At 36.6% G+C, this 72,089-nt stretch overlaps 1 protein-coding gene across 2 annotated transcripts; it reads right to left on the minus strand.

Annotated features, from left to right (window-relative positions):
• Nucleotides 1–9,362: 9,362 nt before the first annotated feature.
• Nucleotides 9,363–20,949, minus strand: LOC143387054 (toll-like receptor 4). Of its 2 annotated transcripts, XM_076841724.2 has the most exons (4): nucleotides 20,650–20,949; nucleotides 15,769–15,935; nucleotides 15,612–15,655; nucleotides 9,363–12,347 (listed from the first exon to the last, which is right to left on the minus strand). In XM_076841724.2, the coding sequence occupies exons 1-4, from the start codon at nucleotides 20,740–20,742 to the stop codon at nucleotides 10,156–10,158; spliced, it is 2,496 nt and encodes an 831-aa protein (XP_076697839.1). In that variant the 5' UTR covers nucleotides 20,743–20,949; the 3' UTR covers nucleotides 9,363–10,155. The 2 variants fall into 2 exon arrangements, with proteins under 2 accessions (XP_076697839.1, XP_076697838.1); XM_076841723.2 differs by lacking the exon at nucleotides 15,612–15,655 and having other exon boundaries at nucleotides 9,363–12,418.
• Nucleotides 20,950–72,089: the final 51,140 nt, after the last annotated feature.

Raw genomic sequence — 72,089 nt, forward strand, 5'->3', positions numbered from 1 at the left:
AGGGTTCACATTTAGAGGTCAAAACTACTGAATTTTTTCTGTTCATTGCCTCACTTCTCCCAGCAATAATAAAATGGGGTTCACTGGAAGCCTAGGGATGGCCCTGAAAGCCTTTAGTCAGGAGATTCTAGCACCTCCCAGACAAAGCCATTTTCTGAATCTTCATGGTCAATGGCAAGCTGAATACTCAGTTTGCAAGTTGGGGCTGAGTTATTTACTTTGGATTGAAATATCAGAAAAATAAAATTGATAGCAGATGCCTCAGAGCATTCAGGGAAGGCTTTGATGCTCTTCTGATACAGATTTATGCTGGGTCTCTGCTACTCAGGGTCTGATGGGAAATTGGCAATATACTAGGTAGAAGCTTGGAAAACTAAACAACTGGCAGCTTATAACATCTGGGTGGATGTAGTAAACTCAGATCAAACAGACCAGACTCTTCCCAATGAGTCTGATCTGGTGGGATTGAGCAGAATCAACTATAACACTATAAAAGAAAATGAAATTATCTGATATGAGATGTTGCTTTCCTTTAACAAAAATGATGACATATTCCACACTGTTGACCTTGCCTTGGCCACCATGAATCAAAGCAATAAGTTCCAAGGACAAAACCTACAGCCAAATTAAACATGTGGTGCTATGCTTCATTTTCTATTAAAACAGTCATTCCCAGATCTATCTTTGCTTGAAAATTACTTGGGGAATATTTTTAAAATACAGATTCCTTAATCCCAAACTCTAATTTTGAATCATAATTTCTTGCTATAAAGGCCATAAAGATAGATTGTTAGGTAGGTAGATGATTGATAGATATATAGAATCAGAATGTTTGAGTGATTCTTAAGCTAAGCGTTTGTGTAAAAGTAACAATTTTCTTCTACTCCACTGTTCTCCCTTCTGTTTTCATGGGATTCTCCCATTTTTCCTTATTTTGGTCTACCTTTCACATAAAAAATAAAATACCTTTACACACACACACACACACACACACACACACACACACATACATATATAAAAGCACTAATTTTTAAAATCTATAATTAGATTAGAAGGAAGACCAAAAAATACAAGAAGGGAAACAACGATGGGAAGAGGGAAAAGGAAAGTACTGGGGACTGAAGTGGAGCAAATTCTAGTCCATGAATGTATGATTATGTCAAAATGAAACCCAATATTATGTATAACAATAATACACTAAGAAAAACATTGAAATGAAAAATTATAAGAGTTTTCAGAAAATGAAGAGGTATATGTTTCTCTCATATGTTGAAGTCGGAGAGGATAAAAGGAAAAAGAGGCAGGAGGATCTCATGAAAATAGAAGCCAGACTAGTAAAAAAGAGGAAGGGGACCGGGAAAGGAAGAGGGGAGGGAAAGGGGAGGAACTGGGGAATGAGAGAGAGCAAATTATGTTTCGTGCATGAATGCACATGTCGCAGAGGATCCAACTGCTGTGTATAATTATCTTGTGCCAATAAAAATCAATTAATAAGACGTCAGAATTTTTAGCCTGGTAAACTCTATCATCTTGCCCTATTTCCATTTTTAACAGTTCTATTGGAAGGATCTGGGTGGTACTCTGCCTGAAGTCCTTGGTGAAAACAGAATACAAACAGAGAGAAGATACAAAACAGAATGAGTGGCTGAGAGACACGAGGAAACAACTTAGATTAAGTAGCTCCATCAAACTTCAGGACCTTGCAACAGAAAAGACTTCTCTAACCTTTAAAGAGGAACTTCATTACCTTTGATGCAAATGAAGTCAGAGACAGCTTCTTAAAGTTTTGTTTTTATTTATTTATTTAATTTTAATGATTGCTCTATGGCACCTCCCAGGAAATCCCCGACACAGAAAGTACTCATTCTTTTCTGCGGAGGTGGGAAGAAGTCCAAGGAAGAGTCTTTCAAAGAAGACAGAGTTGCAGGAAAAAAGAGGGTTATGCAATAGAATGCCACACTCTGGCCTTGGAGAGAGAGGGACAAGGGCTGGGGAGTCCGTGGGTAGGAGTGGGGCTTGGTTACTTTAGGTCATTCCTGTCTTGCTTTGCTCATGGGAGTGGGGTGTTGTGTGTGAGACAAGACCTCAGATTGGCAACTGACAGGTTTTGATTTAGTTACATGGTGAGATCATTTCTTAGGAGCAAACAGCACGATACTTTCCCCTAAACCTGTATTTAATTTTCTACAAAACGCTTCTTCCAAAAACACCATGTTGTTTCTAAACCCTTATTGTCATTCCCAGAATGGCTTGCAGCCTTTCAGAAACCCATTATTTTATAATTATAATCAAGACTATTAGGACTGGACAATCTGTGCCAAAAAGCACATTTACCCTCAGAGTCATCACTTAGCACTGTCGCAGGAGGGATCATCTCTATTTCTGCAGAAATCAAGGAAAGTTGCAGACCTTGCCTTTTAAACTCTCAATTTCTAGATGGTATGGGAGTTACTGATCTTGTCCAAATTATTCTCCCATCACTCCTCTTACTACCCCCTCACAGAACAGCCCAGAACTCCACGGTAAACCATTACATGAGGGAAGGAAGACAGCCCCAGGAATCAGGCCAAGCTCTGCCCCTTCCAATTGGACACTTCCCTCTCTGCCCCTCGGTTTCTTCATTTGTGGAATGACAAAACTACCAACACTTGCATCAGAGGGTCATTTAAATAATCACATGAATTAATGTACCAATTAGAAGAGTCGCCACATGTACCAAAAGCTTAGCCAATGCTCATTATTAGTGTGATTAATACGTTGTGAGCTGTGTGAAAGAAGAGATTCATCCACTCTGGGAATCTCTTCCCTATTGCTAAAATGAGGAGAATGGACCCCAATTCACAGGGCAGCAGCAGTAATCAGAAGAGCGCTCTTTGCGCTCAGCGTATTTGGTGTCATTTCATCAAGCACTTACTCCACAGAGTTTGCTTTGAGCTGAGCAGTTCAGTGATTTCCACAACGTAACCCAGAATGTGCAATCCCATTCCAGCCATCTAGAAATTCCATAGCTTTTAGAGCGTCCCCTTCAACCCTCTGTTCTTAATCAAAAGTCTGTGCTGCCCCTCAGGAAGTCAGCCCAACTAGAGACATGTCAGGTCCACCTGAGTGGGTTGTCTAAAGAAAGGCCTCCGTCTAGGCAGGCTGACTGGCCCATCATTAAAGATCTTTAACCACATGCATCTTTGATTATCCTTTCCCCAGTTTTTTATAGATATAATATTAATAAGTAGCAATGGTAATAATGCTCTTTGACATTAGGATGGTAAAGATACGAGGCTTCATGCATTTCTATGGGGGTGGGAAAATCGTGGCATTGTACAGTGCTGCTGTTTACCAGCAGGTGACAATGGACACATGAGAGTGTAGGACAAGGAACAAAAAGCCTCAGTCTCCTCCTCTGTAAATTGGAAATAATTAGTATCTTCCTAATTATTCCTCCTAATCATTCCCCCCATTTTATGTGTTAAAACCTACCCCTCAAGGCACTCAAATGGCATGCTGGTGACCTCTCAAGTCAGCAGAGGATCTGGGATGGACCTTGGTTTCCACACTAGGAAGCACTTTCAATGCACCAGAATTCTGCTCATGATCAATGGACAAGGTGTGGCTTTTGTACTTTGTAAAAGAAGCTTCTTGTGATTTAGGATGTATTTTGGAGCTGCGATCCTTTTTTGTCTTTCTATTCTCCCTACCTGAGAGTGATTCCCTTAGTTTGATTCTGGATATGAAACCTCACACCTCAGAGGTTTCCACACTTTAGGTTACTAAATCAACTTTATGCTGGGCCTGGGATCATTCCTATTCTATGACAGTCCCTTCAAGCAGGCAGATTTAGAATTACGCTGTGTCTCCACACTACTCTCCATTTTATCTTTATATTAGAAAAGGAAAGAATGGCCCTTACCGTGGGGCTGGCCCTCACCGTGGGGCTGAGCAAATTGAAGTTAAATGAAGAAACGTATCCAATATTATATTTGAAAGACATGGCAGAGTCAGAAGTCAAAGCCAAATCCATATATACACAGACTAGACATGTAGTCATAAAAATGAAGTCCATATAGCATTTAAAAAATATGCACCCTCATAATTTTGTAGTGAAATCAAGAATAATCTGAGTTAGGAATATAAAAGTCAAGCTTTCTGGCTGCTCCTGATTTTCAAATTCAGAAAAGAGATAATTAGGATTCTAGGTACTAGGCTGAAATTCTAAGTCCCAAACACTCAGTTATTGATATCCTCCAATCTAGCCAAGCTGAAAGAAGAGAGAGTACTGGTGCCAGGAGGAAACTCACTTCAAGGGACATACTATCCTGCTCCTGCTTCAGACAGTCCAACTTAAATCCTGAATCAAATTCCATCGTTAATGTCAATCTGCTCAGACTTTATCAGCTTAACTTCCTCCTTGAGTTAGCTTCTAATGACTCATCACTGTCATTTAATAAAGGCATCCTTACCTAAAACCACATGGTTTTAATACCAGTGAATCAGGAGGTTGAGGCAAGAGAATCACAATTTTAAAGCCAGCTTTAGTAATTTAGGGGGATGCCTAAGCAACTTAGCAAGTCACTGCCTAAAAAAAAAAAAAAACAAGATCTGGGTGCTGGGAATGTAGCTTAGTGGTTAAGCATCTCTGGACTCAATCCCTGGTACCATAAAAAAAAATCATATGTCAGAAAAAATCCCTGAGTAAAGGATGTTGGGAAATTTCTGTTAATACAGAAACTGATTCATTATGAAGCCCATTTGCTTGGACCAACTTTTGTTGTTTGTTTGTTTACCATAAGTGGCCTGGAAGTCTCATGGAAAAGAATACTCCATCAACCAAGAGAATTGAAGTGATCATCATCAGAGGAAATAGTTCGTTTCAGGTATTGCGTGATGTCTTACACAGCTCAGCTTCAGCTTAACACCCATCTCTTTGTTCCACCTTCATATCTGTATTCTAGTTTGAAGCCCTGGCCATGGCAAAGAGAAAATAAAAATAAAGAGCTAGAACACTCAAATCACTATACAAAATAGGAAGAAGGCATTAGCAAAACCATCAGGCATAGCTGCCTTTTTTTAAAAGCTTATATATAAATGCATATATGGACCTGTACGATTTCATGAACACCCATGAAAGTATATGGGTTGGGGTAAATATCATGGCATTATATGCCTTTTTATTTTTAATGCATTGTAGTTATATGTAATAGTGAAATTTATTTTCATATATTCATAAAACATATAACTGTTTTTTTCATTTTGATCCCCTTCTCCCCTGTCCTTTCTCTCTCTGATCCACATCTTCTACTCTATTGGTCTTCCTTCTATTTATTTATTTACTTTCAATTAGAGCATTATAATTATATGCAAATTTGGAATACCTGTGGCGCATGCACATGGCATAATTTGGTCAACTTTTTTGCTCACTTCTTCCTCGATGCCTCCCCTCCTCACCCATCCTTGTTCCCTGTTTCTACTTTATTGTTCTCCCTTTTATTTTCATAGGAACCCTCTTTTATTATTCCTTTTTCTTTCTAGCTTCCACACATAAGAGAAAACATTTGACCCTTGACTTTCGGAGTCGGGCTCATTTCACTTAGCATGATGTTCTCTATTTCTTTCCCTTTTCCGTGATTCAACCTTCATACCTACCTGATTTCAAATGCCATGATTTCATTCTTTGTGACTGAGTAGAGCTCCATTGTGTATATATACACCACATTTTGATATCAGAGAGACTTGATTTAAATCCAAACTCTGTCATTTAATACTTGTGTGACTGTGGATATATTACTGAAAATCTTAGAAATTTGGTTTCCAAATATGTGACAATGCTGGCATCACCAATATCCATCAATATGGTATGTGAATGATGATATCAGATGTCATTCATAAAAAAGTAGAATGGGATATGAAAATAGATATTAAGGATAACTATTGTAAGAGAAGTCCTCCCCATCTTGCTACAAAGTTAACTTTAAAATACCTGGAGTCAAGGACCCAAGTGGAGACCATGATTGAGAACAGCCATGCAGATAACAGGACCAAGGAACAGGATATTTAGAGGTTTAGAAGCTGCATGGGCAATAGAAAACTGTGGCCTGGGAACTGGGAGACTTAACTGGTGGGTACAGAAGACAATGGGGCTTTGCTTATTCATCTGTTATGGGCTGATTTGAACGTTAAGTTGGGTTGATCCCATTCTGCTCTGACATCTCACCCTGTGCAAAACTGCCCTCCCTTTCTACATGAGCCCACTCAACATACAGATGACATTTCCACCTTCACCTACTTGTATCCTGTACACAATATATTTAAATTATGGAGCAAATGCTAGCTTACTTCCTGAGTATGCACAAAAGGTGAAAATTTCTGAGAAATGTGTCTTAGGATTGTACTTGCCTCTCCCTCCCTCCTCTTTTGTGTTTTTTCCATTTTTAAGTGCCCCCCACCTGCATTCAGTGTCTTGGGCTGCAGAACTGTCTACTTTCTGTCCTTTGGCAAAGGCCAGAATAAACAAATAAAAAACAAAGGTCTTTGCTTCAAAAAGACCCAGGCTTTTATTTGAGATTTTGGAATAGCGCCTTCACACATCTATGCTTGGAATGAACAGGTGTCGCCTGTCTACAGTGTTTCAGGCATGGTTATCAATGGTGGGGAAGCCAGGCTAAGTAGACCTGCTCTCAGGGCTCCCAGGGAGTTTTATAGGGACTCTTATGAGTTCACATGTGACTCCCTAGGAACCTGCTGGTGATTTCTAGAAAGGGTATGGAGTCCAGAGGAAGCTGGATTCTGCCAACCCAAGAGTGGAAGAAATTCAGAAAGAAACTGCCTAATTATAGTTACAGTAATTCCTGTGTTCCCACAGGCTGCTACTAGAGAGAAAAACCACTCAGTGCTTCTCCCTGTCTCCTCTTTCTAAAACACCAGAAGAATATTTAATCAGAAGGATATTGTGTTGAACATATATTATTTTAAATTTTTGTAATAGTCTTTTAAAGTAGCATTCTTATCCTTATTTTACATTTAAATCAACTAGATTCTTGCAGACCCTGTGGTGCACACCTGTAATCCCAGCAGCTTGGAAGGCTGAGATAGGAGGATCACAAGTTCAAAAATAGCCTCAGTAAATTACCAATGCCCTAAGCAACTTGAGAAGACCCTGTCTCAAAACTTAAAATAAAAAAAAAATTTAAAACAGGCTGGAAATATTGTTCAGTAGTTAAGCACCATTGGTTCAGCCCCGGATAATAAATAAATAAATTATTTATTAAATTAATTTAAATTAAATTCATTAAATAAATAATAAATAAATTCTCAAAGAAGTGAAGCCCAAGACATAAAGCTACTAAGTAGAGAAAAGTGAGTTTTGGCTTTCTCCAAAACCCACACTATCCAAAATGCCAAAGGCTCTCTCTGGAGTTAGAAAATACTAGCTAAAATTCATTTTGTGTCTTTCCTTTCTCATTTTGTTCTTTTTTAAGAATCTCTACTTTTAATTGAGTAGCTGGATTGTTCATGTATACTTTGAAGTTGATGCAAGTCCTTTATGAAAGCAAATGTGTTACAGAATCACTTGGTTTATTGTATAAACATGCATATGTATTTGTTTAATGATTCATGGTTTTGGTTGAGAGCCCCTTGACAAGTGTCAACCACAAAGGGAAGTGCAAGGTTTCACTTCTAGTTTTGCCAGCTTTAGGCATGAAGCAATGGGGTGTAGTGGAAAGAGCTTCCCAGTGGGCAGAAGGCCCAGGTGTAGACCTTGACCCTGCTCACTCTGTGATCTACTGACAATGTATTTATTTCACTGAAATACAGGCTTCATATCAATTAAGTGAAGAGATTCATTCTTGATCTGCTATCTCAACTGGCTAATAGGAGATCATAATCATGTGAATATGTTCCAACTTGTAGAGCATTACACAAATTTAAGACATTCTAATTAATATTAATTTCTCTCTATCCTATTTCTGTTTTATGCACAGGAGTTAAATGACTGCAAAGAGTCTCTCCTGGGCCTGACTTTCTGATTTCTTTACTTTCTGTTTTTCCATATCAATTCTTTTCCTCCTTATTCATATCATGAACAATTTCCAGAAGTCCCGTCCCTTCTGAGACTGGCTGGTTTCACTCAGAATAAAGGCCTCCAGTTTTATCCATGTTGTCACACATGGCAGGATTCCCTTCTTTTTAAGGCTGAGAAATACTCCATTGCATGTATATAGCACCTTTGTCCATTTATCTAGCAATGGGCATTTGGGATGTTCCATAAGTTGGCTATTGTGAATATGGCTACAATAAATATGGGAAGAATCATGTTTTGTGATACTTGTTTCCATTCATTTGGATATACAACCAGAAGTTGGATTGCTGGATCATATCATAATTTTATTGTTGTTGTTGTTATTATTATTTGGAGGAAGCTCCATGCAGTTTTACATAATGTCTGCATCACTTATATTCCTACTGTATAGAAGGTCTCCAACTTCTCCTTGTCCTTGACAACACTTATATTTTACATATATATCTTTTACATATAGTAGCCATTATATATCACATGTGGAATGGCCATTCTAATAGGTTTAAAGTGGTATGTTCTCGTGGCTTGATTTGTTTTTCCCTAATGCTGTCCCCATTTCTCTTTCTTTGAATGTATCATTTCTAAGGAAGTGGGGTTAATGTGCTTTTCAGGGAAGTCTCCTTACTATGAGCCCTATTAATGGTAGGCACATTGTTTTCTAAATGGTAACATCTACACTTTGCTAAATGTAGTCAGGAAGTGACACTCCACAGGAAGCAACAATGTGCAGTCCCTACCTTGAATCATTTCACAAGCAGTTCTGGCCAGGGGATAGTGCAGGGGAGAGAATTCCAGCCTCCTTCTCCCTGATGGTATGTTACATTCTATCAAGCTACATTCATCCAAAGAAGAAACTTGGGCTGCAACCCATTTCATTGAGTCACTCCAGTTGTATTGGACATGCTTTTAGAATCACCAAGAACAGGTGACCTACTGAGGTCATCCCACTTCTTTCGACATCTAACTCTAATTGCTCTTTGTGAGTCAAACAAGTCGGACTTTTCTCCCCCTATTAACAAAATATCCCTTTTGGTCAAATTATTTCAATGCTGCCTCTATGACAGCCATAACTTAGTGGTAATAACTTAAGAATGACATTCAGTGCCAAAGTGACAGAGTGTATTTTACATACTTGCTCTAAAAATAGTGGTTAAATATGGATAATTCCAGCACGTCTCTAACATTCTTATTTATGGTGTAGGTTTATAGACAAGACATGAAAATGAGGACTGGATTTTTAAAAAAAATAAAAGTATATCAGGAATTCTAACTTAATAAATAGTGCACGCTAAGGAATGACCAGGATGTTGATGAGTGTATATTAATCAGCCTTCCTTAGGAATTAGTTGCAAGACTAAGGAAAGTGACATAAAATGGAAGGGGAATCCTGAATCAGGATCAATCTGAGTCATCAAGTAGAGTGTAAGTTATGTTCAAAAGAAAAGGGAAGCCAAACACCATGGCGCACACATGTAATCCCAGCAGCTTGAGAAGCTGAGGTGGGAGGATCCCAAGTTCAAAGCCAGCCTCAGCAAAAGTGAGGCTCTAAGTGACTCAGTGAGACCCTGTCTCTAAATAAAATACAAAATAGGGCTGGGGATATGGTTCAGTGGCCAAGAGCCCCTGAGTTCAACCCCTGGTACCAAAAAAAAAGGGAAAAGTAAGCAAATATCCATTTCCCTTGAAACTACCAAAACTCTTTCAAGATAGATAAGCATCATGTATGAATTGGCTTCCACTCAAAAGGAGCAGGAGAAGAACATCATTCCTATCTGTTCCCACTGGGATCCAGTCTTTCAGTTGTTATTTAATTTTGATGGGGAAGTAGTTGAATCAACTTTCCCAGACATGACTCCGGTTGAATTGGTTGAAATACACACCTGGAATTTCTGAATTTTAGCACAGTATTGATTTCCTCTGCACTGTGAGCTCCATGCAATTAGCAGTCCTATGTATCTCATGCACCACCGATTCACTTGCCCATAGACAAATGACTGACAGGCTGTAACATTTAATGTGTGTCCGTTCACAAGGGTTTGATCCCACTAGGCAAGTCATGCTTCAGGGTTTTGTTTTGTTTTTCCTACTCATATACATGTTGTGGCTTCCTGCTGGTTGTTTCCTGCCTCTGCTGTTGCTTCTGGACTCCATAGCTTTCCATCCATCAGGGCTTTTCTGAGTCTTCTCCAGAAGATGTGGCACCCCAGGATGCTGTCCTCCCATTCTAGGTAAGTGTTCCTGCTGAGTAGGCGGTACAACTCCACCTGCTGCCGGAGCAGGGACTTCTCCACCTTCTGCAGGACGATGAAAATGATGCCAGCATGGCTGCTCAGGAACTGCCAGGTCTGAGCAATCTCATATTCAAAGATACACCAGCGGCTCTGGATGAAGTGCTGAGAGACCACCACTATGACCTTCCGGCTTTTATGGAAACCTTCCTGGATGATGTTGGCTGCAATAGCCACACCAGGAATAAAGTCTCTGTAGTGGAGGCAGAGCTGAAAGGGGGGTACCCCTTCTTCTAAATTCTTTACCAATTCATTCCTCACCCAATCCTCATCCTGGCTTGAGTAGATCACAAAAGCATCATAGGTGCTTTCGCCTCTGCCATACTTTTTGCAACCAGCAAAAAGCATCAAGTGAAAATAGAACTTGTAGACCAGAAACACTATCACAGATACCACCAGCACACTCAATACAGACATGCTGATAATGGCCTTCTTTATTTGACAGGTGTCATTCTTAAAACTCAGCGCAGGCATGCCCTGTAGATCTGAAGGAGTTGCACACACCAGTTTTTCAACCTCCACCAAGGATCTCCTCTGGTCCTTTATCCACTGCAGGAAATGCTGGTGTTCACAAGTACAAGCAAGTACGTTCTGAGTAAGATTTATGGTTAGATTACTTGGAAAATGCTGTAGTTCTTGCCCTCTGGAAGATTTTATGCTATTAAAACTGCAGTCCAGAACCTCGAGGGAGTAGAGAGGTTTATAAGCAAGTTCATCCAACAAAAACAGGTTGTTGTGACTCATATTTAGGAACTTAAGTTCAGGGAGAGTGTCAAAGGCTTTCTCAGACACCCGTTCCAGTTGACATTTGGAAAGATCCAGGTAAGTCAAGTTTCTCATGATTGTGAAGATATCTGGAAGGAGGTTGTCCTCAAAAGAATTGCCGGCCATTTTTAAGATCTGGAGACTGACCAAGCCATTGAAGATGCCATGGAAGGCCACCTGGATTTTAGTGTAAGAAATATCAAGGTAGTGGAGTTTGCTGAGCGACAAGAATACCGAAAACTCGTTGATCTTTTTCAAAGTGGAATACTGAAAATGCAGATATTCTAGTTGTTCTAAACCCATGAAGTTTACAGTCATTGTAATAACCCCATTGAAGCTCAGATCTAAGTACTTCAGACTGGTTGTTCCAAAGTGATAATGAGAACAGCAACTCTTAAAGCTCATGTTGTTTCTACTGAGATCTAGATGCTCAAGTCTTGGCGCTTCAAGTTCTCCAAAATTGTCTAAATCTTTGTTGGCAATGCAAGTAAATCTTTTGAGAGATGGGAGCACTATCTTAGGAAATTGTTTAAATTGACACTTTACCAGTTCTAAAGATTGCCAGTTGAAGCCTGTAGAAATTTCTTCTACCCTATTCAAAATCAGGCTTACCAGAGACATTGCAGAAACATTTGCCAAACAACTCAGTAAGTCAGTAACATCTCTTGCCAAATTATCTATATATGCTAACCGGAATTCCTCAATGGTCAAATTGCATAGTTCTTCCAGGACAGATTTATCAACCATTTCCACATTTCTTTCATTTTTAAATTCTCCCAGAACCAAGCGATGAACTTCTAAACCAGCCAGACCTTGAATACATGTTTTCATTACATTTTTACTATGAAAATTGCTTCTCAAAATCAGTTCATGGAGCCTAATTTTTTTAAAGGCACCGGGTTGAATGAAATCTATTGGGTTCAGAGACAGGTCTAAAGAGAGATTGAGTAAGGCCATTTTGTGTAGAGCCTCCAAGTCCATATTGAAAATATTTTGAATCTTGTTACTGGAGAGGTCCAAGTGCTTCAGGTTTGGCAGGTTAGAAAAATATTCAGGTAACTTGAAGGAATGAATAAGATTGTGAGCCACATTAAGCTTCTCCAAGTTTGTGAGATGTTCAATAGGGAAATTTCCTAGAGAGGCCAATTTTGTCTCCACAGCCACCAGTGTCCTTAAACTTGATAGTCCATGAAAGGCTCCTGCACCTAAACTCTGGATAGGATTTCCTGTCAATATCAAGGTAGAAAGGTTGTATAAGCCCTCAGATGCATCATCTTCAATAGTCTGAATTTCACACCTACACAGGGAAAAGAGACAGTTTATGTAATATTTCTGCTGAATTCAAATTAAAAATAGAATAACAATCTCAGTCACCCAGTGCTTCCTCCAGATGTGATGGACATCGTATGATTTGGCAGAGGCACAGGCATGAAGCAGGGCCCATCACGATGGTACAAGCACCCAAGAAGGTCCACAGATTCAGTATTTTCACATTGACTACAATTGTGAGCCCTTATTATTACTCTAAGCACACATGCTGAGAAGAGACAGCAAATCCTTCAGAAGAAAATCAATGAAAGATTAATAATTGAGGCACATGAAGATGGTGCACTTGATAGAGTATGTCATAATCACCTTAGATCAGGTTTGGCCATTTCTTGCTGCACATGATTGTAATTATACATTTGATTGGTAGAGAGGATAGGAGTAGTTTTTAGTTGTTAGTCATGATAAATGAATGGTGAATGTCAATTTCAAAATTATAAATAATCACACCCAAGTGTCATGGTATCTTTAATGTTTATGAAAAGTTCTGCACATATGACAGCAAGATATTTGAAAGTTTCCATCATCCCAGGTGAATATTAATAACAGGAGTTTGGGGTGGTTTTGTGGAAGGAAAGGAGAACCCACATCAAGGAACTGACCTAGACTAGAGGAATCAAAGCAGGCTTTTCTAAGAATATGTAAACTGAAATTTGACTGCTGAATAAGAGTTAATAGGAAAAAATATGGTGATGTGCACAGCAGATTCAAAAATCCCAAGGTTTGATACATAGAAGGTCTATGAAAAATAGTCTGTAGCTGCAATGCAGAGAAGGTAAGGTAAAATGGAGTTGTGAAGAAAGGGGGGTTTCCAGATAAGGCAGGAGCTTATGAGTCAGGTAAAACATTTTGAATTTCATCCTGAAAGAGATGGAAGCCATGCTACCTAGAATCTTCATCCAGATATCCCAGAGCCAGAGCTTCCGTGCAGCCCCAAACCAGAAAGCATGTGAGCCACCCCTGCTAGCCATGTAGGTGTCTGCCAGTCGCAGCTAATAGGCAAGTCCTCTCCTGAGTTACATTTACAGTGTCCCCACCTGCCCTATGCCCTCAGGTGGTTCGTAAGTCATAAAAATATTTTAGTCCCAACTTTTGTTATTTACTGGTAAATGCATAGAGAGTGGTCAAAAGAACCAGGAAGAGAAGTCAAGACAGTGGAATTTTGGTGCCCCTGTCGCCCTCCTTGACTGCAGGAGCTTGAGAACTAATCGCACTTCTAATTGAGGCATCTAAACTTGATTATTTCCCATGTTTCTTCTTGCAGTTGTATGATTTCGTGATTCATAGTCTTATGTATATGGTGATGTATATATCAGGCAAGAGTGAAAGGTCTCTATCTCACTCCACATGGCTCACTGCTTTGCACAGGTAATGTTTAGAGGGAAAGAACACTTGGATGGAAGTGATGTGAACCTGAATTTCTGTTATGTTGAAACAAGCCATGTGAATGCAAGTAAGTCACATAAACCCTTCAAACCTCAGTTCCCTCATCTATAAAAGAAGGAAATACATGTATATTTTGTTAGAAGATAATTTGATTTACTAGATGTAAGCATTGTATAAACAAGCAATGACACCTGTTTTCTATTGTCTGTCCTTCTGTCCATTCAGAATTTCCAAAAGACTGACCAGAGAGGAAGCTGGCCCCTTTCTAAGCACATGTCTAAGTCTTCTGAGGAAAGTTCCTTGGGTGTGTGTTGGATCAAAGATGAATCACATGGGACATTTTTTGATGAAAAACTACTTCTTGTTTTCAAAAAAAGGAGGAGCTTGGTAGGTCTACTTCCAAACAAAATTCTCATTTGGAAAACCAAAAGGTAGTATCTAATGAGATGATGTGATGATGATATCTTATACTTTAAAAATACACTATAAGGATTTAAAACAGCATGCTGATACTCATTACTACAGGTAGCCCTGAAGGGTAAGCTTCAGCATTTCCATTTAATGAACATGAAAGCTGAAAGTCAGAATGATGAAGTGACATGCCTCAGGTCACATGGTTGTATATGTGGAGGAGGACATGACCCAGGTCTTCCTACACCCATGAGGGCTCTACTCTCTATGCCACTGTCTTTAAAATACTCCATTCCTCCTCTGTCTGGCTCTCCCAATGCCTAAGTGAGAGGATAAAACCACAACGAGTTTCTCTCTTTTCTATGGAAGTATCTTCCTGGAAGGGGATTTCTCATTTCATGACCTCAGTCTTTCTCAGGAACTTAGATAATAATTTAAACATAAAATTTTTGTTTTTATACAGATCATAGAGAATATAGTACTTTATCAATTTCAAATTGTGAATGAGTTCCCTGATGATGAGAACGCTTCCAAAAACCAATTACCTGGTATAAAAAGAAAAAAAAGAATAACAACTTCACTTTTCCCCCCAAAATGGTATACTTTTGTGCTTCAGAGAAGGAAATCTTGGTCACCATTTCTCCATCTACAGAAAATGTTTTTGTTTGTCCTTCACATCTTTCTCCTGAGTTACTTGTTTCTTGCTAATCCCCCACCCTGCACCCTACTTTCAATATCTCTGAAATTATCTGAATCCCATTCGGTTCATAAAATGTCTCTTGACTGCCCACCACAGAGAAGCCCCTGTTCTGAGCAACTCCATTTGCTACCCATATTTGCATTTAATTTATTACCTGTTGTCATAGTTCATTATCCTTATCTCAGTTTCAAAATCAAAAAGAGTCAGAATTAGAATTTATTCAATGTCTATTAAACACTCAGCAACTTGACTAGAACATCAACAGATTCGTTCTTTTAAGAGGGATGTGCTCTATTTACTAATGGGCTGTATGTTATATATCGACCAACAGTTGTTTCCTAGCAGGAGGTAGGACATAGGAGGGTAGGTCAAAATAAAAGTGCCGATGAAAGAGTTTGAGTTATTTTCTCTCCTGACTTAGAAAAAAAAATATGAAGGTAGAACTAACTGTCCTTCTCCTACATTCATATATAAATACATGACCAGTGAAACTCCACATCATGCAAGAATAGGATCATAATTAGAATGAGTTATACTCCATGTATGTATAATGTGTCAAAATACACTCTACTCCCCTGTGTATATCTTAAAAGAATATATAAAACAACAACAAGGTGGAAAAATGGTTTCATAAAAGTGCCCATTTCACAGATGAGGAAACAGAGACCTGGAAAATGGAGGTGGCTTGTCCAAGCTTCCACAGTGAAACACCTGTTGAAAGAATGAATAAGTGAATAAAGGCAAGACTTCACCAACCAGGCTTCCTGGTTCAAGACTGAAGTGATCACCTCAACTTCAACAGTATGGAATATCTTATTCATTACCTGGATAAATCCAGCACCTCCAGTTCTGGGAAACTGGAGAAGCTGTGACTTTCTATGCTCTTCAAGGGGTTGAAACTCAGGTCCAGATTCTTGACTGAGGAAGGGATGCTGTTGGGGATTTTGGAGAGATTCAGCTCCATGCATTGGTACGTAACATTAGGCTCCACCTGCAAGATCACACATTAGATGCAGTGTCTTACTAAATGCACTCCAAACTGCCCTATCCTACAAGCAGAAGATTCAGACAGATTTCTTCTATTCATCTATCCATTCATTCACTCACACTCATTCATTTATCCACTCGTTTCATACTTATGTCTTCCTCTAGGTCATGAAGAGTTCCTCCTATGTACTCAGTGTTCTAGCCTCTTTTTCAACAGTGACAGCTTTAAGTGAGAAGCAGTGTAATCAGTGGACAAGGGCTCTGAGGTCCAAAAGCTCTAGGTTTCATACCACTCTACCATGTGATTTGAGGTGAGGTTTTTTAAAAAAATGGTAAATCTCACTTATCATATTTAAAATTCAGGTATTAAAATACCTTGTATCATTCTAACTATGACCTCCATTGTGTACAGCTGTAAGGATACTGCCAATCAAGATGTCTAGATGAAGCCAGGCTTGATAGTGCATGCCTATAATCCCAGTGGCTCAGGAAGCTGAGGCAGGAGGATCCAAGTTCAAAGCCAACCTCAGCAAAAGCCAGGCACTAAGCAATTCAGTGAGACCCTGTCTCTAAATAAAATGCAAAATAGGGCTGATAATGTGGTTCAGTGAGTTTAATCCCCTGTACCACAAAAAAAAAAAAGATGTGCAGAGGTCCTCTATCACCAGGTTTTTGACAATGGTATTCTCTCCGTTGGTTCTTTGATAGTTAGCAAAATGATGCAGAAATGAGGGGGGGGGGATGAGTCTATTAAATAAGGTCAGGTGCTTTTTCCAATTTTGATTCTTGAGCTGGTTTCTATTCTACTTTTCCACATTCTTGTAAGTCTTATTCTCTAACCACCCATCTAATTTCAGAATTCTCTGATTTTCTCCAGCAAAATTCTCTGCTTAAGCCAGCCAGCTCTGGTGTTCTGTTTTTAAAACCAGTAGAATCTGTTCAAAGGATTAAATAAGATAAAGTATTTAGAGAGCTTTTCTAAAAGCCTACTACAATGTAATTGATCAATAAACATTAACATTAATTATTATTAGTTATCATTATTCCTTTACTGTAAGTCACCATTCTCCTTATATGTTATATACTTGAACTCGATCATCTAAGCAAACTTTTAAAGATGAAAAAAACAGAAATTGAAACAGATGAAATGATGTGTGTACAGTGACAGAATTTATACAAGCAGAGCCTCACTTCATTCATGTCTGCTTAAATTTTTTATGCACTTTGATATATATATATATGTATACATATACACATATGTATATATATATGAATATAATTTCTCATTTTTCTGAGTGTATATTTATAGAGTCATATTGGTCATGCAGTCACATATATATATAAAGTAAAAATGTCTGTTTCATTCTATTATCATTCCTATCCCCACATCCTCTTCCCTCCCCTCCCTTCATTTTCCTGTACCTAATCTAAGGTAACTCTGTTCTTCTCTAGTGTGACCCCTGATTGTGAATTAGCATCTGCAAATTAGAGAAAACATTTAGCCTTTGTTTTTTTGTGATTGGCTTGTTTTATTAGCATAATATTCTGTAACTCCTTGCATTTACCGGCAAATGCCATAATTTTGTTCTTCTTTATAGCTGAGTAATATTTCATTGGTAAATATATATATATATATATATATATATATATATATATATATATATATATATATATATATATATATATATATATATATCTCACATTTTCTTTATCCATTCATCTATTGAAGGACACCTAGTTTGTTTCCAGAGTTTAGATATTGTGAATTGAGCTGCTATAAACATTGATGTGGCTGCATCACTGTACGATGCTGATTTTAAGTTTTTTTAGGTATAAACTGAGGAATGGGATAGCTGGATCAAATGGTGGTTCCAATCTGAGTTGTCTGAGGACTCTCCACACTGCTTTCCATAGTGGTTGTACCAATTTGCAGTCACACCAGCAATGTATGAGTGGACCTTTTTTTTACCATATCCTTGCCCATATCTACAGTTTCCTGTATCCTTAATGATTGCCATTCTGACTGGAGTAAGATGAAATCTTAGTCTAGTTTTGATTTGCATTTCTCTAATGATGATGAACACTTTTTCATATGTCTGCCTAAATTTTACCCAGCACAAGAGCCTTGAAGATACCCTCTACCAGAGGACTAGGCTAGGAATTCTCCCCTCACCCTTTTTTATTTTGCTTCCAGTTTGCAACATCAGTGAATATCATCTTTCCTGTGCAACTGTTCACTAAATGTTGTTCATTTTCTGTGCTAGACTGTAAGCTTTGATGGTTTTGCTTGCTCCTTGGTCTCCAGATCTCAGAATGGCGTCTGGCAAATGATTGAAGCTCCATACGGATTTGTTGAAAAAGAATATGGGAAATATTGAATGAAGGTTGGCTTAACAACCAAAGGACAGGCATTTTCTGCTGAGAACTGCGGGCAATGCAGAGACAAACATGGCATAGTTCTAGACTTTAATGAACTCACAGTGTAGAGGAGCTGTTGAGACAGGAGTAAAATTAACACTGTCTCCAGAGCCATGAAAAAGGCTCTGAAATATGTGCTCTGGTTCAGAGAAAGTGAGATCAATTCTGGACCCAGAGAAGTCTTTCTAGAATGGATCTTGAAAAATTAGGAAGGTTTGGATATGTGAAAGGACAAGAAGGACATTTCATAAGGACAGAACAGGTTGAGCAAGGAAGGGTGGAGATTAGCTGACAAGGGGCAGGCATGGTGAGGCCTAGACCATAAAGAAGCCATGGCTGGATCAGGAGGACTTGAAACTTTGTTCTGTAGCAATTCTTTCAACCGTTTAACACATATAAACTGAGGAGCTACTGTGTGCTAGGCACTGGCAGTAAATAAAATAAATAAATAAAATCAGTAGTGATTCTACCTTCTAACCAATTCCATTCCAAAGAGAAAGACAAAGAGCAAATTAACAGAAAATATATACTGATGCGCTCTAGAAAAAGAAAAATAGGGCAGTGTAAAATGGAGTAAAGACAAACAGGAAATGTGGACATCTCCATGGGGCCATCAGGAAAGATCATGCTGAGGAAGAAGTACTTAAGCTGAAGCCTGAATGAATTAATGAATCAAGAAGTGACAGAGATACAGTTCCAATATGGCAGCCCTGGGGAATGGGAAATGTGGACAGTATAAATTGCAATGTGTGGTAAATGTGAGATGTGTATTAAATTTCAAAGTTATTGTACTAAAGAAGGAATGTAAGATAGTCTTTTAATAGTTAAGTCTATGGTACATTTTGAAGAGATATTTTGAATATGTTAGGTTAAATTAAAATATCATCAAACTGAAATTTACTATTTTTTTTTTGCTTTTTTCATTGGCTTCTAGAAAATTTTAAAACCCATATATGACTTGCATGATTTTGCCATTGGACAGCACGGATCTCAGGGAAAATGATTCCAGGAGACAAAAGAATACAAAGGTTTGGAGGTAAGAAACTGCCCTAATAGCAATGGATTGTTATTGAAGAGTTTTGAGGAGAGTAATTTGTCATATCCAATCCTCCAGAACAACAGTAATAATAAACCACAAACAAAAGTGTGCAGAATGAATGAAAGAAAGGAGCATAAGAAATCAGGAGACTATTCACCACCCAAGAGTAGAGGCCAAGGGAGAGGAGGACTGGCATTAAGTTTTCACTGGGACATGAGAAGGGAGAGTCAGGCTTTAGGGGCTGCCAGAATATGGTACATAGGGTGGTTGGGCTTTTATCCCAGGGGGACCCTAATTGTAGGCTCCATCCTCATTAACCTAACATCAGGAGGTACACCAGAGGACCATACTGGGTGAACAGTGGGCAGGAAATTGAGACAAGGGAGGACATGAGATAGCAAGTTAGTCTTTGTTGCATATTAAAGTAAACCACTTTTCCCACTTTCTCAAACTTAGGGCTCCACCTGGATACACTGCTCCTCTTCTGACCCAGCCTCACCCTAAATCATTCTCTTGGTTTTCAGTTTAGCTGAGAGCTTCTAAATCCTCAATGTAGTCCTTACAGGGGGAAAAGGGGGATGAATAGAGATTACTCACCAATTGGTAGGGATTTCATGAAGAAAGAAATCATTGCAATAGCTGACAGATTACATCATTCCCTCTTTTTCTCTCTTTATTTCTTCATATGCCTCCCCACCCTCACACACACTCTCTTTCATTTTTTCCATTCTCTGGAATGAACTGTATGCAAAAATCTGAAACCCACTTAAAAGAATTCTTTCTCTTAAGAAGAAAAGAAAAAAAAAACACAAACAAAAACACTTTCCTCCTGAGATTGAAAAGGACAGAACAACTGCTTGAAGCTGAGTGTGCAAACCAGCAGCAGAAAGGCAGGAGACCAAAGCAGCCCCCAAACTCTTAATGAAGTATTACTACAAGTTGAGTCTCAAGAGAGTTTAGTAACTTCTTCAAGGTCACACAGCCAGGAGGTCACAAAACGTTGAGTTTCAGGCAGTCTTACTAACCTAAAGTCCCTATAGCACTCAAAAGTCCTAAATGGGACAAGACACCATTGGTAGCCTGTTCGTGCCCTGCTAACCAGGAGTCACTTGGTCCCTGTAGCTTTTCAAGTCTTTAGTTAATTTAACAGTGTTTTGCTAAATAAACCAACCAGAACACACAGCAGGACGTTCCAGGCAGGAAACCAGTTTTTAGTAGCAAAGGAAAGATACCAGAAGATGAGCTGACCCCAACCACGTACCTCCACGCAGGGCTCCCAGCTCTCGGGTCTCAGGCAGGAGAGAAAGGCCATGCCTGGGATCAGAGTCCCAGCCAGGCTCCGGGGAGGTATCATCCTGGCATTTTCTGAGACCAGCAGTGGCGCTGTGAAAACATGATGAGCTATCACTGCAGGACACACAGGGCAGAGTCTCCGTGGCACTGGCGTCTTCTCTTCCTGGTCGGTGCCCCGAGGCTACTGCTGTGTTTAAAGCGGTAAGGGGTGAGAGGAAGTGAGAGTGGCAACCTTAGCATTCTGGGCTTCAGTTTTTCCTAGTACTTAGCTCCCCTGCCCCAAGGAAGGGAAGTTAGAAGCAAATGAAGAAGCCTTGCAGACCTGAGGCTACAGGAACAGCAAGAGGAAGCTGGCTCTTATCCCAGAAAGTCATCTGACCTCCAGACTTGGTGAACTTAGGAAAATAAACAGACATTGTTCAAATACTTGGCATAACTACCTAATATTGCAGGGGTTTTCCAGTTTTGTTTTAGTCGTGGAAACTTCCTGCTCATACTAGCAATCTACCACGTAGTTAAGTCTGTTGAACTACAGAAATTAATTTTCTTATACTTCTGGAGGCTAAAAATCCAAGATCAAGACATCAGCAGGTACGTCTGTGATCTCCTCTTCCTTAAAAGACACCACTGGTACTGTTGCTTAATAATAATAACAAATGCTCATATTGATGAAAGTTACAAAATAAAGTGGTGTGATGATAGTTAAATGACACTAACAAACAAGCCTTCATTTTTCTGGTCTTTAGAATGAAGATAATCACATTTGTCTCGTCTGATTGAATTACGTTACCTTATCAACAATGCCTAGTCTAGTGGGTGGCTTATCATTCTGTTCAATAAGTGACAGCTATGATAATTGAACATATGGGTAAAGGAGGCTCATCATCTTACCCAGAGATAGGTCATGGGATTGAATGAGCTGACATGGGTACAGATTTTTGGACACTCTGGAAAGAGGCAAGTATAATATAAGTCTCTGTTGAATAAAACATTTTAAATTTGGGTCTTACCCTAATAGCATCTTGGATAGTTTCATCAAGAGATCCTGAAAGCACCTCAGATCCAGAATGTATCAAATCAGGCTGCACCAGAGTAACAGTAGAGCCTCTTGTAGATACTTTAGCACCTGTAAAACTAAGCCCCAAATGGTCCCGCTGTAGAAACTTTACTGGAAGGATGAGTTGAGCCTATTTATGCACAGATGGAAGCCACTTTGATTTGACGCCTCCAAGTTCCTCGTTCCTCACACTAGACATGTAAACACTAATTTCCCATATTTTGTAGCAATGTTCCTCCACATATGATTGGGCTACAACCTGAAAAACCCATCATAAATTGAAACTATGCTAAGTCCAAAATGCTATTTTTATAAACCCAATCCACAAACACCACAGCTCAGCTGCACAGGGCACTGCAGAGCCTGAGTTCTTGGCCCTCCTGACTGAATAGTTGTATCAGAGCTGAAGCTTCCTGCCACCATTCAGTGTAACAAGAGTTCATATTGCTAACCTGTGACAGGATCAAAATTCAACACCCCAAGTTTATACAGAGTGTGTGTTGCTTAGCACAACTGCAAAGTAAAAAAAAATTCCAAAATTGAGGGACAAAATATATCCTTGATGTGCTGGTATTGGGTCACCACTGATTGGAAAGAGACTGCCCCTCCCAGAGCTAGTTAGCTGGGAGAAATAATAAATGACTCACCCTGGAGCACAATTTTCATGTGCAAATTTTCCAATCCAGGGCCTACTCTGAGCCACTCCTCTATCTGGCTGTTAAACACAAAAACAAAATTTGTGCCCTAATCAACACAAGGCCAAAGAGAGACCCTGGCCCTAAGGGACTGCTAAAGTAATTCAAACTAGCCAAACTTTAGCTTACTTACCTGCCTTGCAGTGCTTTTTCCCCCAGAAACCACAGGAATGGCTTGTGCTCATAATTTCCCTGGGATCTTTCTGCCACCTGACTGACCCTGGTGCCTCCCCATGTGGCCCTGCATTTTGTAGCAGGCTCCCCACCAACCCCCACAGACACCCCAGCCTTGAGAACTCTGAGTAAAAATCCACATTCTCTACGCAATCATCTTCTGATCTCCTTATCTCTTGGTCTTACGATCATTAAAAAAATAATAATAGTAAAGTTCTGCCAAATCCTAGAATCAGCAAGTATAAACTAATTCTAAAATGTTACTCCTCCTTTTTTGGGAATCACCATTGAATATATGCTATGGCCTAGACAAGCGCAACACACTCATCACGAGTCTTCCAGTGTTCAGATTCATATCTTCCAAAGTCTCATCTTCCAGCTCATCCTTAAATCTTACAGTCAAAATCATCTTCCCAAGGAATGAACAGGAGTGCTTCATGCCTTCTTAATAAAGTATTGAGGCTGTCTGTGGTCTAGACCTCAGGCCTTTAATTTGGAGGCAGATGTAGAAATTAAATAAACCTAACATGGGTCAGTTGTGTCCTATTTTGATTTCTTACTGATTATGTAGTGTCAAATACTTCTTCTACAAACCATGTAAGGAGGAGGAATGAGCATGTGTATTATTGCAGGCAAGATATAAATACACCCCAGAACTAGAATACAAGGAGTGAATGATTAGAGTAATAGAAGTAGGTGAAAAAGAAGTGTTTATTCTCTCCATCTTTGGAAAGGAGAATCTTTGATGGTCGAAATGAAGACTGGGAGAAAGGATCTGAGAAGATCTTCTAGACTGCTCTGTGAGACGTTAGCACTTGTGTCTTTTGGAAGTCTTTCAGGAAAGCTTTCTTATGTTGTCTGGAGAATTCCTTATAGTGCTTGAAAAGATGGTTCTTTTTGATGAGAAGTTAATGGGATTAATATAGTGTAGTGTACTGAGGCATACTAACCTTAATCAAACGTATCTCAGTTCTGTGTGCCTCTTCCAGAGAGCAACCCATGTGTCCAATACAAATGACAGACTTTAAGCCTGTTGGCTATCACACCTTATTTTCTTACCTTAATAGACTTATCACTGCATTATTACAATGGAAGGCAGAGGTGATTAATTACCATGTGGGTAATTCCCAGTAGGATAATAATTACCCCCTGAGCACAGATGCATGGAAAAACCACTTAGTTTCCCACACCTTTCATATGCAACAATTCAGCTCAAAACCCATATTTATTCGGTCGATGGAGGAATCCATTTTTGTTAGGGACTTAGAAATATTTGATACTAATTAGCAGATACTACATATTCAGTAAGAAGTCAAAATAGAACACAACTGATCAATGCAATATTTAGTTAATTTCTACATTTATCTCCAAATTAAAGAGATTTAATGCAAGAAAATTTTATTTCTTGCTCACAAAATGCTCAATGAGGATATTTGTGATCAGGAGCAGACTTGAAATGATCCACTAATCCAGGTTCCTTTTATTTCATTATTCTGCCACATTCCATAGGCAGCTCCTAAGTTTGCTGCAGAATGTATGAAGAAAGGGGAAGACACCCAGATACTTAGATCCCTCTACTTTATCATCTCTGACATGTATCTCCTCTCATTTCTTTGGCCAGAGCTAGTCCAAAGACCACATGAACTGCAGTGGCTCTCTGGCTGCTAAGTTTTAGTTTCCTGAATCACTGTGGGCTCCACTTCACAACCCCAATTCTGTGATGTGGATGAAACCAAAACACTTTGTTCATCACTGAGATATCTAAATCACAAACTTACTACTTACAAGGTCTATTCCATGCAAGTAAAAGAAAATAAGAAGAGTAACAATCATAACATAGTCTGATTCAGATATATCCTTGACATATCTAGAGCCAAATCTGATTCCATCCAGCTTTCTAACACTTCTAAATTTCAATTTTTTTCACATACTGACACCTCTTAAATCTGAATCTCATAATAGATAATGTATTAGAATTATATTTGGCAGAACTTTTTTTTTTTACCTTAGTGCTACATAAATTGATGGTATATATTATAATCAGTGCATACTATGTTCAATGAAGAATAGTTTGTCTAAGAGGGAAAAATAAGTTCTATTCAAGTAAATAAAGGAAATAAATGGCTAAACAGATAAAAAAAAAGAAACTAGTTTCTTAAAGACACTTTAGAACATTTACAAGACTAATATAGATTTTGCATCTACTAAAGGAGTAGAGTACCCAATGTTGCCCAACTTTTTGGGCCCATGCAACTCTTTTATCCTTCGGCACTTGTTTCCAGTTCAGAATTGGTTCATGTGCCATGATTCAATGCTTCTGTGGTTTGTTAGTCCTTACATTAAGACTTTGACTCTTATTAACACATGCCCAGCCTCCCCGGAGAGCTCTGTCACTTGCTCCTCAGCATTCACATAGCAACCATCTGTCATGCCCAATGGCGACAAATTGTCATCCTTTCTCACTAATCTTCAGTTCCTTGATGACAGCAGCCAACTCTGGTCTGTCTCTGCACACACCACACCTGTCACAATGTCCCATACCTGGGAAGAAATTCAATGCACACCATGTGTATCAGTAATTATGATAGTAATTTTGGAAAATAGTATCCATTGACTTGAGTCTCTTTGCAGAGAGAGGCTAATAAGATACAAGAAAGGACAGATTGTCTCTGTTACCTTCACATTTCCAGCCCTAATGTGTATTTGTTATCCATATGTTATAAGTGCTCCAAAAGCTTCAAAAGAAAGAATGAGTAAATTATATATAGTCAGCCCTTGCCTTGATTAGTCGTCAGCTAAATTTCTCCCATTTTTATCAATGGCCCCCAAGAAAGGAGAAATGTAAATGCCTTTTTTGACTCTCCCCCACTCAGTTTTTCTTTTTTTTTCTAGAAGGCAACCAATGTCAAAATACTTGAGCAGGTTTCTGATGCAATCCTGCACTAGATGAACAGGTCATATCATAAAGCATTACTTTGTGTGACCCAGGGTTCTTTGATATGTATCTTTGGAAGGAAGTGGGCAATGACGTGGGTAAATTGCATTATTTGTCAGGTAGCTGGTCAATTGCACAAGGGGCTTTCCTTTACTTCTATCTTTCACACGGGAGGAACCTAAGAAATGGAAGGTGAACAATATCCCAGCTGTGGAAAATAACACATGGAACACTAACAAGGATCCGGTGGATGTTTTCCTTGAGGGACAAGAGACATAATCCAACCCAAAGAGTCTGAATGCTAGTCAGAATTGAGAGCAACAGCCCTAATGCAATGACTTTATTTCCCAGACCTTGTACAGGTCCTGCTTTACCTTAGCCATTATGAGAACCTTACCTTACTTTCATTACAAAAAAAAAAAAAATTGCGTTAACTCTGCATTAGTCCATTTTTGGCTGCTCATGACACAATCCCACATTATAAAGATAACAAGTTTTTTGCAACTCACAGTTCTGGAGGTCCAAAATTAAGGTGCTGCATCTGGAGATGGCTTTCTTGCTGGAGAGTCCCTAATGGCACAGCGATCACATGGTAAGACCAGGAGCATGTGTGTGTATGTGTGACTCTTCAGCTCTCTCTACCCCTTCTTATAAAATCACCAAGACTCACTCATGCCAACTCCACCCTGAGTAGTGTGATCTGATACTAATTGCCTGTCAAAGTACCACGTGTAAACATCAGAGCAGGATTATGATTTCATCTTCTCAACGTTTCACATTGGGGATTAGATTCAACACAAAAGACCTTGAGGGACACACCTTTACCACAGCTGAACCAAACAATAGCTACCTCCAAACTCTGTTCCTCAGGTGTTTTCTCCATAGTGACTCCTGGGCCTTATGTTTTTGTTTTTGTTTTTGTTTTGTTTTGTTTTGTTTTGTACCAGGGATTGAGCCCAGGGGTGCTTAACCACTAAACCACCATCCCCAGTGCTTTTTTTGTATTTTATTTAGAGACAGGATCTTACTGATTTGTTTAGGGCCTCACTGACTTGCTAAAGCTGGCTTCTGAACTTGTGATCCTTCTGCCTCACCCTCCTGAGCCACTGGAATTACAGGTGTGTGCCACCACGCCCCGCTTGCTTTTCTTTTTAAAGAAGTCCAGGCAAGGTTTTAGTCACAGAGTTCAGCATGCATTGCTAGCTACATCCTGCTTGGCTTGGAGCTGTTGATGGGTGGGGAAAAGGGAAGTAATCCTAAAAAGAAGATGACACAGAGAGGCTCTTCACCTTGAATGAAAGCTGGCAATAGTGGAAAAGGGACACAAATAAAAGTAAACTAGCAAGTGGGCACTTGGTGAAGGTGAAACTATTTCAATCGACTATTTTACATTTTATGCTGATGCAAGTATCTGCCTCCTTTCTTGTTTTGAGTCAAAAAGGAAAAAAGGGGGAAATCCCCCCCAACCTTCATGGTCTTAGAAGTTTGAAAAGCAGGAAAAGAAAGAGAAAGAAAGCAAAAGTTTGGATGTGACACGGTGGAAAGGATCACACTTAGGGTAACATGAGAATATGTTTCAAACACTGAACATAAATGTGCTTCCATCTGGACTCTGCATTTTGAACCTCATCACAGTGACGGTGGGTGCCTTTTTCATCTTAGCTCCTCTGAGATCAGGACAGGGAACTGATTCGAATAAACATCACCTGAATGCCTCAGTAAAGGAAAGACTCAATGACACACGTGGAGTTGTAGCCAAAATGCACAGACTCTGGGTGAGATTGGGAGTCTTTGCTTCTTGCACCTGCCTCCCCACCTCCTCCCCATGTGACTTCAAACAAGCCACTTACCTCTGGAGACCTTTGTTTCCCTCTCTGTATTAATCCTGCTGCAAGGAGACAATGGTCAATGCAGGCTAAGACTATGGAACTGTCATGATTTTGTCTTCCATTAATGCTTCATGAAAGTTTCTTACTGCTGGTGTAGGAGTATCACCCTGTGCTCCTTTCTGAGCACAGTTTAATCTAGACTGGTGTCCTAATATCTTCCATCTTTAGTTAGATGGAGTCTTGCATGGCTGAAAGGATGCACAGTCAATGGCACATGGGACTCCTGTTACTTTGTGGGTTGGAGTTTAATTCCTGTAATTGGTTCCAATCACTAAATGAGCACACACCACCTTAACAAGGGCTACTGGTATTGACTATGAAAAGGAGATGGTGACTTAGGGTGTTTTGGGACAACACACAAATAAATAATTAAACTTGTCCTCTCAGGTTCCAGCCTCTGCTTAAAGAAACTCCTCCACATCATCTTCTCCAGTGCTACATTAAACATCTGCTCCTCCCAGTCTCACATATGTACCCACACCAAATCCAAGTGATCTTGCTCTACTTTAAAAATATTGTCCTGGCCCTTATGCTAATTGTCTATTTTGAAAGGTATTTTGTCTCCACTTATATCTCTGCAAAACCAAGGGGATACCAGAATAGATAATACATCAACCTATAGTAAAAAGAAAATCAATTAGTTAAAGCAGAAAGGAGGAACTGTTAAAAATCGTGGTTTTACTTGTTTGTTTGGTTTTACTTTTTTTTTTTTTTTTTTTTGCAGTGTGGAGATTTAACTCAGGGCCTCATGTATGCCAGGCAAGCATTTATTGGCACTGAGCCACATCCCCAGCCCTAAAAGCAAATTTTAAAGGTACATATTAGAAAACAATTCATAGTACAACTGCCCCAAACAAAATAAATTGACTTGAATCAACAATAAAATACAACATTAAGCTTAAAGGTGAGGAAATTAAAGGCAAAAATAAGTTCTGTGTGTAAGGCCTTAAATGAATACTCCATTTTCTTTTCCTGAGCTGCTCTGGGACTCCACAGTCAGCACTGCCCGAGGAAGGCCAGAGCCCCTGCTGCCTGTGAGCCTCTGCACAGGTGTCTGCTCCATTTCCACCAATCACATGCCTTTGCATCTGCTTCTGCCTCAGCCCAGCTGGAGAACACATGGTAGGGGACAAGCACTCTGAAATCTCTCCTCCACTCTTGGACACTGTTTCCATGGAGGTAGCTCATTCCCATCTAAATCCCTCACCTTTGAATGTGCTGAAAAGTAACTTTGAAATTACACTCAGAGCCATATGGCAAAGCCGAGGGGCAGCATATGGTCACAGATAGCTCAGTGCTGATCTACAGCATCTTAAGCTCACCTTCCATTTCTCTTTACTCAGGAGGCAATGGTAGGGTTGGCATTCTGTATTTTGAGCTACTTTGTCCTTCTTGTGGGAAAATGAGTCTCCTAATCTGCATCGGTGATAGACTTATTTTAACTTTCATGGTCACAGTAAGGGCAGTGTGCAGAGAAATATCTATATTCGTGATCAATGGGAAGTAAACTGATAAGGAATACTCACAGTGTGGTCTGTCCAATAAAAATGTGACTATCTGATAAGCTTTCACCTGTCAATTCATGTCATGCCCATAAAGCCTGCAGATTGGGACAGATGAGTCCCCTGCAAACCGATGCACAGGTTTGTGCGTGAGATGGCAAGTGGAAAGAGGGACTCTGCTGTCAAACCATGAAGCTGGGGTTTTTTTGTTTTGTTTTGTTTTGTTTTTTAAGGAGCGAAAATGTTTGAAGAGAAGGTAGTTTAAAATAAAACTGGGAGATCAGACACAAGGAATCAAAGAGGAAGAATAAGTAGGCAGAAGAATGGGTGATTCAGGACCTATCTCTAAAACCACTGGCCCTTCCTATCCCACCTCAATGTCGATACCAGTGTGACTGTAAGGACAAAGAATGCTACCATAGTTGCAATACACTCCAGAAAGCAGGACTGGGCCAACAGGTAATGGTTTGGCCACACTCTATCATTAGCCTCTTTCATGGAGTCAAATTACTGAGAAGATGTTGGAGAGCAGGGGCTCTGGCCTTCCTCGGGCAAATTACTGAGATGTTGGTGAGCTGGGGTTCTGGAGCTCAGGTTGACACAATGAATGAAAGGCTTCTCTCTGAGCAATATCTTCAATATAGGAGTTGAGTGTTCAGTGGATGAGGACAGGAGTAGCCCCATATCTCCTTATCTTGTCTATTTCAATAGGTATGACTGCTTTACTGGAATAAGGATGATTGGGCTTTCAGTACTCTAAGTGCATAGGGTAGAGCTTCCCTCCAATTCATGGGGCTGGACAGAAACAGTGAGCACCATATCTTCGAGGCACTCCTCCAGAATTCAGGCTCAAAAAAGGTAGTGAGAGCGATGTGAGGAAAGCTGGCATCCTGCCCTTCCTGGAAGATCACTCCTCTGCTAGGGGCTGGGCTGGCGACAGAGGGGATAAAGCCTGTGTTCTTGGTAGCACCTGCCTAGAGTCCAGTTTTTGTCTCATGGAGATGGTGGTGGGAAGTGAGTGAGTGTTTTGGTTCACATGCTATAGCTCTCACTGTTCCCACTGAGTATTAGTGGATTTTCTTAAACAGATGTTTATTCATTTGCTATATGCCCTTTGGACTATTCCAGAGACCGCAAATGCCTGTGTGGGTGTGCAAATGATTTTCATCAATTTCTATGAGGGATATGTCCATGGAGCACTTCATGATACCATGACAGAAGTGGCCTATAGGCCAGTTGTACACCAAAGTTAATATCTCAAGCGTAAGACCTATAATCATACATAGGCTATCAGAGAAAAGAGAAGGAAGTAAAGGAATACAAAAAAGGAAAGAAGAAGAAGAATGAGCAAGGTGAATAAAAGGGGGAAAATAAAAGCAAGGAGATAGGGGGAAATACATAAAAGTTAAAAAGAGAAAAATACCCAAAATGATTGAAGTTGGGTCAAAAATAGCATGTGTGTGGAACAAGTGACACAGTGTGGACCTCACTCACACTGGCCCTCGAACAATCATTTTGCCTTCTAATATTGGCCATTTATTTCCCTGTTCATAGCAATGCTAAGTTTCTTAAAGGATATAATAAGTTCCTGGATGGAGGGGTCTTCTATTTCAGCATAATGAATCTTTCTATTCTTAAAGGACTAGCTTACATAACATTTCCTCCAGAAAGCATCCCATATTCACCAAGACCTCCCTCAATTTCTTTTGTTTTTTTCATTTTTTTCTACTGATTTACCTATACCTCATTTCTTGATGATAACTTCTAGATTTCCTTGTCTCCTGATTATTCCCAAGTTCAATCTTCTGTAATACCCTTGAAGATTCTTCCAATGTGTTTCTCCAATGTTGTTAACAATAAACATAATGTTAATAACCCTAATTAAGAGATAGATATACTTTTTAAGAATGGGCAGAAGGAGATTGGCACATAATGTGTTCATATTGTCCCATCCATCATAGGAATGAATAACTCTAAATGAACAGATGAATGAATGGCAGAAATAATGAAATGTGCATATGAGCAGATTGGAAAATCAAGAAAAAATAACTCAGTAACCTCCGAGGAGAAAAGAGTAAAATCAGAAGAGGAAACTGAGATCTGTTCTTCTGGGCCATGCCACCATAACTTGCTCTGTGACCTTGAGCATAATACCTACATCTCCCATTTAATTACTCCCCTTTAATGGATGGAGCTACACTATCTTGCTCAGAGTCTGACATGCTATGCAAAGGGACCTGTAATAAAACAAAATGGGAAGCAGAACAAAACTCTAAGGAATTGAAAATTAAAGAAAACCATGCTTTAAGTGAATTTTAAAAATATATAAAGAGAAGATGACTGCTGCTATAAGATGCTACACTCTAGGTTCCAGAAAGATGTTTTCCTTCCCTTCCCTCCATTACATCATCAACTCAAACAAAGAGCCTATAACTTTGAAATGTTTATTTTTAACAAAGAGAGAATGCTGGACATAACCTCACAGTTTGGAAAATCTTATGTCTCCAGAGTTTTCAGGCTAGATAATTGGATCAGCCTCATCTCACAAATACCACTAGCTCCCAAGTCCATGGAGAAATTTGGTTTAAAATTGCCACTCAGAGCTGTGAGGGACCTTAACATCTCAATTAAATAGTTGACATAAGAACAAAAGGCAAAGAAAATGAGAAGGTGGACTGACTAATTCCTGGAGGAAGGGAATTCAGTTCCTTCATTGCACAAAACATAATATTCATTTAAGTAGAGGTTGTCAGAAGTTATCAGCTCTGAATACAAACATATAAAAGTGCAATAATGAATAATTCAACAACACAAGGTATCCAATTTCTACATGGGGGATTGAAAATCCAATATCTAATTATACAAGGGAAATTGGGGCCCTTTGGACTTCTTCCAGGTAGCAGAACACATCACTCTGGATTTATAATAAGGACTCCCCAAATTAGCCCAGACTTCTAGATAAAAATTTACTAGCAATCAGCTGTGTCAAATGCCAGGAAGGAATCAGAATCACATTGACATCAAGAAGAGAAGATCCCTTCCATAGATTATATCAAAAATTTGACCTTCAGAAAACATTTTCATCTAGAGCTTCTTCTGTCTTCAGAATTCATGTGGCATCACTGAAGGAAAAACATACATCTAAGGAGAAAAGAAGGATGTTAAAATCTTGTCCTGAAAATAACTTCTATCCAAATCAATTAATAAAGATCCTTTAAGCCTTAGACAAAGAGCTATGGTCAAATGTGGAAGTAATAAATGGTGAGGACAAGACAACACTTCATGTCACAGTCCTATTCCAACTTAGTAAAGAGGAATAGAATGAAAGAACGGCAGAATGGAAATTCCATGGTGGAATGGAAATGGAGCATGTCTTAGGGGCAGATAAACCTGACTTTGAGTCACTTCTTTGCAATTTGCCAATTGTATAACTTTAGGCTACTGCTCTAGTCCCATCTATAAAAATGAGCAAAAGGACTTTTTAAGTGAATTTTCCCAAAGGATAACATAAAAATATGCAAAAATATTGTACAGAGACTGGTACACAGTACATTTAAAATACCATTATCTTCATTTTTCTTTCCTTCAAGTTACAACTTAAAGGTTTTTATGACCATAATTTTCTTCTCTGGGTACTATTAGTAGGATTAGAGCATATAATGATGGTGATTGCAAGTGAGATCATGTGATACACCTCACCATGCTCTGTTTGGTATTTCCTTTAGCTTAGATGTATATTGGCCAGGGGTATTGAGGTTAGAGAGGGAAATTAGACCTGCTATCAAGACACTTGAATAGTTCCCTGATGCATTTACAGCATAGCCTGAAGAACATCATTGACCTTTAAGGAACTTAAATTATGCCATTCCCAATAGGGACGCATAATCTAAACTCTGTGCGATAGCTAATCTGCACTGACAACTTGATGGGATTATGAGATGCCTAAAATTAAGAGACTTCTTGGTGTGTTCATGAGTGTGCTTTCAAAAATGATTGGCATATGTGTCAGCAAACTGAGTGGGGGGACCTGTCCTGAATGTGGGTGACACAGCCCAATAGGCAGGGGCCTGGCTGGGAGACATGAGGAAAGAAGAAGGAAGCCAACATAGACACAAGTTCCATCCTTCTCAAGTGGATGCTTAGATTGTTGCTGTGATTGCTTTAGGACATCATAGTCCAGCTCCTTCACTCTTCCAAAGCAGATTCTGATCAGTGATTCTCCAGGGAGCTTCCAGGCCTCCAGTCTCAGACTGGAGCATGATTGATTCTTCTTATTCTGAGCCTTCAGATTCCTGGACTGTGCAGCTACTGGTTCCTCAGGCTCTTTAATCTACAGAAAGCGATCCAGGATCCAATCGTGGGAGTCAATCCAATAAATCCCCCTTTTTGTAATCAAACATATACATACATATATCTATTGATTTTGTTTCTCTAGAGAACATTTACTAATACACTTTGTATTCTGCTATTTGGATTTTTAAAAATCTTCACTAATCTAGATCTGCTCATCAAATTATTCACATTCCTTACATGAAATTTCTAATACTTGTCTTAAATTCATAAACCATTTTACAATTTAGAAAGTGCTTTCATATTCATCAACTCAAAATAAGCCCTAACAAATGTTCTCAATTGTGATATGAGAAATAAACTTCTCTTCTATATGAATTTTTATTTTTTAATTTTTAGTTTTAGATATACATGACAGGAGAGTGTATTTTGACATATTATACATACATGGAGTAGAACTTATTCTAATGAGGATCTGATTCTTGTGGTTGTACATGATGTGGAGTTTCACTGGTTATAAATTCATATATGAACATAGGAATGTTATGTCTGATTCATTCTACTTTCTTTCTTACTCTCATTCCCACTCCCTTCCCTTCATTCTCCTTTGTTAAATCCGATGAACTTCTATTCCTCACCCCCTTGTTGTGTGTTAGCATCCACATATCAGGGAGAACATTCATCCTTTGAAATCTTCATACTTTTTAAAAATTTTTCCATTGTAGCTCTTATTCTACTTTAGCACAGTAATTTTAGAGACGGGTTAATTTCCATTGACCTACCTGACTGGCTTGTTTGTTAAATTAACTAATTGCCCTCACCTCACCTTCAACAGGTTCATGGAAAAATGAGGCAATGAACTATGGAATAAAGGACTCAGATGATAGTACAAAGCTTTATCTTACAGGCTGCTATCTCAGAAGTAAGGCAGAGAGCTCAAGATACCTCACTAACTTGAAAGTCATTCCAAAATGAAAATGTATTAGGATTACATTAAGCGGAAAAAGAGATACTCCTCCTTGTTCCTGAAGACATATGGTTTTCATGAGATGATAGATATTTATCAACTAAAGCCAACTTAAGTGAAGAAAGTAATTTGAACATAAAGGGCTAATTTTCAACGTGATTTTTCAACCTATGATAGTAAGAAAGCACCTGTTCTACCACCCCTAAGCCCACTCAACACACTCCTCTCATCTCCTATAAAATGGATCAAGTATAGATGTTTTGTCTAAGATATAGATGTTCTTAACAGTAAAAACATCCTAATTTTGCCAATAGTTTTCAAATTACATGCGGTGAAGTGCTGCAGTCAGCTAGCTAGACAAGGGAAGTTCCTAAGTCTTGGTGTAAGCTCTGCTACCACTTAATGTGTGAATGAGAAAACCAAGGTTTCCACTTTTTCGCCCTGGATTGATTTCTGAATGTCCTTTGCCTGCATTGTTCTATGATTCTCTTTTGCAGTACATTTTAATTTGCAACATTATTAAATACTTTGATTGTAGGTTGTTAGTCATGACATTTGTATTTTTGCTTTTCCACTTAACTAACCAAGTGCTTTGATTAAGTTAATAAACCTCCCTGTGCCTCACTTAGTTTCTCCTAGAGAGCTGGTAGAATAATTATAGTGATCCTATGGGTTAGGTAGAAAATAAGAGATGACAAATCTGAAAATGTACTCAGAATAGTTTAAGTTACATCCTTACGTAAATAAAAGTAAGCCACAGCTGTTACTCCTCAAATAAATTAAAAGATCCTTGATACTTGGACCACATATTTCATGTCTCAAAGTGCATCTCTGTAAATCCCATAGTAGATAGGACAGTGCTGGATATGGAGAAATTCACCTAATAAATCAATACTGACTTATTGTAAAAATTAGTCATGGAGGTCTCCAGGAACCTTATCAGACATCTTTAAAATATTCCGTAATAGAGGTCTTCATTAGTGAGGAAAAGAAAAATATTCTCCTGAAACAATAAGCAGGGCGAGTAATTGTGTGTGTGTGTGTGTGTGTGTGTGTGTGTGTGTGTGTGTGTTACATTAATACCCCTTCCTCTAGGCGATGTCCAGATAACAAGAATTCAGCACATCTTCACAAAGGCTTAAGGTTCTGTGTTCTTAAGCATTTATTGCTAAAATGGACTATACTCTTCATGAAGTCTAGTGGAGAACGCAGGCCTACAGAAATTTCATAAGATGTCAATAAGGAGTGTGTGCACACAAGAGCACACATTACAAATGCTTAGATTTTTTTTTTTTTTGGCTACTGCTGGGGATTATGTATGTTATGCTTAGATATTTTTATTCTATACATTCTTCAGTTCCAAGGTCATCTCCATAAAGCTTTTTCTGATAAATTCATCTAGAATCGTCTGCAACACTCTCCTCAGTTCTAGAGGTATATTATCTGTTACACCTCCCTGTTTTTATATGCATGACTAGGTAATGTTATTTATGCACATACCTTAAATAGAGGCAGTAGAGTGTGGACTTTGAAATCAGGCAGATCTAGACTTGGAATGCCATTCTGTTATTTAGCATCTAAGCATCCTTGGGAAGATTCTCTAATGGCACCTATACATAAGAGGATCTGGGGGAACCTTGAAATAAAATAGTATATGTAGATGAGCAATAAATCTGCTTCTTCCTCTTCATTCTTTTTCTCGTAACCATATGTCTGAAAGTTCTTAATGACAGAAACTACTACTAGAGTGAAATCCCCTTCTCAGAGAAGGACAAGCATCTTAATGAATTAAAAAAAGACAAAAGAAAATAAAACCCCAAGTTACATCCTGCTTATTAATGGAGAAAGCAAATCAACTTGTTTTTAGAACACTTCAAAGAATTATTGAAGAAGATATAACATTGAATGAAGGAGAATCATAGATTACCCCTGACTTTATGTCTTCATGTTCAATAGAAATTATATATGTTTTGAGAAGTGACAGGGGATTAGAGTTCCTTAGTTGAAATAAAATCTATATATGTACTGGTAGTAGGTCTAACAGAAAAAAAAAATTTTTTAAAACTCACAGATTTAAGTACCATGTACACACGCACACACACATACATACACACCACCCCCCCCCACACACACACCAGAGTCAGGGACCTAAAATAGTCTGTATTCCTGAGGGAAAACTAGTAATTAAACCAACAGGTAAGGAACATTCAGAGATAATTACCAGTAATACTCAGACACACGTCTAATGATTAATAGCAATAGATACTATGGAGGTGATTAATAAAGAGGCAGGTATGTAGAGATAAAGCATAAACGATTAGAATAAAACTCTCTTCAGGCCTTGAGGAAAGACGAGGCAAGGCAGAGGAGTTTATCTTTCTAATCATCTGCCACTAACAGGGTCATGTGGCATCCAGAAAAACAGGAGAAGTCTGAGATAAAAACTGAAAAACTGAGAAATTATTCATATGAAAGCCTTGAGCAAGTTCTTAAAACACTCTGTCTCAGAATCCTCCTCTGAAAATGGAACACAGTAATATTTCAGGTCTTCCCCAGCTTTGTGAAAAGACTGATTATTGCTGATTTCTTTCAGTGTTAATTTCAAATACTGAAAAAAGCAGTTGAGAGACTGAAGGAAGACTGGGTCAAAAGTTGAATAATAAAATTTACAAGGAACAAATATTGAATATTTGCCAATAACTGAAACTAAGAATCTCTGAGCTTCAAAATTCCAAGTGTTGATTCATGGGCCAGGAAGTAGGTGTTGAAAAATTGCCAGTTAATAGCATCTCTGTGTAAATTCAACAGGTTGGACGTGTGCTCTGCCTTCCTGGGTGGGATGCCTTTCAAAGCTCTGAGGAATTCCTGCTTTCCACTCACTTACCACAAGGTCAAAAATTAAGCACTCCCATGTCTGTGTCTCAGGATGGTCCTCACAGGCTACCAGCACAGGTAGATTCAAGAACAGACCATATGTTAACACCATCATGGGCTTAAAACCTATATCTATAATGCCAGATAGTTGAAAGGGTTTCCTCTTTCCAAATAAATTCTTCTTTACTTAATGACTTACTTTTTCATTGAGTATTTGTATTTTTTCCTTTTTTTCATTTTTTAATTGGCACATAATAATTATACATGATTAGAGGGTCTCATGTGATGTCTCAACACACATACATTATATAATATTCAAATCAGGGTAAGCATATATCAGAGTAAGTATATTAGCTCCTCAAAACATTCATTATTTTTTGTGTTGAAGATATTCAATACTTTCCTCTAGGTGTTTTGAAATATACACAGTACATTATTATTATCTATGTTCAATCTGCTAAGTAATCGAAAGGAAACATCATTATGAACAGACTTCTACCTCTTCCAAGATCTATTTCCCTGACACTATTAGGTACTTTGTCAATTAATTCTTGATTAAATATTTCATTTTCTTGCTATACGGGGGGACCTCTCAGGAGAAAAGACATTTGGTTTAATATTTTGGGGCACTGACTACCTAATTTGGTTATTTATAAGATTTGCAGAGATTGTTATTACCCAACTTGAACAAGTGAATTTAAAGATAGCCCATTATGTTGCTGTGCACAGAAAACTCTTGCAAGGCTCCATCACTCAGCCATATTTTTTGCCTGTGTTTATAAGAACCATCTTGTCTCCCAAACTTTGTCCCTATAAGTAGAAGCCATTCTCCACAATATTTATTTGGCAGTTAAAACTGAATGTGGTGGAAGAGAAACAAATATTTCTTGCACATTTCTCATTAAATCTCCAAAAACTCTTTGTAACTTATCTTTAATCTTTTAGAGAAAATTATATTACTAAAATCGTCCAGCACTACCAGAAGTTATTACTTCTTGTCTCTTGGTCATAGAAACTGCAATGCAGAAAAAGATCTTGTTTCCTTTGCTAGGATGTAAGAATTCTGTTATCTTGGTGAAACTGCAGTTGAGTTAAATCAGGAGAAAAGAGATACCCAAAGAAGGTATTCTTCACAATGTTAATATCACCCTCACCACTGTCGCCATTCACTATTGTAACACGCATACCTCTATTTTTGTCTTAGACAGAGTTTTAATTACATTCCACATACTAACATAATGAATAGAAATAGAAATATACATCCAGCTTATAAAATGTACAGTTACACATACTCAACTTGTAAATTTCCTCCTCTGACCATCCTTACACAGATTTATCCTTTACAAAGTTGCCCTAGAAATAAGAGTACCAGCCATTGGTGATGTATTCACCCATTAACATTTCCTTCCCCTCAGATTTTTCTTATGTTCTCCAGTAGAAATAACCATATACCTTTCACTAAGGAGGATTTAGTTTTTCAGCTGCAGATGAGCTCCTTGATTATATTACTGGATCAGGATTTTTCTTTCCCTCTGATCTTGGTCATGGTTCATGGAGGATCAATTATACTTCTGCACTCTCATGACTTTGGGCTTGGTCACGTGATTTGCTCAGCCAATAACATTCATGTGAATGTAAATTAAGCCACAAGGTTTGCAGTGGCTTGTTTAGATTTGTCTCTTGCACCCCTAACCTGTACTACAAGAAGTTTTTTGGACCATATAAAATGGTCAGAACACAAAAATTAACTATCAACTTCATCATCATTATCGTCATCATCATCATCCATCACATTTCAAAGCCCATGAGCAGAGTCTGACCTACATTAAGGCTTGCTGCTGTGTGTGCTTAAAATGAAGTCACTGCTACATCCATCTAATGTGGTGATAAAAGTACTACTTATAATTCTAGACTACATATTACTATTTTAAATGTACTTTAATACTCTTCAAATAATAAAGTCTTCTGAAGAGCACTCTAAGGGGGAAATAAGGGGCAAGTAGTAATACTCAAATTTTAATGATTAAAAAAAAACCTAAGGCTGAAAAAGATTAAAGGATTTACTGTGAAATGTCACAAGTAGTTGTGCCAGAGCGTAGGTAGAAGGAATGGGCTTAAAAATAGAATTTTTTTTTTAAAGGATGACTTACTTGTAGGTCAATTCCAAGCTCTTTGGGGATTTGTTAAAAAATGTATTTGTTAAAAATAAATATAAAAGTCCTTAAGCTTTTAGCTCCTGTGTGTCTCCAGAAAAGGATGGATCATTGTCCTCTTCCTCTCTCCATGGGGACATTTGACCACTTCTCCTTGTCAGTACCTTGAGTTGGCTTTGAACAAATCAAGTAGACAGTGAAATTAGACATTGGGTATTTAGAACCCAAGAATTCAACTGTCCCTTGTAAACTGATTGTCTCTGATCTTCAAATCCTCTACTAGATAATATTGGCTACATCCTATAACAGTCCAAATTTATTTCCTAAAGTCTGCAACCCATTCCATCTGGTTAATCCTCTGGTTACATTCAGACGATATTTGTCATGTTTTGCTTACTTCTATCTCTGTGAATTTACCTTTATCATTTTCCTTATTAGGAATGACTCTGGCTCTCTCTTGAGCAGGACAGCATTTCTTGAACATTCCGGTTAAATCTCAGGGTCTCCACAACTTTCCCTCTAATTTACTCTCACATATGTTGAGCCACCCTTTCAATCTGTAAGCTTTCAATATTACACAGTAAGTGCCAAAAAGAGGTCTGGGAAAGAAGTAATTGCAATTAAGATGAAAAAAAAATTGTATATGTATATGTGTGACCATGTGTGTGGCTACAAATTTTTCAAAGAATTATGTCATAATATTAAGTGCTTTTCATCACAGTCAGTCTTTGGTCAGTCATAGTTCATCCCAGTATTTTTTTCAGGGCAAAAGTTGACTAGGAGGAAGAGAGAGATGTTAGCATCAATGTTTCATATTTATATAGGGTCAAGTATACTTTTTCAAATAAAGCAATTATATTAGTAAAGTCAAACTGGCATTAGTATTTTAAAAATAAAATATTTTTTCTCATTATAAAATAGAAATATGTGACTATTCCTAGAAAAACTTGGAAAATATCAAAGAAAAAATGGGAAGGAAGGAAAATGATACCCATGTCAATGATAAGACTCAGATACCTATTTGTTACAACATTTGAAAAAATATTGATAGTAACACTTTATTTCACATATTGACTTTTTTATGTATCATTCCCAACAATATAAAATTTAAAATACATAACAATTGTAGGAAAAGATGCTTCCATTTCATATACACAAACATTTCAATTGCAAAGATAATTAACTCACTCTAGCTTCTAAGTGAGAATAATCCAGGAAGGCCAATCTCTTCATTTCTTGTAAATAGCACATTCACATCTTCTCCATTCTCTTACAATCTGCCTCATCCATGTGTGGAGAATTTCCTCTGCCTTTTCTGCTTAACTAGTCTATTTATTCCTAAAACCCACATTGATGTAATATATAACATATACGTTTTGGAGTCAGTTAGTATTCACACTTACATTTTTGGAATTAGTTGCCTCCAAAACTTAGAATCTTGCCTCTGAATTTTGTGTCCCTCACTTATAAAATGGGGATAATATACTTGAGCCAACAGGTGACAATGAGGACTTAAATGAGATATCAATGCATGTGTGGTTCGCGACTAGTAATTGGTGGAGCTAGAATTTAAACTAGGTTGGCTGTATCATAATGCCCCACAAGGATGAGAAGCTTCATAAAAATAATGCTGTTCCAGCTACCCCCTTTAAATCCTATAGGCAAACTGTGATATTAAGGAGGTGGTCTTCCCAGATATGTACGTACCACCTCCATTAACTTAAGCCAATTCTGACATCTACACCTAGGTTCTCATCTGCAAAATGAACAGACTAATAGTCCCTCCTTCACAGGAATGTTATGGAAAAATAAATTAAGTGATACATGTATCTGGCACATAGTAAGACTTCAATAAGCTGGGCACAGTGGTGCATGCCTGTAATCCCAGGATCTTGGGAGGCTGAGGCAGGAGGATCTCAATTCAAAACCAGTCTCAGCAAAAGCAAAGCACTTTACCTTTATCAATTGTCTTATTTGGAATGACTCTGGCTCTGTATTGAGCGGGACAGCATTTCTTGAACATTCTGGTTAAATCTCAGTACCTCCACAACTTTCCCTCTAATTTACTCTCACATATGTTGACCCACCCTTTCAATCTGTAAGCTTTCAATATTACACAGTAAGTGTCGAAAAGAGGTCTGGGAAAGTGGTAATTATAAATAAGATGAAAAAAAAAGTCTAATTTTTTTAAGCAACTCAGTGAGACCCTGTCTGTAAATAAAATACAAAATAGGGCTGGGGATGTGGCTCAGTGGTCAAGGGCCCCTGAGTTTAATCCCTGGAACTCCCCTGCAATAAAAAAAAAAGACTTCAATAAGTGACTCAATTATTTTAATTATTTTATCATAATAATAGCAATGAGAAAATAATAATAAAGGTTAATCCTTGGGCCTTTGTGGTACTCAGGGTTTTTCTCAGCCTCTGTAGTTTTCATACCATGTGCCTTTTATCATTCCTCTTGAAGGATGTCAGCAAAGCTTCCTTAAAAGAAAGAAAAAAAAATAAAGAAAAAAACCTCAAATGCAGGCACTTTATGAAAAGAAAAAATGGGTAAAAAATTGGGGATGGGAGGTCAGGGGGTCATAGGAGAGCCATCCCCCAGGGCTGGCTTCTGGCCATCTCTCCTTCTGATCCACTGCTCCCTCCCAACATCCACTTCACCAAGAATTTTTGCAGGGAAAGGAAGAAAGAAAGGCAGGGGTGTTCTGGATAACACAGGACAAGACAAGAGGGAAGGAACCAGGGCATCAGAACAGAAAGTAAGACAGGCCATGTGAAGGCAGGAAGGGGAATTCAGAAACAGGAAGGAGAGAAAGAGGCAAAAGATAAAGAGAGGAGGAAGTGGAGGAAAGAGAAAGACAAGGACAAAACGAAGCAGAGGTAAAAGAATTATGAGTATGGAGTTACATTCTAAGAAAGAGAAAAACGAGTAAAGTCAAGGGAAAATGGTAATGATAAAAAGAAATACAGGACAAGGGGAAGGGAAAGTGGAAGTGATGAAAAGAAGAGACAAGAAACAAGTCAAGGGCGTGAAAGGTGAAGGAGTGGACAGAGAAAAACAAAATGATGAGCAGGAGACTGGCAGCTGGAGAGGAAATAAAGGAGAAAAGCAAGAGAGGAGGAGAGCAAACCAGACCAAAGGCAAAGAAGACTCTGAAGGAGAAAAAATGGTGCTAGAAACTAAGGCATTACTGCTGAGGCCACCAGTGCCATCTCGGCTGGGATGACAGGAGATATCACAGACTGGGTGGCTTAGACGACAGTTTTCTCCTGGTGCTGGGGAACAGAAGGCCCAGATCAAGGGTCAGTTTCTGAGGATGGCTGTGTCCTTGTGTCATGGATGGCCGTCTTGTCTTCCTGGAGGAAAGAGAGAGAATGAGTTACCTCTCTGGTTTCTCTCCTGGGGTCATAGAAGTATTTCCATCTTGAATTTTCCAACATCAAGAGCTCAAATAAAACCAAACCTCTCTCAAAGGCCTCACCTCCTTGTATATGCAAATTTGGGTTTTGACACTTACTGGGGGTCAGTCTATAACAACTAATACTGATGATAATAAACACACTGAGGATGGAAAATAGTAAGAATGGATTTAGCACAGTTTATATATGTTGGTCTCCAAATGAAAGATCCTGTTATAGTCATTCTAATAACAAAAATAATTAAAGTAGTCCCTGTGAGCTCTCCTATCTCTAATGGCAAATCACAAGTTATTTTAAACTGAATGTCTCCCTATGGATTCTATAGCTCTCTTTTTTATACTGTGATTTTAAATATAAGATCATAAATGATTTCATCCCTTCAGGGTTATGTAATCTAAAGTCATTTCAGAATATTTCATGAATACCTTACCTTGCTGGGTCACAACAGGTATATTTAGGCAAAAATGTGGAGGGGAGAAGGAAGGATGAGCCTTAGTTCAAGGTAGTACCATATTCTTATTTCCTTTGAATCATTTTGATCAATGCTTTAATCAATGTTTGGTCAATTTTGTGTCCTGAATAATTTAACCAACACAAATGGGGAATTATTTAAGAGGAGGTCTGGAATAATTCTTGATGATTCAGGGGTATACCATAAGGAAACAAAGATTAAAACCATGGATTGCATAAATTTATAATCTCACCATCCATATTTTATCAAACCATCCTATCTAAATAAGCCATCTCTTTCCCAAGTCCCAAGGAATAATTGACAAATTTCTCTGGAAAATGGAGCAAGTCGAGATCTGCCAAACTTTGTGGATTTTTAAAAAATATTTTTATTTATAGATGGACACAATATTTTTATTTTATTTATCCATTTTTATGTGGTGCTGAGGATTGAACCCAGTGCCTCACACGTGCTAGGCAAGTGCTTTACCACTGAGCCACAACGACAGCCCAAATTTCATGTTTACTTTAAGAAAAACATAGAAAACTTTTATATAAAATATATAAAATTTTCTTATATATTTTAATTTCCACCAATAGCACTGAAAAATCCAAAGTTTAATTCCTGAAAATTATTTATTAACAGGTGATGAAGATGAATATGTTCCCTACAAGTCAGACTGTATGCTATTTCCTGGTGCAGGGTCTAGAATGAATTTTTGCAGGGAAAGCATATGATGTAGAAAAGTCATTATTTTAGGGGGAAAAAAAAGACAATGAAAACAGAGCAACTTTTCTTCTAGAAATGAGTCCCAGAGTGACTTGTTACAAGTTCCAGAGATATCTGTACAAAGATGTTGATCACAGTGTTCCTTAGAAAATTAAAACACACACACACACCAATACCTGAAAACAACTTATAAGGCCATCAGTAGGGCCCTCACTAACTGAAGAGCAATCTGTGCTCATACAGGGAAATATTAACTGTCCGTTAAAAAAAATGGTCATTCTACATTTTTTCATATGGAAAAATAACATCTTATTAAGTGTAAAAAGCAAATAAAGTAGGAGTGAATAGTATGATTTCATTTATGTGGAATTCTGTAGGGGGGAGGCAGTGGGTGTGTGCAGGTACAGGAAGAGAAAGAAACATCCACAAGAATGTTTGGTGAAATATTAACAGCAGCCAGCATTAAGGTGGCTTATAGAAATTCTTTCCTGCAATTCCTGTATTGTTTAATTACTTTTATTAAGCAATTAAATTCTGAATATCATAATACCGTAATACATGCATAATTAAGATTTTTAACATTAATGAGGGAGAATAAACAAAAATTTTGGTGGGTACGTGTAGATTTATCATATAGTTTAAGATGAATTGCTTAACTTTACAGTAAGTTAATATAACTTTTTAGTCAGAGAATGGGTATATGTTTGGAATAAATAAAAGTGAAAAGGTATGTATGTCATGAATACTGTGTGATAACTGTGCTTTTCTCCTCACTTGATCTTGACCTCCTCACTAGGTCAGTCTACAAAGGAGAGTGGATTTCACCTCCTCATTTCCCTAAAGTGCAGATCAAACCTCAATGGAGTCCTGAAGTCCCTTTCACAAGTTCCACAGATCTATCCCTAGTAGCCAGTGAATGGCTAGCACATGGTAGATGGTTGGTAAAGGTGAGTTGTTTAAACATATAATATATCACACGTAGACAGGTAAGAAGCTTGTTAAAGTCAGTTTTCTCCTTAACCCACAGAGCCCTTTCTTTTCACTTTGCTGCCCTGGTTCCACACCTGAGTCGTCTGCCCAGGAGTGGTCATGAACATTCCATTCCACTAAGCTCCTGTACACTCCTCAGAACCCTCTCTGTAATCTAGTAATGATTTCTTATCAGTTCTTCCTGAGCTGCCTCTATGTGCCACACACTGCACTGGGTACTAAACTTCTGTGTGGAAGTTTGTGAAAAGGGTCTCATGACTACCAGGGAGACATAATTAACAGACTACTAGAAAAAAAATGAAAAAAATCAAGCTTCAGAGAAAAAATTAGGGACTGGGGATACAGCTCAGTGGTAGAGCATTTATCTAGCATGCTTAAGGCTTGCCCTGGTATCAATCTACAGCCCTGGAGAGAAGGAAGGAAGGAAGGTAGGAAGGAAGGAAGGAAGGAAGGTAGGAAGTAAGGAAGGAAGGAAGGAAGGAAGGAAGGAAAAAGGAAGGGAGAGAAGGAAGGAGGAAGGAAGGAAGAAAGAAGAAAAATTCATTTCATCTATGAAAGTCCCATTTTATTCTGTAATTTTTGGAAAATTCTGTCCTCCCTTAAACTTTATTCCAAATGCTACTATTAACTCCCACAAACAACTTTTTTTTCTTTGGGTGGGGGTGGGAATCTCTCCTACCATTTGCAAGACTTTCTTAAAGTCAAAATCTCTCTGTCCTGGGGTTCTTTTACATCACTAGGATCTGTATAAAGTATATTGTTTTATTAATTTGTTTTGTTTTACATTTTGCATAGGCAAAAAGAAGATGTTATTCGTTGTTCCTTTCTATGCTCCAATTCTTTAGATGCAAGCTGCTTTAGATGAAAGATTACCTTCAATCCTAAAAAAAAAAGAAAGAAAAAGAAAAAGAAAAGAAAAGAAAAAAAGACAAAAAAAGAAAACCAATAGGAGCTCTGCATAATGTGATGATAGGACCCAAGTCAACCTGCCTCCCTCCATGCTCAATGATAAAGCTGCTGAGGAAAAATAGTTCACAAAGTCTGAAAGCAGGTTTGAAAGCCTGGTCTGTCACTAAAACCCCCTTTTTCAACTCTACTCTTCTAAAATCCAAGGCATCTTTACAAATAAAAATTAAAGGACCATGAGAACCAGTTTAAAAGAATTATTTTGGTACACTCTTTAATGGGTACTATAACATGCTCACATTTAGCACATTTGTAGTAAGTAAATGAAGTTGGAAATTGGGCAGAAGCAGTCCTGGGAAGTGATTCCATCTTAATTCACTTCAGGAGCTCTTTGTTTTACCTGATACTTTAAAGGTCGACTTCACCATATTGGCTGGTAAGTTCTCTTGAATTCTTATTTTTCTGGCATTTAAATGGGCATAGTCCTGGGACTGCATGATAAGGACAAGTATAAATCTGGGAGTTCATCCTGCTTGTGGTAGGAATGAGATCCACAGTTCAGGACTTTGATGTTTCTCTTAAATCTGCCAGTGTGCATCCCTCTCTCCCAACTCATAGGGTTTTTCAAACATACCTATACATGACAACGAGTACGCCTTTATCTAAACCATCATTCTCCATTTTACTTATTATGTTTGAGAGCAATTTTTATTTTATTTTCTCCACTGTATCATAAACTTGCTTCCACCCTTAAACATCTCAAGACTTTGAGCATTCTGAAAGACTCCTGTCAACATGTCAAAGTATTCAGAGGGGCACAATGTGTGGGACTGTCATGTAATTGGAAGAGATACTATATTCTATAGAGAATGATAAAAATAACTATGACAATGTTAATAATCGATTCATTTAGGTGATGCTGTATAGACATTATATTCTTCTTACAAAGTAAGAAATACAAAGTATTTTAAAATAACAATAAAGAAGAAACTTTCTTTTCAAAGTATTTTTTTCTTTATGAAAATTGGGTCTTGTATAATCCTAGCCTACAATATGTAGCAGTAATGATTTCTCTCCCATGGATGAGTAAATACCATAGTAATCATATTCTCCCTTCCCATGCTCTATCCCAGTCTAATTAGGAAGATGGTGATACCAGGTGCAAAGATTTTGCTCTATTATGAACCCAGTGAATAAAGACACATATCTGTGCTTGGTTCATCTCTGTGTTGCTCACAATGTCTAGTACTGCCTACTTGCTGAATGAAAGATGAACTAATCAATGTCATTGGCCATTCCCTACATGTCCTTAAGCCCGATGATGTGCTTCCCCCATATCATCTGATGGCTCACCCACTTTTTGAAACACACCAGATGCCCATGTAGATAGTATTAAATTTATTCTAAGATATTACATTTTTAAAATTTTATCATAAATGGCATTTTCTTTTTATTCTCTAACCCCTATAAATACATACATAGTGATTTTTGTATATTGACTATATGAATGTACTCTGTTAAATATATTAGTTTCAATTTTTTATCTATGTATTATTTAGGATTTTCTACATTTCATTATCTTTAATAATCACTGTTGTAGTCTTTTTTCTCTAGTTATGCCTTTTATTCTTTTGTCTTGTTTTATTAAAATATCCAGAACTTCCTGTATAAGAATAGAATAAATATGATCATGATAATGAGCACTTATTTCTGATCTCAAGAGAAAGCTTTTGAAATTTCATAACACATGTGATATTTGCTATTGGGTTAAGAAAGTTCTGCTCTAGTCATTGTTTCCTTAAATGATATTGGAATTTTCTTTTTATTGGTTATTCAAAACATTACAAAGATTGCAGAATCACATCGGTTACACATCCACATTGGAATTTTCTCAAATAATTTTTTTCATCTATTGGTGTCACCCTATGACTTTTCCTCTTTAATAATGTGGTGAATTTATTTTGTTCAAGATCCACCTTTGTTTTGTATATGTGGCTTAACTACTTTTTCCAAATTTGGAAAGTTTCTAGACATTAGCTTTTCAAATATGTCTGCCTAATATTATCTGTCCTGCTTCTGAGGCTCTAAATGTATAGATGTTTTTTTTTTTTCCTTTTATAATGTCTCATAGTTCTCCTATGGTCTTCTCCTTTCCTTCTTTCTTGTTCTCCTTCCTTTTATCTCTGTGCCTTAGCTTGAATATTTTCTACAGATCTATATTTCCATTGACTAATTCCCTCTTTTACTTTCTCAAATGTTAAAATTAATTGTAGCACTTAAATTATTACAGGTTTACTTGTTTTAAGTATATATAAGTATTGAGGTTTTTAAATCTAGACTTTTCACTTTATTAACATTACATTCATGTATTAATCAAAGCTTTGGCCATCAGCTTGAGTGACCTGTAGGTCTATTTCTCATTGAAAATGGGTGATCTTTAAGGAAAACATTGTAAAAGACCTAGATGGTGCCATTATTTCCAAAAAGGTTCACTCTGTCCTTTGGTGAGGAACCTGAATTAGGGGGAAGATCTAAAAACAAATAATTATGCTGACTTGCAATTTTTGTATGGGTCAGTTTTTCCACTGTTTCTAGGGTGTTATTCTGTGGAGGTACTAATTTAAAGTCTAGGGTATTTATGAGGATCCTACTTTATGGTCACTTTCTAATGACACTTTTTATTTCCTTGATACTAAAAAACACCTCAGTGGTTAAATGGTTTCTACTTTCTTCCTACATTTTAGACTCTCTCTGGACATAAACTTGAACAAATACATGGAGGAGAAATGTCATTAATCATAAACCCATTTTTATTTGTCTCCCTGGACTTTGCCTTTTAAGTTTAGGATATCTTAGTCCAATTTTTCTCTCTCAATTCCACCATGTTTTCCCTAAATACCTTAAGTGCTTACCAAAGTGTTTGTGTGGTGTTTGTGTGGTGTGTGTGGGGTCTGTGTGTAGGATGTGTGTGTGTGTATGTGTATGTGTGTGTGTGTGTGTGTGTGTGTGTGTGTGTGTGTGTGTGTGAGTGAACTATGGCTTCTACCTGGTTTCTCAGTCTCTTTCCAGCAAATGTCTCATCCATAAAGCTTCTCACAATATATCACCTTCTTTGATTTATCAGCAACTTTCAGTGATGTCAAACAAATCCCCATCTTTGTAACTTTGTGTCTTTTCTACTTGTTCTCAGTAAGAGGTTTAGTCAGCTATGGTTAAGTTAGTGTAGCCATCTCAGAAATTCCTGACTACTTGATCATGATGATTCAAGGGTTTCATATTGTTTTGAGTGTCAGGAGCTAAGTGATTTAACAAGTATTGCATAAGCTTTAATAATAGCCATAAAAAGGGGAAAAATATGCTTGCTATAATATGTGTGAAATTCTTTAAATAGGCATCCCACAGGCACTATGCCAATGGAATGGCTCTCCTCATTTCTGAAAGAAGAATAATTGATGTGGAAAGAAATTCCAGATTTTCTGAATCTGAAAACAGATCATATTAAAATACAGAATGGCCAAAAGTACCTACAGGCATATAGAAACTTAGTATTCACAATGGAAAGAATATACTGAGCACAGTGCACAGGCATTTTCTTTGTAATCCATGGGAGACCTGAAATATTTTTGCTCACTAGTTCTCCAACTAGAAGTAAGAAATAGGTTTGTGCTACAGTTAGATGAATAATGAAAACTTCAATGGCAAGGAGAGCTTTCCAGAAGTTGAGATGTTACAGATCCATGGGGCTCAGGAATTGTTACTATGGGACAGACTGTTTCATTTTTATTCTGCCAAGGGACATTAATAAACAGCTGTTGCCAAGGTTAGGTTCATGAAAAAGGAGTTATTAAAATGATTTTAAAATCGTGAAAATCACTTTCACCTGAGATTATATTTTAGATGTGAATTAAAATATATTAAAGTTGTATTCTCTCTTTTGCATATTAATTTTTCAAGATGAGATCTAATAATCAAAGTAAAATATAAACCAAAGCACTGACTTTTATTTAGAGATTAATTAATGTTCAAATGCATTAGAAGGTAGGAGAAAACTTATCTATGCTTTTATTTTATGCATTGAGCTATAGTGTCTTAAAAATAATATATCCAACTTTAAAAAATGGTTTTATAAGGATGAAGTACTTATTATTATGTATTATTTGTTATATTATTTTATATTATGTTTTTTATTATAATAATTTAAAATCATTATATAGGATATTATATTAATTATAAATATATATTACTATTTTGAAACTTTAAAACTTTTAAAACTCAAAATGCCTGGCCTATAATATTTAATATTACCATATTTTTATTATAAAAAATACATCTATTCTAGCTCTAATAATTGAATATTAATTACATGTTCTTATAGACTTTACAGACATTGAAAGCTTAAGTAGCATTTCAGAATTACTAAGTAAATTTCAATTAAAAGCATTAAAAATCTATAAATAGCAAGCATTGGGAGAAACAGGGAGAGAGGATTAAATTTCTAGACATAACAAATTATTCACCATTATGGCTGTATATTTTCAGGAGTGGAGATGGCTGACTCATTAGTGACTTACACATTTAAAATTTGAGTAAAATTTTGACTCAACTATTCTATTTCTTATTCACTCATGGTTGAGATAGGTATTACTTAGTACAAGAAATATTTTACCTAAATTATGAACACTATTCCTTCTATCTTCCATGATATTAAATTTACTTTTTTAAATCAACTTCTACATATTTGTTTTTATACCATTTATTTAAATCTCTAATGTACCAAGCTGTTATTTCTCTCTGACAGCTGAGAGGTAGATAGGATCTTCCAGACATTCAGATGACCCCCAATCAAAATGTATTGTCCTACTGTAGTCTTTTTCTGGTTCCTGACTTATTCTTTTTAAGAATGAAGAAATTAGCTGGTCGTGATGGCACACACCTATGATCTCAGGGGCGCAGAAGGCTGAGGTAGGAGGATCGCAACTTAGTGAGGCCCAAAGCAATTTAATAAGACCCTATCTCAAAGCAAAAAAAAAAAAAAAAGAAAGAAAGAATTAAGAGATTATAATGTTTATCTTATTTTCAATCCAAATTATTATTATTATTATTATTGTCATCATCATCATCATCATCATCATCATCATCATACCAGAGATTGAACCCAGGCACGCTTAACCACTGAGTCACATCCATAAACCTTTATAAAAATATTTTATTTAGAGACAGGGTCTCACTAAGTTTCTGAGGCTGACTTTGAACTCTAGATTCTTCTGCCTCAGCCTCTCTAGCCACCCAGATTACAAGCCAGCATGACTGCCCTGGCTCAATGCAAATTATTTGATTATACTTTTTCCTTTCATTTAGAGTAAGAAACTATGAGTTCTATTTTTCTCAAATGGATAAAATTTAACATTTATTTCCAAGTTCATCCTACTCTCTGAAAATGGGATGAACTATGTATCTCTTAGGTTAAAATTGCCCTCATCTACCAGGCATATTTCAGGTCGTTTGACTATGCAATCAAAAATAACATATTTTTTAAAAAATACTGTTAAATATTTTTCTAAAATATGGATATTTAATTATTACACTTCATTCAGTGAAGAGTTCTATTTGAAATGGCCTACAGAGTCAACTCTGTCAAAAATCAAGTTTATATTTATGTCCAGTTGTATTATATATTTATTTCACAGTGCATCACACTTTTAATTGTTATTAAAATTTATAATATATAATTACAAATATATAATATATTTAAATAAATTTATAATATATATCATTATTATAGTTTAAATTGAGTGTCAGTATTCAGTAAGTCAAGTCTGGTCACGTTTTTCTTCAATTAGAGAACTGTCTTGACTTTTCTTAAGTTTTTGAATTTTGAATTTTCATATCTGTTTTAGAATTTACTCCTAAATTCTTCCCAAATTTATTTAGGTTTTGATTGGAATAGTATTGAATCTACAGATTAAACTGGGCAAAATGATATCTTTATAATATCTGATTTTTTCAGTGAAAATATTTCTCTCCATTTATTTAGGTGTCTCAAATATTTTGCTAAAGTGTTGTACAGCGTTTCCACAGATATTGAGCATATATTTATTTCCAAAGATACTGTGCATATATTTTATTAGGTTTAAATCTAAGCAATTTACATTTGTATAACCTATTTTAAATTCTACACAACAAGCATGCATGCACAGTGGTATGTCTCAGATGTATATATATATTTTTACTTGTTCTTGTGAGTGATTTGTTACCTTTTTATACATATTGTGACTTTTGCATATATTTTGCTCATTCATGCCACTTGGACATGTCCTATGGAAATAGTTGAGCCTAGGATGATACAGAGTTCTTCCAGTAGAATTTGCAGTTCTGCCATCTGGGAACACTGAATTTACAATATTTTACAGATTCTTCACTCCAAGTTTTTTGGGGCACCTATTAATATGTATTCATGCTGTCAAACTGTGTTATAGGCTGTAAATCTCTGATGATAAATTTAAATTTGAAATTTAAATTCTCAGGAGTACCTTTTGAAATATCCATTATGTCAAGTTTCATTATGATCAGTTCCATAGCACTAATCTAGTTTGGGAAAGTATATTTCTTGTTCATTCTCTGAAAATAAAGAGCAATATTTGGTGTATATCAGCTTTACCATAGTCTTCAATTATGCCTTTTAACCCAGGCTTTGAAATTTAATTCTTGTTCCAAGCTCTGTACATTTGCAAAATTAATGCTAAAATTTGCTGGGTTAAAAAAAAATTCTGCAGAATAAAGCCAAATTTAACATTTATTTATTTTTGACCTCAGTCCTTACATTCATAACAACTCATGGAGATGGCTAAAATTTAAAAAAAATATTTTACAGTAGATGAGCCTGGGGGTATAGACAGCCAAATCACCAGAAGCAGAATTTTGTGTATTTATTAAGTGTCCCTTAACTATATGTAAATATTATGTCAATTAAAGAAATATTAAATTTTAAAAAATCACCTAGATAATATTTATAACATATAATTGTATAATAATAATTATTGTTTCCTAGCTGTGTCCAATGCAAATTCCTAGAAATAATAACAATACCAACATAATTGACAGTACTCATCCCTGTTCTAGTCCTTACTGTTCCCATTAAAAGCAATACAAATTTCAGCCATGTGGCAGAAAATTTTTAGAGTCCTGAGATTCTAGTCGGTCAACAATCCCATATCTACCAAGCCTTTCTCTTTTGTGTAAAAGGACACAGAGAGCAACATTAGAGAGTTCATGTTTTTCAAATAGGGAAGGGCAACTTGAAGAAATGACAATCAATGATAATTGCATGAAACTCACTAAAACAGTACTGTGAGTTAATAACATGGAGAAAGAACAGAGGGATGAAGGGAGAAAATTGTGAGGTGGTAAAGACACTCTTGGAACAGTACTGGAAGTAACTTGTTCCTCTTAAAAATGAGTGTCTAACATGAATATGCATTTATTCTGAAATTTCTGCATGATTTATACTTTGCATCATCCAAACAGCCTGACTTAATTGGAGGAAAGAAATTTATTATTTAAAAAATATTTTGGCTAATAAATAACCAAAGAATAATTAATGAAAAAAAATCACCACCATGCAACTCCAAATGAAGTAAGTGATTAAGGAACTAACCTTCCATGGATATTCAAAGAAGTAACAAAATTGGTGGAAATTTTGACAATGGAAGTATTGTGCTGTTGCAACATGAACCTGTAGTCAGTGCTAGTTACTGTTAATAAAATGCTGGAATCACATATTGTGTGACTGGTAAGATGTAATATGAAACACAAAATGACTGTCCCCACTGCTATCACAAAATACCATAAACTGGGTAATTTATATGTAATAAAAATTCTTTTCATACTTCTAGAAGTTTAGAAGTTAAAATCAAATTTCCAGTGGCTCAGTGTCAGGGCTCAGTCTCTGTTTCAAACTGTGCTTTCATATGGTGAAAGGGAAACAAGGAGTGAGTGAGCATCGTGTCATATAACAGAAAAGACAGAGGGATCTTTCAGCACTCTGGATCCTCTTTTATAAGAGCATTAATCTTATTCATGAGTGTAGCATCCTCATGACTTAATTGCCTCCCATATTTCCCACCTCTCAATACCATCAACTTGGGATTTAAGTAATGGCATGTGAAGTTCAGAGGGATACCTATATCCAAAGAATAGCATTATACTCCTGGATTCTCAAAATTATGTCCTTATTATAGGCAAAGTACTTTCATTTTATCCCAGTAATTCCATTTTGGGGTTTTAACTTGTTTCAGCGTTGATCTGAAAGTCCACAGTCCAGAGTATCATCTAGTTACTGTTTAAATCAGATATGGCTGAGACCCAAGGTACAATTCATGCAGAGGCAAATTTCCCTCCAGCTGTAAGTCTGTGAAATAAGCAAGTTCTTCCAAAATACAGGAACAGGCTTATGATAGACATTTCCATTACGAAAGGGAAAACTAGAAAAGAAGAAAGAGCTAACAGCTCCAAGTAAGTCTAAAACCCAGCAAGTCAAACAATATTAAACCTTAAGGTTTGAGAATAATCTGATTATATCTCCTGTCTTCTAGATAACCTAGGCAGGGAGTTGGGCCCCCAAATCTTCAGGCAGCCCCACCCCATGCCTTTACCTGGTGCAACCCATGTTACAACCCTCATAGGTGGGAGTCTCGTTCTCATGGCTCTCCTAAGCTGGCTTTGAATGCTGTTGGTTTTACCATTCCAAGGTCACAAGAACAGCCAAAAGTCCATTCCATAAGATGTTGCTAGGAATCTCTGTGTGATCCAATCCTGTGGCTCCACTACCCATTTCCTGAGTGAGGACTCCACAGTGGTTCCATTTCACTGTGTGCTTCCTGCCTGGATAAAGGCTCTCCGAGGGAGGTAGCCTTTTTTCCAGAACTCAGGCACTGTGCGTGTCTACAGAGTGAGCACCATATAAATGACACCAAAGTTTATTACCTGTGCCCTGAAGAGAAGTAGCCTGAGTCACACGTGAGCCTGCTGGATCCATACCTAGGATGACCAAGGAATACTGTGCCAGATTACTTTGAGAATATACCTGAGGTGTGCAGCACTGATGTCCTAAAGGTGATGAAGGTCTCTCTTTTCATGTAGTTCTGTCTCCCAGGCCTCAGCACTTTGGGATATGGAATCCTTGGTATTACAGGTAAGGTCTCTGAAATGCCTTCAGGGTCATTCATCATTTCTTGATAAATATCATCTCACTTCCTTTTGGCCAAACACACATACCCTTGGTGTTCTTTCCTGAACATACCTTTCAATTCATTACAACCTGGTCAGGTTGGAGAATTTTCCAAATCTTTAAGTTATGTTTCTTTTTACTCATAAATGTCATCTCAATTTATTTCTCTTTACAAATTTTACTAAAAGCAATCAGAGAAGTAATGTAGCACTCTCAATACTTTGCTTAGAGATTTTTTCCACAATTACACTTAAATTCTCCCTTCCACTAAATGCAATTCAGCCAACTGGTTTTTTTGTTTTGTTTTTGTTTTTGTTTTTTTTTTTGGTCTCTTAATAAAAAGAATGACTTCTCTCTCTCTCTCTCTCTCTCTCTCTCTCTCTCTCTCTCTCTCTCTCTCTTTATTTGGCTAATATTTTGTTCCTTATTTACAAAATGAAACCCTATCAAAATTACCTTTACCTTACTTATTTCTACCAACATTCTGTTCTTGACCATGTAGGCAGTCTCTGTCAAGAGCAGATTGTATCCTGCTCTGAGTTCTTCTATGCTGTATAAGAATAACAAAATAACAACTTTCAGGCTGTGCTTATCCCTGAGTTACTTCATTTCTTATTTTTATTTTTTTGTAGTACCAGGGTCTGATGCCAGGGGCACACTATCACTGAGCTTCTTCTGTTTTTAAAGCAGAAATTTGTCATGAGCTACTTCATTTAGAGCACAAAGGCAGAATGACTTAGAAACTTATCTGAGAAAATAGAAAACAACCAGATGTTGGATGTACAGAACTCATTGAAAACAATAACCCTCAATTGCATTACATAATCATAAGGCACAAATTGACCACCTTGTGAACTTATTGGATTAAATAAGAAGCATGTGGGTATATTAAATCCATATCAGAGAAACCAGGCCAGGAGCTTATCAAACACACCAGCCTGCTGAATATTGCAGCATCTACACCTGAAGCACAGCAAAGGTGAGGCACCTAAGACAATGGGACACTAGCATATACAGATCCATCATATCAGAGTGTCAGTTGAGGATGAGGTTGAATGTATCATGAGGTTGGCAGGCAATAATCTCTCAGCTTCCTCAAGAATTAAACTAGGATTGATCTCCTTGGTTGATGCAACCCACTTCTAAACTGCCTTCTGGACTCTTGTTCTGACTCTTTGAATTGGTTTACTAAAACCATTATCTGCCTACCTGTGGTGATTCTTCATTCCTGCCAATTTTCTGCATTTGTTCTATCTTCTTGAAACAACATGGACAACCTTAATTCATCCTTAGCCATTCTGTAACCTAATACATTATTGCTTAAAGTGTGATGTATGACTTGAGTGTTATATATATTAGTAACTAAGATTGGAATGGAATTAAAGGATTGTGATTTTCTTATTCACATCTGTCAAGTAAACCATGAGTGCTCAGTGAGTTAAAGTCAATGCAAATGATAAATCTTGTGAAGTCATTGTTATTCAAAGAATCTGACATTGTAGAAAGACACAAACATTCCAAATGTGTTAATGGCATAGCGCACTCATAATGATCTCTAGTAGGATTTAGACTAGAGTCTAAAAGGTAGACCTATACATTTTTTTTTATTTTAACCTGGAGCTAGGAAACCCATCTTGCCCTGATCTTGGATATTAGAAGTTCAGAACTCCAGAATCTGGTCTTCAGATTTCAAAACTAATACCAACAGCCTCCCAAATCCCAAGGCCTTTCTATTTGGAGTGAGCTATACTACTAGGGCTAAACAAGGTTTTAAAAAAGAAAAAAGATTAGGAAAACAAGGACAAAATATAGCAGCACCAATTCAAATAGATCAAGGAACAGACAGACATGGGTTGGATTTTCAGAAAGGGCCACTGAGACAATAAAAATTACTTGGAAATCAGAAAGACCAGTGTGGGTTCCTCAGTGGCCCCTGACTAAAGAAAAGATACAAGTAGCCCATGATCTGGTTAAACAACAATTAGCGAAAGGACATATACAACCTTCCATATCTCCCCATAATACTCCCATTTTTGTTATTAAAAAGAAATCTGGTAAATGGAGATTATTACAAGATTTAAGAGCCATTAATAATGAGATGGTTATTATGGGACCTGCTCAATCAGGGATTCCCCAATTGTCTGCTTTACCAAAAACCTGGTATGTTTTAGCTATAGATATTAAAGATTGTTTTTTTTCAATTCCTATTCATCCTGAGGATAGTCCACATTTTGCATTTACTATCCCTGCACTAAATCATGAAGGTCCTGATCAGAGATATGAATGGAAAGTACTCCCTCAGGGGATGGCTAATAGTCCAACTATGTGTCAAATTTATGTTAACAAAGCAATCCAACCACTTAGAAATCAAAATCCTGAACTACAAATATTTCACTATATGGATGATGTATTATTGGCACATAAAGATAAAAACATATTGCTGGAATGTTATGCCACACTTACAAACTTATTAAAAAATTATAATCTAGAGATAGCAATAGATAAAGTACAATTAAATCTTCCAATTAATTATCTAGGAGTCCTGTTATCCTCAACCATGGTCCGTCCACCAAAAATTCAAATACGAGTAGATCAACTCAAATCACTTAATGACTTTCAAAAGTTATTGGGAGACATAAATTGGATAAGGCCTTATCTAGGCATACCAACAGGAGAGCTAGGACCTTTATTTGATATCCTAAAAGGTCCATCAGATCCAAATTCACCCCGCATGCTAACGCCTGAAGCAAGAAAGGCATTAAAAATCATTGAAACATATATGGAAAATATGCACTTGGATAGAATTGATATAAGTTTGCCTTTATTATTTATTGTACTACCAACAAAAAATATTCCTACAGGAGTATTTTGGCAAAAAGGTCCATTATTGTGGATACATTTATCTTATTCTCCTAATACTATTCTTACTAGATATCCTGAGGCTGTAGGACAATTAATACTCAAAGGAATAAAAGCAGCAAAGGGAGTGTTTGGGATTTCTCCCAATAAAATTATTACTCCATATACTATGGATCAAATTGATGAGTTAGCCAATGAGTTAAATACTTGGGCAATAATCATGTGTAAATCTAATGTTTCATTTGATAATCACTTGCCATCTAATCCTTTGTTGTCTTTTTGGTCTAAGCATCCTGTAGTTTTTCCAAAAATGACAAGAAAGACCCCTATCATGAATGCTCCAAATATATTCACTGATGGGTCAAATAATGGTACAGCAGCAGTAGTTACCCCTGATCAAACTTTTACATTTTTAGTACCCAAACAATCAGCTCAAAAGGTAGAGCTTAATGCAGTATTACAAGCTTTTATGATGTTTAAAGATTCCGTATTTAATTTATTTTCTGATAGTCAATATGTAGTTAATGCTATAGTATCCCTTGAAGATACAGGTAGGATTTCCCCTTCTTCTACTGTTTTCTCTTTGTTTTCCACTATACAAAGTCTAATCTGGGACAGAAAAGATCCATTCTTTATAGGACATATCAGGGCACATACAGGATTGCCTGGAGCCCTTAGTTTGGGCAATGAATTAGCAGATAAATCTACACATGACATACATATTTTCTCCACAATAGAAGAAGCTATAAATTTTCATAAAAGGTTTCATGTCAATGCTAATACTTTACAAAAACGTTTTAAAATAACTAAAGAACAAGCCAGACATATAATAAAACAATGTCAAAATTGTGTGACATTTTTACCACAAGTTAATCTTGGAGTCAATCCTAGAGGACTGATACCTAACCATATTTGGCAGATGGACGTCACACACTTGCCAGAATTTGGAAAATTAAAATATTTGCATGTTACAGTTGATACTTCTTCTGGATTTTTGATGGGCTCCCTTCATGCCGGAGAAAAAACTAAAGATGTTATAGCTCATTGCTTACAAAATTTTGCCACTGTGGGCGTTCCAAAACAGTTAAAAACAGATAACGGTCCCGGTTATGCTTCTACCTCTTTTAAACAATTCTGCTCATCATTTGGCATTACTCACATAACAGGAATTCCATACAATCCACAGGGACAAGGCATAGTTGAAAGAGCTCATCAAACTATTAAAATGTACTTATTAAAACAAAAGGAGGGAATTGGAAAGGGGTATATATCCCCCAAAGATAAACTTAAAATAACCCTCTTTACTCTAAACTTTTTAAATTTGGATTCATCAGGACTTAGTGCTGCGGAAAGGCATATGTATCCAAAAAATGTGCATAAGCCTAAAGTTCTTTGGAAAGATATTCTAACAGGACAATGGAAAGGTCCTGACCCAGTAATTGTCTGGAGTCGGGGCTCTGTTTGCGTGTTTCCACAGGGAGAACAGCAGCCGATTTGGATTCCAGAAAGACTAACTAAAACGATTTCTACAGATCAAAAAGAAGATAATTTGACTCAAATCCATAACAGCTGATATCCAGAACTCCAGCTTGGCCATTCTTACATCTGCGACTGATTAACCAGGATGCTTTTTTCAATATCTATTTTATTATTGCATTTTTCCATATCATAGGTTCTATTTTATTTTTGAGCTCATACAGACCTAGGTTGATGTTTTTCTGATCAGTTTTATTTTTTAACTGTGGAGTTTTTAACATTGCAATGGAGATTTCACCTAGGTGAAACTACAAGGCCTTTACTATTGTCTTATGTGTTGTATGTTATATGTGCACACTTCTGTTTTGTGTTATGTGTCTATATGTGCGTATGTCCATAGATCATATATGAGGAGTGCTCAAAAAAAAAAAAAAAAAAAAAAAAAATGGATCCAAGTACTTTTTATTATTCACGTAATTTTAATGGTTTAATTTAAATTGGGTAAACAGCTGTTAAAAATTATTTTAATATGTGTACAAATAAGCAGGTTAACAAATCTGTTTGTTTATTTTCATCTTTCCTTTTCATTATATTTAATAATTCTGTTCAAGATAATATAAATTGTTCTAAAAAAAAAAAAAATGTTTTCTTAGTACCTGTTAAAATGTTACATTTTTTTTTTTCTTTCTCTCTTTAACATCATTGTCAGAATTCTTATTTTTCATCCCAGTGCCGGTGAAGACAAAGATGAAACCAAACTACAACTTCTTCGATAATTATCACAACAAACTGTATAAACTGATACATCAATGATCTTGGGAGGAAATGGACATATTGATAGATTCCTCCACTTTGAACTGCTTACAAAACTTGCCTGGACTATGTATCACTTGTATGCACTGTGATCTATCTGTTGATACAACAAATTATGGTAATGCTGGCGTATCTTTGCTGATGTGTCACCAGTGATGCAATTTTCCCTAGGAGTCGTCAATTGATTTGGTGTTGTGGCATTTCTGTATCCTCCTCCCTTCTACTAGTGATGGTCTAATTTTGGGGGCCAACAGAGGTGAGGCAAAGAACCTCACCCCCCCACTGGCACCAAGGCCAAATCTGGGGGCCAACAGAGGTGAGGCAAAGAACCTCACCCCCCCACTGGTGCATAGGCCTATCCACAAGTATGGCTATATGCTGGATCGGTAGTCAGTGACGGGTATGATCCAATTGCAATGGTATCAACCTAAGACAGGAGGCTGACGCCTAAAGGTCAGTTTTCCAATGACGGGTAAGAACCATATGTTGAATTGGACAAACCTAACAGGCACGGTCCCTAGCCACATTACTTGTTGCTTAATTAAACAGAAAGGGGGAGATGCTGGGAGCCACAGCCAATTAATATGATGCATGGCATTTTTGATTGAAAGGTGATGCCAGCTAGCCATTGAGATGATACGATTATGTTAAAAAGTACATTCATATGGATACCGGACTCCTGCTGCGGGACTCCTGGAGAGTTCCCATTGGTTGGGAAAGTGCAGTAGGAGGGAATTCCGGGGAGGCGCTTGCGCTAGAGTTCCGGGAAGGAACCAGCAGAACGCCGCGTGGGTGGATCGGGAAGCTTCCCGGGCGGACGTGTTATTGGCGGTTCTTTCAAATAAAGTTTGTTCCTGTTTGAGTGGCTCGTGATCTTGTGCCCAGCCAGACAGCGGCAACCAGCTTCCCTGGTTCTCAAGCTTGCAGATTCCTTATTGTGGGACATAGCAGTTTCCATAATCACATGAGCCAATTCTCCTAATACTCTCTCTCTCATCTATAAATCCATACATTTAGTTGACTTCCATCTTCAGTTAAAATTCAAGTGACCATTTGAATGTGTGTATTCTAATATGTTAGTCTATAATATGCTAATTTTTATTTTCTCTTGACATTAGTAATCATCAAGGTATATGTGAATCTTCCAGTATGTGTTCTGATTTTTTGGTGAATATGTCAGAATCAAACAAATTCATTCCCTGCTTTGTTTTTATATATTTTCAGTACTTAGAAAGCCAAAAAATGTGCATTATTATTTCATAATTGTAATTTCAAATAATAAGTAATAAAATACTCATACACAAATATCATATACTTAAATTTCATCATGACTACATGATAATTTATACCATTATCAGTGAGTTCTGTTAAACATGTCATTTTGTGTAAAATTCAGAATTCCACTGATGTTTCATAATAAAATTGTGAGCAAAAGGAAAAATTCAATCATCCATTTATATTCAACCATTTATCCAGATATTACTCATATCAAACATACAGACTCATGATAAAATTTTTTTCTTGTCATACTGGAAAGGTATATCCCAATGCAATTAGTTAAATATTTGTGCTTCAAATTTTATAATTAACATATGAAAGAATTTCTATGTGGAATATAAGAGCATATTTTAAATTTCACAGTAATATAGATGCAGAACCTATTAGCATTTTCAAATAAAAATTCTTTGTAAATATAATTTCAATCATATGATTTTAATCATCTAAAATACTTTGATCTGTATCATATTAATGTACTTAAAACTACAAAATAAAGTTCTTGCATTATTCTAATTAAGTCTTTGTTTATTAACTAATAATAATTAATTCTTATTAGTGGTACCAGGTATAGATCATGAACAGCTATATTTATAAAATATTATTTTTATTTTACTCAATAGGTATTTTGCTGGTGCCAACATGAATTAAAAGTAAGTAAAAACAGGTGGCAAATTCACAATTTTTTATGATCACTCAGTTCATTTTCTTTGCCAATCTTTCTATGTTAAGTTGAAATGACTGAATATTTGTGATTAAAATGAAAACAAAGATTAAACTAGAAAGTAAAATAGATCCCATGTCAATAATTTATTTGTTAGTAAGAACTTGTTAAAATCTTGACATAACTAATTTGTGTCCTTCCAGATTAACAAAATATGAAACTTAATTGTTCCTGATAGATGGATGAAGGATGCATCAACCTCCAAAGAAGATTTAAAAATGAAACTCTGTATTTGCTGGAATGTTGCAGAATTTTTTTAAAATGGATTTTTATTTCCAGTGTCTGAAGTTTGAAAGATGAATGATTAAACTTAAAGAGACTAGTTATATCAAATCATCTATTTCTGTCCAAATTAACTTTATAATACCTTTGGAATTCAGGAGCAAGTCTGATTTTTTTTTAAGTATCTAGTTAACTCTCCAAAGATCTGGTCATTGTGCAAACAATGTTCCTGGCTTTTATTTAGTGAAATGTTTTGACGTAGCAATTGACATGAAATTGACTTGTTCATTTTCAGATATGGTCCCTTCCCATCATCACTCCTGTACCCCCAAGGTACAGAAGTATAAAACTATTTTCTTTTTCAGATTCACAATGAGTATAAAACTATTTTCTTTTCTCAATATCATTCAACTTAATTATATACAAACACATATTTAATTTTTATGTTTTCAGCCTCTATTTCTGTGCTTTTCAATATCAGATATCTATCACAAATGAAGTCAACTAGTAAAATAAAAACCAAAGCAATCTTACAAGTGAATTCTTGTTCTTATTCATATCTAATAAAATGCTTATTGATTAACAATGGTAAGATCTACAGGCAAATTAAGATTTATCTTTTATTGTATTCATGATTACTATTTGTTATGTGAGCAAATGTGGCTTGTAGTAGAGAAAAGTCAATTGGAATTCTTGAAACTAAGTAGCCTCCTTGGCTTCATTCATAAACAAATGACATTTATAACACCATGCAGAGACAATGTATAGATTAAGAGGAAGTATTTTGCAAGCCATCCATGTGATAAGGGACTAATATCCAAAATATGTAAGAAAAATCACATAACTAAATAACAGAAAAACAAAGAAGGTTAGTTAAAAATGGGTAAGTGATTTTAATAGACATTTCTCTGAAAAAGACATGAATGGGCTAAAGACATGAAAAAAATGCTTAATATTACTAATCATTAGGGAAACTCAATTAAAGCTATAAAATGGTACCATCTCATACTGGTCAGAATAGTTGTTAATATAACAAAATATATTGCACTATAAAAATACATATGAAGAAAAATAAAGTAGGCAGGGGGATAGGAAATGCATGTTGTATTATCTGGAAGGGCTCTCCAAGTGACAACAAATGTGTTGAAAACATGAAGTAAGTTTTGACATTATCTATATATGCATCTGGTCAAAGAACAGTATTATGAACATAGGGGAACAGTACAGATAGGGATCTTGAGTGGGGAGTATGCCTGGATTTTATGCAGGATAAGAAGAAGCCCTGAATATCAAGAACAGATAAAGATGAAAATAACAGCAGGTACAATCAGAACGTAGGTAATTGGGAGTTGATTTGGTAAGGATTTAGTGTTACATTAAAGTTTTGAAGTTATATATGAACTCTATGCATGGTTATGCTACCGATTGTAACTGTTGGAAATGTACTCAGTGCTAGTTAATTAATAATTTAATGTTAATTTGGAAATTACTTCTGTTCTTTCCTACTTAATGGGAATTCTAGGCATTAAAATGAGACAGTGCTCTGTCCTTATTCCTGCCTTATAAAAATGTATTGATAACTTAGGTCAAAGCATAAAATTAATACTACAGTTGATGTTTAAATGAAACAGGAAATATGGCTAATACAAACAATCAACCTAAAATAACCATAAAAATATTTAGAAAAATAAATATAGGTTTATATATAATTTCAAAATAATTAATTGCATACTTTAGGAAGCTTATTCTAACAACTCCATTGGCACTTGAACAATAGTGTTCAGATCATGAGATGCAATTGTTGTCTGCACTTCTCCTGTCGCATCATTTGGCTTATTGTGTTCTATTCTTAGAACCACATTTGATAGGGGACACCAGTAAGTGAACCATGCCAAGTAAAGAATACAATAGAAATTCAGTATGATGAAAAGTTAGGAAACAACTTCTTAAATTGTGCAATTATTAAATATATCTCCATGCTTTTACCCTCATACTCAACCTCATATTTGCTGAGAATCTATTCTCAATATTGCAGCAGAATTAATCTTTAAAAACAAAAAACAAAAAACCGAAAAGTCACTTCTCAGAATTCTACAGTGGCTCCACAGAATCCTAGTAAGAGGCCACAAGGCTGTGTACAATCCTTCCTCATCACCTCTGATATCTTGTTTTCTCCTGCTAATTCCCCTCCTTGCTCACTCAACTGCAATCACCCTGGCTATTCCGTCCACCTGAAACACACTTTCCCTGGTTTCCTTGCTACTTCCCTCACTTTTGTCAAGTCCTTGATCAAATATCATCTGAAAGAAGCCTGCTCAGAGCACTCCATTTAAAATTCCAAACCATTCCTATCACTTTATCCTATATATCTCATTTCCACAGTACATATTGATGTTTTAAAATTGCAGTTTTGGGATGGTTATTGTTTTGTTTGAATTGTTTCTTTATTTTTAGTTATCCCTCTTTGCTAAAATGAAAGATACACGAGGGTGAGTGTCCTTCTTTTCTTCATGGAGATAGTCCAAATTCTAAAAACAAAATATCATGAGACATCAAGAAATATTTTTGGAAATTAAAATGGTTTGTTATCTGAAATTCTAAGCAAAGACAAGGCATTATCATGTTAGAGGGGCATTAATAATGGCTCACAGAGGCTGAGGCAGAAGCATCACAAGTTCAAAGGCAGCCTCCACAATAGCGAGGTGCTAAGCAACTCAGTGAGACCCTGTCTCTAAAGAAAATACAAAGCAAACAGAGAAATGCAAATCAAAATCACCCTAAGATACCATCTCACTCCAGTAAGATTGGCAGCCATTATGAAGTCAAACAACAACAAGTGCTGGAGAGGATATGAGGAAAAGGGTACTCTTGTACATTGCTGGTGGGACTGCAAATTGGTACAGCCAATATGAAAAGCAGTATGGAGATTCCTGGGAAAGCTGGGAATGGAACCACCATTTGACTCAGCTATTGCCCTTCTCGGACTATTCCCTGAAGACCTTAAAAGAGCGTACTACAAGGATACTGCCACATCGATGTTCGTAGCAGCACAATTCACAATAGCTAGACTGTGAAACCAACCCCAATGCCCCTCAATAGATGAATGGATAAAAAAAAAATGTGGCATTTATACACAATGGAGTACTACGCAGCACTAAGAAATGACAAAATCATGGAATATGCAGGGAAATGGATGGCATTAGAGCAGATTATGCTAAGTGAAGCTAGCCAATCCCTAAAAAACAAATGCCAAATGTCTTCTTTGATATAATGAGAGCAACTAAGAACAGAGCAGGGAGGAAGAGCAGGAGAAAAAGACTAACATTAAACAGAGTCATGAGGTGGGAGGAAAAGGGAGAGAAAAGGGAAATTGCATGGAAATGGATGGAGACCCTCATTGTTATACAAAATTACATATAAGAGGTTGTGAGGGGAATGGGAAAAAATAAGGAGAGAAATGAATTACAGTAGATGGGGTAGAGAGAGAAGATGGGAGGGGAGGGGAGGGGGGATAGTAAAGGTAGCAGAATACAACAGTTACTATTATGGCATTATGTAAAAATGTGGATGTGTAACCGATGTGATTCTGCAATCTTTGTAATGTTTTGAATAACCAATTAAAAAAAAGAAAATACAAAATAGGGCTGGGGTTGTGGCTCAGTGGCTAGTGTCCCTAAGCTCAATCCTCAATACCCCCCCCAAAAAAGGAACAGCAGTTAGCAGTAATAACACATGTGGTACATGGTAGGTGTGGTGGTGTGATGCCTTACTTTAGCTACAGTGAGCATCACAAATTTCCAAAAGGATGAGACTTCCCCCACAGGATTCTGGATAGCAGCCACATACCATGCAAAATTACTGAGCACCTAAAATATGACTAGTGCAGGCCAAAAACCAACATTTGACTTTATTTAATTTTAATTAATTAAAATTTTCATTGATATAGCCACCTGAGGCAAGCAGCCAACATACAAGACAACACATATAGCTCTAGCACAAATAAACTAAAGCCCATGATAGATTTTTATAAGAAAGGGATTTTTTGTTTAATTAGGAAAGAACTTACCAATCAGGGCTCTCCGCAGTGGAATGGGCTGTCTCATAAATCTGCACTCTACTGTAGAGAAGTAATGTTTCAACAGTGATAACAATCAGAATTGTTCCAGCAGAGGTTCTAGCCCAGACAAGCTAGATGTACTATGAAATGAATATAATTTCTAAATTCAACATTCTATTATATGCTTTATACCTAAAGTCCAGTTCTACTGTAACTTATTTTCTGTTCCTGTAGATGGAGAGAAATTTAGCATTCTCAAAATAATATATAACACTAAAAACAGGTAATCTTCCTTTTTAAATCTTGCATCAGTGAAAGGCAATGAGGAAATAAATACATTTTTAAAGGTAACAAAACAATGAATTTCTTGTCATCACTTTCTGATTAAAAATCAACCTCTATCATGTAATAATAGCTGCAAAGACTATGGAGTCATCCAGAATCCATAGAGTTTGGAAAATATGCATTCTCTGGTGTCTCCAGATCTCCATCAGTACCATTTCTTTACTTCTATAGTAACAGAATTTTATCTGTCTCATGTTTCTTCCCACACAAAGGACAGGTCCATACATCTCAAAAGTTGTTGTAGACAAGGGACTAAGCTCTCAATATTGAGACTCAAGCAGAAGTGTTGTATGCAACTTCTGCCTTGTAAATTTAAGAGGGCATCTCCTGTTCTGGCCATCTGTTCTTTTCCTCTCTGCTGGGTGAAGTGTCAATGATCAAAGTGACCTTGGAATTTTGAACCATGTGAATTTATTATTCATTCACTACATTAAAAGCAGGTCTATCAAACTTCTAATCTATATTAAGACTAGTTAATAAGATAGAAAACATAAGGTGCTTCCTGGAAAAGCAGAATAGGAAATGTATTAAGCATCTGTGTTTCTCAAATCTCATTCCTTTCCTGACAGCCTGCCATTAGATTTTTAATACAATTTTGGGACTGGTCATGGAACAGTGATCACCTTGTCAGGTAAAACTTTACACCTGATACTGGGGGGATTCTATTTTTTTTAAATTTGAAACGCTTTATATGAAAAAAAGGAAAAGGCTATTTAAAGAATTGCAAAGACATTGGTGGCAGGCACTTTTTCTTTTTTCCTACATGGTACTTAGTGTTTGACAACAAATATACTTATATTTAAGGCTATAATTTTAGGTGGTGTTCAAAGGATGTGAATCAGTTTCCTGATACAAACATGTAATTAAAATCAAACAATGAGAATAGTTAAACATGGCATTGCCCAACAGATTGTTTAATGATAAACTTCCTTTCCTGCCTTGTTGAAAGGTAAGGGTTTATTGCAACTACTTGGTAGTCTAAATACAATTTGTGTCTTAAAATATTTTTTCTTTTACAAATTTTTTATTACTCTGTGTATTTTTGTATGGGCAAGAGTTAGGATTTATAGGTATTGTATTAGTAAAAATTTTTCACCTACCAAGTCCCATCAAAAGTCAAAGACTAAAACGTCTTTTTTAGATAAAAAAAAAAAACTCACTGTTTTATTCCTAGTTTTATTTCTGATCTAGTAAACTGAAATTGGGGTACCTGAAATGTATTATATTACATAATGCATTCATTTTATAATACAAGAATATACATAGAATACAAGAATATACATCTAATAAGGTAAAGGTTAAAAACAAAAATATATTGTTTTATTTCTAATACTAGGCACATTCCCAAGTCTGATGAAAACATGTTCAATTCTAGTATTCATCAGAAATTAAAGTTGAGTCAAGTTATTGAAATGATGTAGAATCAGGTCTGTTTACTCAAGAAAGTATGGAGCTCTAGAAGATTTTGTCATAGGTAAAATAGTCTATCACTTACAAGAAGAACTGGGAGAACTCTTCAAATATTTGATATGCATAAAGTTACAAGGCTATATGTAAGCATATTTCAATATCTTAGTGCATCCAAGTCATTTTTGAAACATATTCTTATAGTTATTTCCACCTAACACAGAGACTAAAGAGATCAGGAAGTAGAGAAGAAGATAAAGCTTATTATATAGATGTTTAATTCTTGCAAACAAACCACATCTCTGCTTAAACCTCAAACATATTCCAAAGAAATAAATGAAAGCGTTATTTAACTTTCAGAATCACTTTAGCTTTCCTAACACTTTCCCATAATTCAGTACATCATAAACCACTCACTTTAAAACTTGTTTTTTTGATGTTGTGATCTGGACTGCATGATACAGAAACCAGGAATGGGAGAAAATTGAAACATGTACAATGATTGTGCAATAAAAACAAGATGCAGATTCTGAAATGATAGACCATTCCATTTTAATTTGTTATGCTTTTATTGGTTTGACTTTCAGAGGATTTTTCCTATAAGCATAACATTAGTTTTTTTACATTTAAAGCATTTTTAAAATATTGTGAGTAGTCTCTGCATTTTCATATTTATCTTTATAAACATTTATCCAAGCAAAGATGATTGCAGCTCTGTCTCATTTCACATGCTGATTAAAAATCTATTTGACAAAATATTTTAACTTACAAAAGAACAGATACTCATTCTTTTAAAAGAACAAGTACTGGTCTTCCAGTCCAGAAAAGAGAGTCCAGATTCATTTCTGTATGCTCCTGCCTGCTAAGTGCAACTATAAACCCTAGAAATAACAACAGAGACAAAGGAGAATGTTGAAGGATGCAATAAGGAAGACAGAATGACTGGAGACCCCAGGACTGGAAGGACAATATAGTGGCAGTGTGGCCTGTGACCCCTCACCCAACAGAAAAGGATGACTTGAGCCCAGCCTAGGAACAGAAGGCAGTCCCCCTTGAATGAATTCCACCCCCACTTTCCAACTGATATTTAGTAAATTAACAGATGCAAAATAAGATGTCAAAAATATTACTCACCTGGCAAATTTTAAAGAAACCATCACAAAAAAGTTACAACTAGCAATTATGAACAGGCATGAATTCAAAATAAAAATACAGTGTCTCAGCAAAGAAATAAATATAAATATAAAGAGAAAAAATGGAAATTTTAGAACTGAAAAGGAAAATAAGAAAAAAAAAACCTCATGAAAGCCATAACATGCTAATCATGAGTAAAAGTTGACAATAAAGGTGAAAGATCATATGGATAATCTTGAAGGTTAGTTCTAAAATAAACTGAAACCTTTATTGATAAGTTGTGACAATAATTTATGTTTTATAATTTATTTTTAAAAGCAACTTTTTTTTGGAAGTATAATTTGGTTAAAAAATTTGAGCTTAATATCACTTATTTAAAAAGAAAGGTTACATTTCTCTAAAATCCATCTGGGTTTAAGAAGAAAACATTTTTTTGTAATGTGTTTGTAATTATTTTCAAACTATCTATAAAGAAATAGAATACTCTATTTGTTAAAATTTATTTGAAGACACTTTCCATTACCAATTTTGATATTATTAAAACACAATAGAAAGAAAGAAAGAAAGAAAGAAAGAAAGAAAGAAAGAAAGAAAGAAAGAAAGAAAGAAAGGAAGAAAGAAAGAAATTACAGAACTTTATTCCCTTCTAATTCATTTTGTGGGAGGATAAAATTACAAAAGTAATTCTTCTTATTGCATACTAAATTTATAGTCATTAGAATATTAAAAGATAATTGCCTTTCCATTGTATAAAATGATAAGGAAACTGGCAATATTTCTTCTCAAGAATGAAAAATTAATGAGTTTTCCATAAACCATATTTTGGTTGAATTTTTGGAATAGCAACCACGGAAGGTAAACAATTTAGTTTTATGATGAACCAACCTTGGAATCAAAAGGGAATCTTTCCCTAAAAATTGAGGAATTGGAAAGATTTTCAATATGTTGATTGGCATAGTTTGAAATGGATTCATGTTTATAGAAGAGATTTGTTGGGCATTTCTATCATTCTTTAAAGAAGCTTTTCAAAGACATTCTAGATTTCAAAATAAATGTACCAGTAAAAACTAAACCATCTAGAGTTTACAGACTTAATCTGATTTCTTTTTTTAAATGATAAAATGAGACAACTCTTAAGATACACATCTATTAAGTGCTATAGGTATACCAAATACTTGGGTGATTTGTGATACATCCTTCTCTCCACAAGCCTATGGGATAACTAGTGTCACCTAAATTGGAAAAACGCCAAATTAAAACATCAGAGTAAGTAATTTTCTTCAGATCACATACTTAAGATGGCAGTGGAGCTTGGAAGAAAATGCTTTCACTTTTGTCTGGAGTCTAATCCCCTACCAACTCCGTCACACTGATTTCAACTATTGTCAAATGTAATTTGGTTGTTCAGAGTTCAGATGAGAAGAGCTAAGGGAGACTTTATCCACACAGCTGAATGTTATTGTTCTCAAATTCAGAGTAGAGCCATCCCTTCCCTCATTGTATATTCATTCAATATAAAATAAAATAAAAAAAAATTGGGAAGAAAGTGTTGACAAGTCATGTTCTAGAAAACATGTGTGCACAGCAGCGCTCCTTGTCAAAAAGCAAAAGTAAGAAAACATTTTGGATCAAAACCCAGTTGTTTTTGATCTGCCTTTCGCCATTCCAGCTGCTCCCGCCTTTCACTGGACAGCAGGAATTTAATGACAGCTGCTGCAAGGATTATGATGAGAGACTTTCCACTTTTACTGATCTTCTGGACAGGGTACTAGCTTTGATGTGTCATTGTTAGGTCTCATCTTGTTTTCCTAGGAAAATGAGTCTTATTACTGTTTTCAACTAAAAGCTTATTCAAAATAAAATATAGCGATCAATTGTATTGTTCCATTTGGTTTAAATTACAACACAGTGTATATGGACTAAGTGCATAAAATTGCCTCTGGACAGAATATTATTTGTTAATTGTGTTGGCTTTCTAGGTGCACAGCAGCATTGAACAAGAACAACAATTGAACATTATCTCTCCAAATTCCAGAAGTTATTCAGCAGCTGTAATGAACTGTAAATGATAGAAACATTTTAACAAAAGAACACAAGTAGTCTGAAATTGTGATAATTAAACCCAAAGCAATGCTGAGAGAAATACATCATAATAAAGACCTCTCAAAAACCTCAGGTCATTTAGTCCTATTTTCATAGGTTATACATCCATGGATTCAAACATAAATGGAAAAATTTGAAAAAAAATATGTATCTATGCTCAATCTGTACAGACTTTTAAAAATCATTTTCCCTAAACAATACAAAACATCAAATATTTACCAGCTATTTACATTATATTAGGTATTATAGGTAATCTAGAGATGAATTCAAGTGTATGGTAGGATACACATAGGTTATATGAAAAAACGGTGCCATTTTACATAAGGGATTTGAGCATCTGCCAATTTTGATAACCATAGGGGTCCCAGGACCACTCCTCCATGGAAACCAAGAAATGACTACAGTGAACTATGAGTCTTATGAATTGGGGCTTTTGAATTTCATTGGAAAAGTCAGTGCATCCTAGAATTGGCTTTCCTAGCTTTGTTTATTCCTTTGCAATTTTCATACAAACATTCTCTACTTCAATCAGTTTGCCACGCCATGCCCATTATTCTCTCTCACAAAGTAGCTTGCCTCCTACTTTGCTGCAAATTTCTGTGCCTTGAAATCCCTGTTCATTCTTTATCCCTCCTTATCACCAGAATATTTTTATGAGATCACCCGCACTTTTAATCTTTTGCATGGTTTTAGAAGGCATTTCCTCCTTTTTGCTTATCTCTCCCATTTTATTCA

This window comes from Callospermophilus lateralis, unplaced genomic scaffold (genome assembly GCF_048772815.1).
Source record: "Callospermophilus lateralis isolate mCalLat2 unplaced genomic scaffold, mCalLat2.hap1 Scaffold_113, whole genome shotgun sequence".
Classification (NCBI taxonomy): Eukaryota; Metazoa; Chordata; class Mammalia; order Rodentia; family Sciuridae; genus Callospermophilus; species Callospermophilus lateralis.

Coding starts and splice junctions, on each gene's coding strand:
- LOC143387054 (XM_076841723.2), bottom strand. CDS start 20,742: ATGATACCTCCCCGGAGCCTGGCTGGGACTCTGATCCCAGGCATGGCC. Junction 15,936..20,649: donor GCTGGGAGCCCTGCGTGGAG/GTACGTGGTTGG, acceptor GTGATCTTGCAG/GTGGAGCCTAATGTTACGTA. Junction 12,419..15,768: donor GAGGTGCTGGATTTATCCAG/GTAATGAATAAG, acceptor TTCCCTGTGTAG/GTGTGAAATTCAGACTATTG.